General features: G+C 45.7%; 5 protein-coding genes across 10 annotated transcripts; 2 read left to right on the top strand and 3 right to left on the bottom strand.

Moving 5' to 3' along the window:
- The first annotated feature begins 2,660 nt into the window (after positions 1-2,660).
- NPPA (natriuretic peptide A) lies at positions 2,661-5,331 on the top strand. Its single transcript, XM_068171537.1, has 3 exons — positions 2,661-2,871; positions 4,360-4,645; positions 4,881-5,331. The coding sequence occupies exons 1-3, from the start codon at positions 2,752-2,754 to the stop codon at positions 4,895-4,897; spliced, it is 423 nt and encodes a 140-aa protein (XP_068027638.1). The 5' UTR covers positions 2,661-2,751; the 3' UTR covers positions 4,898-5,331.
- A 4,504-nt stretch (positions 5,332-9,835) lies between these two features.
- On the bottom strand, positions 9,836-27,021 carry CLCN6 (chloride voltage-gated channel 6). The gene is made up of 23 exons (XM_068171536.1): positions 26,898-27,021; positions 26,115-26,174; positions 25,007-25,072; positions 24,416-24,481; positions 23,694-23,760; positions 23,190-23,296; positions 22,832-22,958; positions 22,180-22,247; positions 22,025-22,083; positions 21,267-21,399; positions 20,787-20,900; positions 20,359-20,525; positions 19,369-19,495; positions 18,860-18,986; positions 18,386-18,539; positions 18,132-18,291; positions 17,880-17,986; positions 17,086-17,272; positions 16,501-16,658; positions 15,563-15,719; positions 14,756-14,863; positions 14,227-14,352; positions 9,836-12,908 (listed from the first exon to the last, which is right to left on the bottom strand). Exons 1-23 carry the CDS (start codon positions 26,976-26,978, stop codon positions 12,828-12,830), a joined length of 2,607 nt encoding a protein of 868 aa, XP_068027637.1. The 5' UTR covers positions 26,979-27,021; the 3' UTR covers positions 9,836-12,827.
- Positions 27,022-29,656: 2,635 nt separating this feature from the next.
- MTHFR (methylenetetrahydrofolate reductase) lies at positions 29,657-37,543 on the top strand. Of its 2 annotated transcripts, XM_068171608.1 has the most exons (12): positions 29,775-29,908; positions 30,015-30,101; positions 30,948-31,186; positions 31,488-31,598; positions 31,755-31,948; positions 32,416-32,666; positions 33,406-33,540; positions 33,673-33,853; positions 34,243-34,425; positions 35,780-35,881; positions 36,110-36,229; positions 36,716-37,543. In XM_068171608.1, exons 3-12 carry the CDS (start codon positions 30,958-30,960, stop codon positions 36,911-36,913), a joined length of 1,704 nt encoding a protein of 567 aa, XP_068027709.1. In that variant the 5' UTR covers positions 29,775-29,908; positions 30,015-30,101; positions 30,948-30,957; the 3' UTR covers positions 36,914-37,543. The 2 variants fall into 2 exon arrangements, with proteins under 2 accessions (XP_068027708.1, XP_068027709.1); XM_068171607.1 differs by lacking the exon at positions 30,015-30,101 and having other exon boundaries at positions 29,657-29,908.
- A 976-nt stretch (positions 37,544-38,519) lies between these two features.
- C23H1orf167 (chromosome 23 C1orf167 homolog) lies at positions 38,520-53,273 on the bottom strand. Of its 4 annotated transcripts, none has more exons than XM_068171603.1 (20): positions 51,745-53,271; positions 51,173-51,199; positions 50,378-50,594; positions 50,028-50,203; positions 49,452-49,549; positions 48,941-49,127; positions 48,329-48,510; positions 47,834-48,020; positions 47,434-47,656; positions 46,689-46,858; positions 46,426-46,522; positions 45,907-46,049; positions 45,176-45,384; positions 44,287-44,431; positions 41,833-42,097; positions 41,172-41,280; positions 40,725-40,929; positions 40,489-40,624; positions 39,615-39,725; positions 38,520-38,905 (listed from the first exon to the last, which is right to left on the bottom strand). In XM_068171603.1, exons 1-20 carry the CDS (start codon positions 52,800-52,802, stop codon positions 38,846-38,848), a joined length of 4,005 nt encoding a protein of 1,334 aa, XP_068027704.1. In that variant the 5' UTR covers positions 52,803-53,271; the 3' UTR covers positions 38,520-38,845. The 4 variants fall into 4 exon arrangements, with proteins under 4 accessions (XP_068027704.1, XP_068027705.1, XP_068027706.1 ...); XM_068171604.1 differs by having other exon boundaries at positions 48,941-49,124; XM_068171605.1 differs by having other exon boundaries at positions 51,173-51,888.
- A 4,366-nt stretch (positions 53,274-57,639) lies between these two features.
- On the bottom strand, positions 57,640-67,210 carry AGTRAP (angiotensin II receptor associated protein). 2 transcript variants are annotated; one of them, XM_068171761.1, is made up of 5 exons: positions 67,149-67,207; positions 61,902-61,936; positions 61,576-61,687; positions 60,796-60,994; positions 57,640-58,412 (listed from the first exon to the last, which is right to left on the bottom strand). In XM_068171761.1, the coding sequence occupies exons 1-5, from the start codon at positions 67,173-67,175 to the stop codon at positions 58,306-58,308; spliced, it is 480 nt and encodes a 159-aa protein (XP_068027862.1). In that variant the 5' UTR covers positions 67,176-67,207; the 3' UTR covers positions 57,640-58,305. The 2 variants fall into 2 exon arrangements, with proteins under 2 accessions (XP_068027862.1, XP_068027863.1); XM_068171762.1 differs by lacking the exon at positions 61,902-61,936 and having other exon boundaries at positions 67,149-67,210.
- Positions 67,211-68,804: the final 1,594 nt, after the last annotated feature.

Raw genomic sequence — 68,804 nt, 5'->3', positions numbered from 1 at the left:
CCTAAAGCCAGTCACAATAAGCTTTTTAGAAGAACCTGCTGCCCTGTTAAGGCAGATATTTTACTAGGGAAATGCCCAGCTGAGCATAGGCAATGGCTAGATCTTGACTCTCTACTGCTGGGCTATAAAGCCCAAAGTTCGTATTAATTTACCTGGGTGATAAGACTGAGATAAACAAGTGACTTTTATAGTTTAACAATGATGAGCTGAGTTCTGACATTTCACACTCCATTTGCTTTGGCAGAACTGCAAGATGGATAATCGAGGGCAGAATTTGGCTGTGAAAATACAACTGTTACTGTGACAGACAGCCTTTTTATCCCATCTCTACACCTGACTTCAGTGTACATGGAATACAGCACAAAAGCTTCCTGTCTTAGAAAAGTATTGTCAAGGCTGAAGTCATGCTGCTGCCTCTTGTTTATCTGCCATGGAACCCAGAAGATGAAAAGGAACAAACCAGTAAAGAAAGGACTATCTTGAGGTCTGACTTAATGACTAAAATCCTGGATAATTAAGATTGTTTCACAAGGACAGGTCACTCAAAGCAGAAAATTCCACATCTGAGATTAATATTGTGTCCCTCAATTTCTTGCTGCTGGGTTTGTGCCCCGGGGGCTGCTGTACAAAAAAACCCAAAAACAAAACAAAAAAAAAAAAAAAAAAAAAAAAAAAAAAAAACCCAGACACAAAGGAAATCTCAGAGCAAGCTACAAAATGTTTTTGCACAGAGAGCACTGGAGAATACTTAGTGTGTGTGTGGGGGGTGTGAAAGGAAAGAAACAAGAAATACAACAATAACAGATTCTAATTATCTTAAATTGGACACTCAAAATTAAATAATAATTCTGGTTTATCTTCTCCCACTTTTGCAGTTTACAAAACAAAGTAACACCTTGGCACAAACAAACATACACAAACCAAGAGCAGCAAGAAGAGAATACTTGTAGCTAATTAACAAATTATACGGACACTGCAGTATAGAGTGTTAATTATAAAAAATAAGCTATCAGGATCTTAATTATTTTTTAAAAGCACAAAATAAGAAAGTGTTGGAGCACACAGTAATACAAAAAAAATAGTATTGCCTTTATGTTCTGAAAAAAATAAAGCACTGAGGAAAATTAGAGAGAGCTCTTGTAATAAAGGGCTTCATCAGAACACACACAGAGTTGGGCTGACTTCAGGCTATATTAGGAAGAAGTAGCATTTGAGCGTGACTTCACAACCTTGAGAATGTCCTTTCTAGTATAATTTTGGTAGCTGATCATGTGAACAGTATGTGCACATGTTTGTACATAAACACCATGTTAAGACATTTAGGACATGGGAAATACTTTACCATTCTGTTATTATTTTGAAATTGTACTCAGGAGATTCTTTCAAGATCTATGTTCATATGAAAAGTCAACAAATTATTACTAGACTGACATTCAACTTACTGCTACATTTGTTGTCGTTTCAATTTAAAATAACAAGAAACATGAGGAAAATGCAAAAAAAACCCTGTTGCTTCATGATTTAGAACTCTCTTGCATTTCTGTAAAAAGATTAATTTTTAGTTATACTATATGTACAAAGACAAAAATGAAAGAGAAATTTGAAGCATTTCTGTACTTTTGTAATTTCTCATCTAAGAATAGACAGTTTCTAGCTAATTTTAAGACATTCAGCACTTAAACAAATAAATACTTTTAGTTTTTAATATATTATATTTAAGATTTTATTTTAATTCCTCACAAAACGCACATATATTCAAATCCATCCATTCTTTCTTTGGGATAGATTCCGAATAATACCAGCTATCTAAGTTCTCATTGAACAAGTTTCTTTCTTGTATGACGGTAAAATAAGATTATTGCTGAAACTGGCTGCCTGTTCTTTAAATTTTATTTATGTAGGGTCAAGCCTTACCATCAATGCTTAAAGAAATCCCATTATTTGAACGTTTGGCTGTTTATAAACACTAGTGTTTTTCAGCAGTGCCGGAGCCGGTTGTCGCGGAAGGCTGGAGGCACTCGCTCTCCCCGCGGTCAAGTCTGCACTGAGGTGCAGATCGAGGTGCTGCTCTTGTTGGTAACACACAAATACAAAGTCTCAGTGGTGATATCACCTCAGTAGCAATGGGAAAAGTGGCCCAAATGTGGGATTTTCAGCACACTCTCTGGTATGCGGTGGCCGCGCATATTCCATATATAGAAGGAAAGTGTGCACAATACTTTAGGTGTCCTGAAAGACAATTTATCTTCATTCTTGACTCTTCACCAAGTACTCATCTGAAAGCCTGTTGTTTCCCCTGTAAAAGGCAATTTCCTTATGGAAATCTTCTAACTGAGCAAAGTTTAGAGCAGTTTTGGGATTGTTTCCCATCTCTGTAAATCTGACCATAGGGGTCTCTTGAAAGAGAATTGCTAAGAATTTCCAACTGGACTGTGTAATCACAGCGCCTGGTATCAAGAGGAGGGGGAGTGACATGAAATCACTGACTTGTGACATACATTCCTCAGCAACAGCAGCTGCTGCCTAATGACAGCTAATAAAGGGAATCTTCCCTTGACAGAGCTGCATGCCTGCAGTGGGACTGGAATGTGCCCAAGATAAACCCACTGATAACCTAGGAAGCAGGGATCACCCAAAGAGTATAAAAGACAAGCTTCAGAAGAGACACAACAGGACAAGGAAGAAAGAGACTTGAAGGGACATCTCAGAAGAAACAGCTTGAACTTCCCTATTCCCAACGAAGTCAGCGCCATGGACACTAAAGGCTCATTTTTCTATGGCTTCCTTTTGCTGCTGCTCATCCAGCTCCAGTCCAGCAGAGCCAACCCTATCTACAGCCTCAGCCCTGCCAAAGAACTGGCCAGCATGGAGGTGAGGACTCTCATTTTGCAAGGTTAAACTTTTGGGGTGCTTAGCAGAGCGTGAGGTGGTGCTTTGCCTTCCTTTTGCATGACTGGATCGCAATAACCGCATCAGCCATCACATGCTGGGGGACAAAGCCTCAGCTTTTCAAAGGGGTTCACAGAAGCTCTGTAGGGCAATATCCTCCTGTGCTGGGTTTACCTGAGCTCCTGGGCAGTAGTGGGAACCAAAATTGTGATGTTCTAGGATGTCTGCTTTGGTGTTTCGGTTCTTTTTCTTATAAAGATACATCTTCCTGGGCACAAAGTTCCAGGGGAGGAAAAAATCAGCAGAGTAGCTCCATAAGAACAAACAGAAAACTCTGAGGTGGGGTTTTGTCTATATGTTTACCCCTGCTCCGTATGGCTCTAGCTTTGTGAATTTGAGAGATCTGGTTGTGTATGGATGAGAGATGAGGAGGTAAAGTGGAGCACCCAAAGACAAACTTTTATAAATATTACTAGAGGAATAACACAATCATTTAGTGTGGCTCATCCAGAAAAGCTTCCAGAGCTATAAAATTACTGCAAAGCATTTTAACAAATAATAGAGAAAATCCATTGTTACAGCACAAGTACTAGCTTGAGACTCTGATGGGATCTGAAAGCTCAAACCTTTCCTTGGGCTGGTTGGTACCAGTAACCAGCTTCTCAAAGCTGTTCTCAGGCCCTAAGAACAAACTCAGAGTTGATAAGGACAATTGAAGCTAAAGCTGCCTCTGGGCTGTTTCCAGCAGCCTGCAAGAGTGGCTTCCAAATGTACACACTATCAGGCAAGCCATAAGGTTCATTCCTCTATATTCATATTCTAGAGCTGGGCAATTAGATTCCTCTAATTGGTTGAGCTGCCCTTGAGGAGGTTATCTGACCCCAGTTACACAAAGCTTTACAAATTACAAAGAATGGTACCCAGGAAACAATCACACAGCAGGCATGAATTGACCATACAGGTATTTTCAGTTACTTTCAGGAGTAGCAACCCTGTAATCCCTGGGGCAGAGACTAGTGAAAACACCTAGAGCTTCTCCAAGTGATGTCATTCAAATAGCCAGGGGTGACAAAGCAGCAACTTCTGAGAACGTGGGTGTGAGCTATGTGGCTAGAGGTTCTCTCAGACTGTGTACCACTGGTGGGCTGAGTGGACCCTGTGCAACCCACATCTTGCATTTTCTTCTCTGCCAAGATGTCTTCTAAACTTGCCAGTAAGATACACATGATGGCAAGCAGCTTCATTCAGTTCACAAGGTGAAGCTGTGTCTTCCCATAGATGGAATTACTGTGAACAGGGATATAATGCAGAGGACAGAGCCCAACGACCACCAGTAAGGCTGGGATCCAACCTGTCAGTCTCCCTAGGGTAGCCTAAGGGACCATCGATGAATACAGAACAGAACGACTGGAAGAGTTAGCAAATGACCACAAGACAAGGAATTTCATTAATTTAATCCTTCTCTTATAGGCTCTGCTGGAAAGACTGGAGGATAAGTTTGCAATGATCGAAGCCCTGGAATCCAATCCTGACCTGCAAGAACCCAAAACCCAGGAGGAGATTCTGTCGGAACTCGCCGATGACAGTGACAACCAGAAGGCTGAACCCAGGCTTGCACCCAACACCCCTCTGTCCTACAGGGACCCCTTCCTCAAGAGACTGAGGGGGCTGCAGATGCCCAGGATGATGAGAGATTCTGGCTGTTTTGGGAGGAGGATTGATCGGATCGGCTCCCTGAGTGGGATGGGCTGCAACGGTGAGTCCTGCCTGAGCCATTTCACTGAATAGCACGGACCGTGTCCGTGCCCTGGGACAGGGAGGGAGCAGCTTCTCATTTAAGTTTTTAAGAAGACACAGTTTCAGACTGGAATTAATTTGAGCCTAGTATTTAAGCTAGTATTGGTTTTTCAAAAGCATTGCTTTTGACAATGGTGACACGCACCAAGACAAAAACAGATTCTAGTAACATTTATTTCATGTTTGGTTTGCAGGTTCCCGGAGAAATTAGGATCAACCTCCCTAGAACCTGCTCTGAAGAATGCTTTACAGTACCCCTTCCTCCCAAGATGAAAGCCAGATGCTTTCTAAGCTCCTCAACAGAAAGTTATTACTATTTTTATTTATTTATTTATTTATTTATTTGATGTTTTTTAAAGAACATTTCTTACGCTAGCACTGACAGACCATCTTTAAATAAAACTAACACATTAGACATCTGTGCTGGACCTCTCTCCTGTCTGTTGCATTAAGTTTTGTTGCATTAAGTTTTCTTGTATTTGCCTAAAGTCAAAATCTTAAATTTTATTGATATTCTGGTATTCACAAGCCTGCATCTTACTTACATGAGACAAAGAAAACTTAGTAAAAATGAAAATGAGTTTTTGACTAGAGGCTTTTCCTCTGCAGTAAGAAATGCTAACAGGTTATCAGGAAAAAAAACAACTTGCTTAACATTGAAAGATGATCATGAGTCCTCCTATAGACAGGGTTTCAGTGATAAGAGAGTCCTTTTGCTGGTTTAAATTATTTAGTCATGGGAACTGCTACAAATGCCTCATGTAAGCAAAAGCTACATGAAAAGAAATAAATCAAATCATAACACTCCACAAGTTTCAAGATAACCAGAGGGAGGAAAGGGAATTCATTGTATATGCTTTCTAGCAGTGACCAAATAAAGGTTACGAGCATCACCAGAAAGATACATCATTAACTGTGTCTTGTCTCACTCTGCACGTGGCTGAGATGCTGATTCCCAGAATTTCTTGAAGGATCCTCAAAGGTTTGAACATTATCATGATATTCCTCATGAGAGGGTAGGTGGGATCACACTGCAGCTTGTATGGAGCATTTATCACTTTCTGGGAATGGCCCCTCACAAAATTGTTCTAACATGGCTAATGGGAACACTGGAAGTCTGATTAAGGCTTATTTAAACTTAGTTGCTAGATTTCACACCTAGGAGCTGAATTTGACCCAAAACATATTCTAGCACCCCACCAAAGAAACAAAAACACATTCAGTCAGCATCCCAAGGGACAAAGAGCTTGGATCCCCATGTGAGCCCCAGCAATGGCATCAAGCCCAGCTCAACACAACTGTCCTGTGGCTGACTGCATGTACTGCTAGGAACTCTGTTATTTTGAGCACCTCCTGAGTCTCATTCCCAGAATCTCAGTGTATTTCCATGTACCTGAGTACCCTGAGAAACTTGTTCAGGGCTTAAGAAGGCAGCACCAGGACAGACTCAGCTGGAACAGTCCAATTCTGACTTTGCTTATGCAAATGCACATGGCAACAGAAACAGTACCTGGTGAGGACAAGGAATTGGAAGGCAGGTGTTCCAGAGCTGCTGACAACAGCTCTCAGGGACCACAGCTCCAGGGAAAGGGTAAATTCAAGCGCACACCCCTCCGAGCACAAGGCCAGTCACAGCTAAGGCTGCTGCAACACTTTAACAGGGCTGATGTCACACATCACATTTCTGACAAGCCACCCTCCCAGTCACTCCCTGCAGTGCTGACATGGCCTCCAAGAGGGATCTGTGTGCTCCTCTCCACACTGGGCCTTGTGATTCTTTCCTGGGGAAGAAGGGCAGAAGTGTAATCTGAGGGAGTAATTTTGCTACACTCCAACAGCAAACCACAGTGTGATACAAATCCTCTCCTTCCAGCAGCACCAGCAACAGATAAAATATTTTGTGGAATACTGTCCACACAGGTTTCCCTGACAGAAGAATAAATTCCCAGGTTAAGATTCCCAGCAGCATCCACGGGACATCTCTGAAGTGAAAGATACACTGACTTTGCATTTACTCAATTTCACAGATCATGGGGGTGTGAAGTCACCCTTTGGGGAGCCCTTGTGGGGACAATGGGGCTTTGTCTTCTGAAAAGGCTTTCCAAACACACCCACTGCAGCACGATGGGAACATGCAGGTGGATCCCTCCACACCAGCAGTGGGCAACAGCCTTACTTCCCCTGTGCTGCTGAAAGTAAAAACAGCTCATGTACTCTAACAACAGCTCTTGCTGGAGCTGAATTTTACCCAGTCAAGCACAACTTGCATAGACACTGTAAACTGTCCCTCCCTGTCAGCCCCTCAAGGCACAAAACACTGATTAGTTCAGTGGAATGTGCTAAAAATGGCAAGAAGAGGCAATGCTTCCTGACCTAAAGCCAGGTGGGTCCAGTATTAGCAGCAAGCCAGTTCCTGGTGGAACAAGTCTGTATTAGCTTGCAGACAGTAGGTTAATAGACCCTGCAGTCTGGGAGAACCTAATTGAGGGTAAGCAATCGAGGAAAAAAGCATCTCTGACTGGATTTTTACTGCTACTCCCATACACACGCTGAGCTGTAAAGCACCCTCAGGGAAATCTTGCCGCCAGGTCAGAATAGTGCTGCGCTCAGGAGTAAGCACCAGGAAAAGCTGAATGGGAGAAACTCGGCACTGATCAGCTCTACAGGCAAAAAACATCACCCCCAAGGATGGAAAAAAGCTGCCACTGCTGCTGTGAGCACAGGATCAGAGAGAGCAGGGAATAATCTTGCAAACAGCCATCATGTAAATGAAGAGATATCCCAGTGGGACCAGAGAAGGACCAGGCTAACACCCTCCACACAGCCATAATGACATTTGCAACCTCCTGCCCTGCCAGACTTCATTCTAACTTCTGAACAGCGTTTGGCAGTAGCCATTATTGGCCATGCATAATTCAGCAGCTCGCTTTCCTTTGGACTCTGAAACACAGTAATTCCATTAGCGTGCTCCATGCACTCTGTGAGGCATGAGCCTTGATTGGAATAGGGGTCTGCTTGGCATGGGGTATATTTGCAAATTAGATTTGATGGTTTCTCTGCCCCTCAGACACTGCACGACCCCTATCCAGCTTCCCACTAAACAAAATGCTTCCACTGAAATCCAAGTTGGCAGGCAAGAATGCCAAGAGGAGCTGTCAGCATTGCTCGGTTTCTCTAAGAAATCGTATGTGAAGCAGAGGGTACACACCCTCCACTGCTGCAGGGAGACGTGGAGCTGTGCCAGTTCACATCCCAGTCTGGCTACAACCAGTTTGTTTGATTTACTTCTCCTGAATCTTGGCCCCCAAAGGCCTTCGCTGATTGACATCTGCTTGATAAGTGTGTCCCACACTTCTATGTGGGAAGGAAGGAAGATTGGTAAGACTTTCCCCCTCTATTACCATCTCCTGAATGCTCTCTTGGAAAACCAGCACAATCCTGTACATAAAAAGCAGAGTGGGGAGGAGGTAAAGTTTATGACAACAGAAGGTGGTGGGAAGGCAACTAGAGTCAGGCCTGCTAGGCTGGGAATTGGAAGACAAGAAAAGAAGAATAAAACTGGTGTGTTAATTCAGCCATCCCAGAGAGATATTCTCTAGTACAGGCATCAAAGAGCTGCTGTGGGAGTCAACAAAGGTCTCAAGGTTGTCATGTCTTAGCTGTTAGTCATGAGTTTTCAACACAATATTGTTTTCTACTGAAACTGGTATATATGTGTTCCAGTCTCTGCTTTAAAGTGCTTAAAATATCAGTAAGATGTGTGTTAAACCACACATAGCCCATACAGCAATCAAAACAGCCTGGAGAAAGGGACATCCTACTCACTTTTAAACTGTGATCCCAACATCCAAACCTCACTGACTGACTCCCCTCCCTTCCCAGAGAGCAGTGGAGCTCACTGATGTCTCATCCCAGCTCCCAGTAAGCCTTTTCAGACACTGCATTTGAACAGTGGATGCAGAGGAGACTGAGTGTATCCCACTGCTGTTGAAAAGCCCTTCAGCACCCTGGACAAGAAGAGCAGCTTCACTCTCTTCTCACACCCCTGCAACAGCCAAAGCTCCAGGCAGCCATCCTCTGCTCCTTCCAGCACCTGCTGCATGATCCACAACTGGGAATGCACACACCTGTGTGGAAATGCACACGCACTGAAGAGACAGCTTGTATCCTGCTAGCAAAGCAACAATTTAAAGAATATTAATAATCTCACTGACCACCACTCATTTTCTTCTGCTAGAGCCCCGGTGCATCACTACAGGGACAATGACACATGGTTGGATTCAACAAGACTATAAACCTCTCCCATTCCCTCCTATGTTGCTGCATTTATAACCAAAGGCAGCACAGAGCTGAAGCAGCTCGCCCAGTCCTTTCTCCTGATGACTCCTTCCTACCCCAGCTAGAGCATCCTTCCTATTCCTTGCTTAGTCAAGACAGCTGTGGCACTTTAGCTCCTCAAATCAGATTTTCTGCCATTCCCTCCCAAGAGATGGTTTTACCCATCTCAAGCTTTCCCTGGCATTACATACCCACCAAGGGAGAGCCAGAGGGCAGCAGGCAGACAAGCTGCTGGCTAACTCTGTGTTAGAGTGCCTCAGAGAGCTGCTATGTGCATCCTGTACAACACAACCCCCGATGCACAGAAACGTGGAAAGGCAGTGAGCTTTTGGGTCAGATATTTCTACAGTGCTCAAAGACTGTACTTGTATTTTTGGCTTGTAAGCATGAGATGAAAGCTCAAAAACTGTCACTAATTCTTTTCTGTAAGGCAGACAGCAGGACAAAGCAGGAAAGATAGCCACAAACTAAATAAACATTCAAGATGAAATTAAGATCCTTCATACCCTGGAGAAGCCAAGTGCAAAACAAGAGGTGACACACTGTAGTTTAAACCACTTTCATTGACTTACTGGGAGGAAGATGAGTTCCCAGGTAAGAAAAGCAGCACAATGTGCACAATTTAGTTCCTTATCAAACATGGCAATTCCCTCCTTTGAAACAGCTGTTGTGAGAATGTGGAACTACAGTGGTCACAACCTAATGGATCACAGCCATTGCCCTCTGCCTAGTCTAGGAGCACCTTCTGTACAAACTGTTAGATCCAGATAGCACATAAATAGCAACTACTCAACTACCTCAAATCATGCTCTTGGATGTTGCCATGTTCTACTAGTTTTATTATCATAAAGGGCAAAAATAAAACAATACTAGAAACATCAAAAGGCCTTGAAAGTGCTGAAGGAGACACACAAACATTTTACTCTCAGACATGTTACAGCTACATGAATACTTCCCAAGTGCCATAGTTCAAATAAAAATATATTCATACAAATGTAAAAAAAATACAATTTATATACACACACCATGGTATTAGCTTACATCATTTCATAACAGAAAAACAGTGCAAAAAACAAACCAAATGGAAAGGTAAGTTGCTACCATTGGAATGGTTCACAGTAATTAATAATTCAAAACTGCATAATGAACACTGCACAGGAAGCCACAAGGCAAGGAGGAAGGCCCCAGACTAACCCCCTAACCTTGCCATCAGAACTAACCCAGTTCCGGGTTATTTTTCCCTTAGTGTTGCTCTGTTAAAATGTTCCTGGCACCTATGTTAGAATAACTTTCTTAGTAAATCACTTAGCAACTAGAGCCAGGGTAGAAGCAGTAAGTGTGTTGTAAGAAAGGAATTAAGTAACTGAAGTGTGAGAAGACTGATTCAACACAAACCCCTTGGCATCAGTCCTCATCAGAAGGGAAATGCTGCATTTCCAAATGTCAGGTGAACTTGTAATTCCTTTTCTGCAGGCTACAGAACAGTAACTGCACACTGAGATTTCCCTTTAAAGCAGCTGACAGGGTCACCCACCATCCTCACTGAAAACATCTTTACTGAAAGAATGACAGGGTGTTTTTCAGCTGAAACATTTGAGTAAGATGCCCAGGCAGGGCAGACAGTGCCGCCAACAGTTGGAAGGCAAAGTGCCTTCTCATGGGGAAGCATCTGGTGCCCAGAAAAACCTTGACAAGCTTCTCCAGCCTGACTTGTCTGGATCGCCCAACTCTAGTCTCAGCAGCAATGACAAAGACATCCTGCAGCAAAATACCCTGCTGTTAGTGCACAGAAATAAAATGGGACCAGCTCAAGGCAAACAACCTAAGGAGCCTTATTCATGTGCAGGAAGAGAAGGAACCTTCCCTTCCACACACACTCAACATGATCAAGAACATTTGTCATGGGGAGACACAGGACATTCTTGACAGGTGTTCTAACAGTACAGGATTGCCAATTCCACCTAAGTGATCTGAAATCCCACAAAACCAGGATTCCTGTGATTTGTAACTACCCAGGAGCACAGATCCTTTGAATGCAAAGTAGCCTAACATAAGCATATTTCAAACCTACAGTCCAGCTTCAGGGAGTGCAAATGGGTGCTAGAAGCTTCCTGGGACAGCTCAGTGTAAGACTAGAGCTCAAGGAACACAGGCATTTCAGGCAACACCTGCAGAGACTATCCAGACAGAACATCCTTACTCTACTTACAGGGAAAGAACTCGCAGATCAAGAGTGATGCCAACTCCTACGGTCTAAGGAAATACAGAAAATCAACAAAGTCTGCCTTCTGTCCCAATTCCCACCTAGCCAGCTCCTTATGGCAGACAACAGGTTAACTGGAGGGCTCAGAGGCTGTGTAGAAGCCTTTCTGGAATACATTCCCCATGTAACTTGTCCCAGTATCTTGGCTGAGAGAATGCTCTGTGCTTTATCAAGCCAATCAGCTCTGCAGTCCCTGAGGCACAGCACTGGCTTCCCACTGAGGGTTATCTGCACAGAGAACTCAGGAGGGCAGGTGCCTGCTGGAACAATACAGGTGCTGGCCAGGATGGTACCTGCTAAAGCACTGAACTGGCTGCAACTGGCTCCTAAGTGCTGATTTTAGCCTTACAGATTGTTGCAGCTGCAAACATCCCAAGCATTTTTAGAGCACAGACAGCCCCGCTTATAATCTGCAGGAGATCCTGCCTTAGTCACCAGCACCAAGTATCCCTCCTTAGAGCAGCCTGAAACTACAGCAACTCATCTCATGACACAGAGACAATTCAACCAAGCCCAGAGACCACCAGTTCTATTTGCTTCCAGAAAGCAACACTTCTCCATGCTCTCAGGATGTGGAGTTCCCTGGTCTGTGACTCCAGTTGGAAAGGTGCCCCAGGCTCTCACTGTTTGAGCAGTGCAGGGACAAAGTGCCTACAAATGCCAAGAAATGCAGGAATGTCAAGTGGAGTGCCACCAAGCATCTCAGAAGAGTCTCTTACAGGGAGATAATAGCAACAGCTAACAGGGAAGAGATCTCTTTCTGAGATGTTTGCAAATGTATTAATATTTATAAACCCAAACAGTAACTGAAATGTAACCATTTTGAACTCCGAATCTGCTGAGCTGCTCTCAAAAGTCATCTGCTTCAAAAACATCAGCAGAAACATCTCCCCATGAAAGAAGGAGAAATTAAGAACAAATGAAGCCAGAGTGAAAAAATATGGCCAAAGGGGAAAACTTGCAAAGACAGGTATATTTCCAAAACGCTGGATTTTTTAATACTGTTTTTGCAAGAAACCATCCTCGAGAGCAGCTATTTGATATCTGCAAACTTCCGTATCTCCTCTTAGCGGTGACTATAACTCCCTCCTCACACAAATAAGGCAACAGTTGCAGGAACAAGGGAGGAAGAAGAAAAGGGAGTCATACAGGAGGAAGGGAAAGATACTGCTGTTCTTTGCCCAGGACACAGTGCAGGGAAATGGTTCTTTTTTCCAACTCTTCACAAAACCCCAAAATAAAATGGCAGAACACGCAGTGTCAGGACAACATCTGATGGAAGGAGATAACTGGGGGACAGGGGAAGAAAACACCTGGATCAAGAGTTGTCAAACCAAGTGCCTGAGGCCAATCAACAGCTCTGGGCTCAGGCAGCTCCTCTAATTCTCTGGCTAGCAAAATGTTTTCCAGTTCCCCAGGCTTGATATGCACGTGAGAAGCCAAACGGGAGGTCTTGGGCCTTGTGTGGTCCAAGCAGAACGCGAGCATGTGTGCCGGCTTGGAGGAGGGAGGAAGCCACACTGACAGAGGGGCAGGGGCATCAAATGGTCTGATAGTGTTGTCTCAGTCGTGCCTGCAGGAATTCATGGGTCAGGTTGTGCCGAGTGATTATCCCAACAACCTTAAACAGGAAGAGAAGAAGAAGAAAAGATACCAAGTCTGTATCAGAGATGTGCCACAGAAAGACATCCATAATAAAGTGGTCATTCTTTTCAACACCCCAAAAAGAGGAAACCTGAGAGCAGTTCTTGACCAATACTGAGTTACAGTGGATTCAAGTTGAAATTCACAGAAACAACGTTCCTCCCTCTACCAACACTTACTCTTCAGGCAAGAATGCTGATTTAGCTACACCCAAAGAAACAGCTTAACCACTGCTGTGGTGTCTGGCATCAGTAGGACCCTCTACCTAGGAAGGGAAATCCTTTCCATGTCAGACAGCATAAAGATGTAAAATCCTTCGGGAGGTAAAAACTGCAATTGGAAATAACAAAGCTGTCTTCTAGGGCTTCATTCAAGACATTTTTGGTATTCCACATGGCATGAGTTCAGATAGCTCCTATCAGATACATTCAAGGAAGCTCTAAATACCAAAACAGAGAAATGGTCAAGACTAACTAAGAGGTGACTGCACACTGGCAGGTGACAAAAGGGACCCTCTCCCAGCCTGCTGTGCATTAAGTCAAACCACACTTTTCAGCTGGTGAAACACCTCTCTGATAAACATGGAAAGAGTTTAGAACTAGGCTGTTCTCCAGTACCACAAGAGCATCTTGTACTAAAATGGAACAAGCCAACATCTCTTTGGAACTCACAGGCCCTGCAGAGTAACTATGGGGAACTCTGAGGCAGAAAAAGCAGTGCTGCTTCACACAGACCAGGTCAGGCTTAGGGGAAACAGTTTCTCATAGTGGTTATAGGAGGCTGCTGACATCTACTGACTGTTCCTGAGCATTGTAGATGGCAAAGAGAACAGGACAGTGAGTCAAGCACTGACCATTTAAACACTCCTTTGCTTTGCTGCTCCTGTGAGTAGAAATAGAATACAACTCCCTACAGAAAAACCTCTTGCCCCAACATATAGGAAATTTTGCTCTTGGCCTTGAATAAAGCTGTGAAAGGAAAGGCAAATTAGTGGCCTCTAATGAGCTCAAGGCCTTTCAAAAGTCAGAAAAATGGGACAGCTTCTACAGGCTGCACACCTGAGACAGGAGAGATGCATGCCCTGCTCTTTGCAGGTAAAGGGAAAACAGGCTAGGACATAAAAGATGACAACAAAGTCACAATAATCAAGCCTTCAGGGCCCTAAAAAATCCTATTCTGATCTCTTTGAAGCATTTCTGTTTGATGTTAAAAGAGATCTTAATTGTCCCAAAGATGGAAAATGTGACACAAACACTGTGGCTTCCTTGCTCAGCTAAGCCAAGACAAGGACTCACCTCTCCAACTGCATTCACAACCGGTAAATGCCTGAGTCCCATTGTCCTGAACAGGTTGAAGACTTGTGATACATGAGTATTTGGAGAGACAGTAAAGGGTGATGGGTTCATGTATGGGGTGACATCCTAAGAAAGAAAAACAATCATGTTATTTACAAGAGGCATTTTCAATGTCTCTGGGAATCACTAACATGCAACTCCTACAGGTCCTCCATGGTACTGATGCCTGGACAGAGTATTTGACTGTGGTCATCTTCTATTTCTGCACAAATATGACATTATTTTGGTTTGGTTTGTTGAGAAGTTAAACTGGACAGGCAACACCTTATTCTAGAAGTAAAGCACCAAGGGACACTGTTACCTCATAGCAGGGGATTTCCACATGCAGAGAAGGCTGTGCTTGAGGAGCACAGGATGTTGGTCGCTCTGCTGATGAGCATATTAAAACTGCTCTCAATGTTTTTTAAAGGCTTTGGACAGTTGTAAATATATATCAGGAGGCACTGTCACACTACAGTGCATATCTTACCACTATCATACGAGGGTTCAGCAATGTGAGGTCCAGATCATGGATATCTGGATAGCGGGGATAATCCTCTGACATCTCTGCATAGGACAGACGAGGCTGACTTGCACTCTGTAATCAAAATAAACCCCACTGAACCCATGTGTCACCATTCCAGACAACACAGGGGCTGCAAGCAGCACAAACCATGCCTCTTAATTACTCCCCCAGATCTCCTTCTCCTCTCACACTCACACACCCACCTTCTGCAGAGGTGCTGTTACTCAAACCTACGCAGGCCTTTAGCTGGGAGAGAACGGACCTGCTCCCCAACCTCTGACAAATCTACACTTGACACTGGAGGGCAGCAGGAAACCAGCCTTGTGGGATCTGGGCCTCAGATACTCTCACTGATCTCAGTGACACAGCTGACATTTTTCTACCAGGAACCCAACACACAGCAGTAAAACAATAAGTATATACTGCTGGCTGTTCTATTTGCATTTCATAGCTGCCCTCTATTCTCCGCTTCTGCATATCTTTATGTCATATATTCATATCATATATTCTCCGTAGCTTTATGCAACAAGCAGGTCTATTGGATTACTTTTTAAACAGTGGCTGTCCTTTTCCTGGGGATATTTTCAACTTCCTTTACTCTAAGAGCTGCAAGGGAGAATTCACATTACCTGTCTGCAACTTTAAAAACACACATGCATTCCTTAAAGTGTAAAAATAGATATATCCTTTTTGGCAGCCCATGAATATTGTTCCCAACCTCCTGAGGAGGCAGGGATGTCTCTGCTGCAATTCCTGAACAGGAAGACTCACCGACTGGCTCTCAGAGTAGCAAACCCCCCGGTCAAGAAGGGTGACCAGCTGCGAGCGCAAGATCAAGCCATGGAAGGTCAAGGGCCTGAAGCGTTCCTCCATGGTCCACTCCTCACTGGGAGACTGGTCAGGGTACAGGTTGGGGTAAGGAGTGTATCTGTGATGGATTTAACACCATGTGTTACAAGCTTCACATACCCCAGCTCCCAAAAGAGCAGCTATTTCATCTCTTTGCAACCTTCACCTGAACATTTTGGGGACTCTTGCTAGGGACAAGCAAGACTTCACCAAAAAAAAAAATAGGAGAGAGAGGTCAAGAGCCATTATGCAGTCAGAGCAGCAGAACAGGACAGTCTCCTAACTCAATTTCAAATCACTTGCTATTAAACCACTTTTCAGTGCCAAATTACTCAGATTCTAATAAAAGCTGAGGCGTCTGGCAAAATATTAGGGTCAGGATGCCATTCATGAAAGTCACGATCACTGATATAGAAAATTATTAACTAGACTGGGCTTCTACTTGGAAGTAACAGCAACACAAGCCTGGTGATTCAGCCCAGTTACCAGAAAGGTGGGATCAGTATGATGGCAGCAGGTCATTAGCTGGGATAAGTGAGCTTTCCAGAGCTCTCACATTTTTGCAGACAAGAGGACATTGATTTCTACAGAAATCTTCCCAGGTACTTCATCCTCTCAACGAAGTATGTCTGTATAAATGTTTGAAGGAAATGTAAGAAACTGGAAATCTGGGACTTGGTGACAGGTGTGAGACGCAGCATTGGCTTCTCAGACCTGACAAATCACTTCTAAAACATGGATATCAGCACTGTTTCTGCTGGCATATGGAATGACAGAGACTGTATGAAACATTCTTTACAACACATCTCAACCTATGGAAAAACCCTGTTTCCGTACCTTTGTGCCTACCAGGACCTCACCTTCTCTCCAGCATCTGTTGCAACAAATCCTCTTTTTCAGGAGGCTCCTCTGTTGCTATGTGCTCGTCACACATGTTACGCAACTCACTCGAAGGGTAGGACTTCATGGACTGGCTACGCTTGCGCTGCTCTCCAGCTCGAGTGAGGATGCTGGATTTCTGGATTCAACAAACAATTTCCATTTACTCACTAAACAAGTCAACAGTTATCCAAGAGTGTCTGTGAACTACTAATCATAGCTTTGTGCCACCACATAACATGTTCATTAGCCACTGCTGCTGCAGAACTTGCAAGAATAGCCAATAGGACTGTGCAATTCAGTAACAAATCCCAACACTTCCATGTCTATGCTAAACTGATTACTTTTTCCTCTTAACTTTTGCCTCTAGGAATGCAGCCCAGTCTTTCGTCTCTACCATCACCCAGAGAATGGAATGAAATGGAGTTTTAAAAAAATTTCTATTGCAGTAGGTGCTTATCTCTGACCCAAATTCTGTCCAAAAGCTAAAATAACTAAAGCGAGACCATTCTGAATGCAAAACAAAGCTCTCTACTCTTCAACCTATCAAACAAGCAACCCTTTACCTTGAATTTGATGTTGTTACTTATCAGTTGATTTCCCTTCATGAACTCCCTCTCGTTGCCCCGATTCTCCGTCACCACAGGGAAGGCATGATGAACAGTCGTGCGCAGGATGCTAACAAGGGACTGGATCCGGGTGTGTGGGTACACATATGTCAGGTTGGGTTCCATGATGTCACTGGCTTGTAGTCTGAAGAAACAGAAATCCAAGATTGCTGCATGCATCACGTCAGTGACAGAAGGCTAGTGATGAACAAACATGGAAACAAACCAGTCCCTAAACAAGATCCTGAAGGAGTCTGCTGCAGTTCAGTTCTGCTAGCTCCTTTTACCTGTGTGCTCACCTTCACTGTGGTATCAGCAGTGATGGTACACCTGATTTATTCATTATTTTTTTTATAACATAACATCATATCAATGATGCACTTGAGGAAAGGCAGAATGTTCTAAGTTACAATAAAGTTTCTAAACACTACTGGGAAGAGACAACAGGTGGGAAGAAGATGACATTCCACAAGAAGCTAAGTCCAATGGAATGTTTTCACAAAGTTCTTGCTGAACTTCCCAAATCCACCCTGCAGATTTCCATCCATCCACCCCCTCAGCAAGGGCTTCAGCATCTCTTTCCTTCTGCAGGCCTGGTGCACAACTCCTTTCACAGCAGCCCTCACAGTTGCTCCTCAGAGCAACCAGGTTCTTTGAAGATGTAGCATCATCCCCCGGTATTAACACATTTCTGAGCAAGAATCCCCACCACAAACTCTAACCCACAGCCTGGCCAAGAGGAGCAGCCTTACTTATCCATTTCCACCCCGGTTTCCCACTCCAGAAGAGGCACTCCTCGCAAGTTCACATGGATGTCATAGATGCCTTTGTTGAAAAAGTCTCCTGTCCACTTGGCTACCTGCATAGCAAACACGAGGTCTACTGAGTTGTTGTTCCAAGTGCAAGACTCCTTGGCTTATGACAGCCCTGAAAGTAACAAAGATTCATGGCCAGCACATGTTCAAGCAGTCTGCAAAAAGCCAGAGCTAAGGTCCTGCACTCACCATGAGGGTGATCATTATGGGGAGCCCATAGGTGATCTCATTGGTGGACTCGATGAGGATGACAGTCAGGCTGATGGTCATGCGGACCACTCCTCCCAGGAATGCTGCTGCCCCAATCAGTGCAAAGGTTCCTGAGTAGATGTGATCCAGACCAATGTAACTAGAGCAAAGCACAGAGCCCTCAGATTAGGAAAACCTGCCTGAGAGCTCATGGTGCACCTGCAGCATGTCCCTCACACGCACACTTGATGCACCTTTTGAGGAGGTTGGCGACCAGGCGTCCGAAGGCAGCCCCACAAAGCAGTGATGGTACAAACAGACCACTGGGCACAGAGATCCCATATGTCCAGCAGGAGAGTAAGAAATAGAGAAGGAAGAACAGGGATAGGGTGACTGGGCTGAAAGTACCTGCAACACAAGAAGAATCATGACTAAAGGGGCATATGTCTGTCCAAGATAGTGTTGCACCATCCACCCCTCAGCTCACAGCAGGCTCATCTCACAACAGCTACTGAGTCTCCCAGTCCAAACACACATGCAGACAATGAGTAAGTGAAAAGAGAGGAAAAACAGCCCTTTCTTCCCATCAAAGAGACTTTCACCAATTGTACTAGCAGTCCTCCAGAGCCATGAAGGCCTGAAGATGCTGCTAGACTTGTGGTGCTGTTCCAGCTAAGATGAAGCACTGAAGCTTAAGCATGGGATGAGGCAGTCTCCCAACTACTTACCATCCTGGTGGAAGAGCTGCAGGATAGCTGACTCCTGAGGGTTGAAGAAGAGTGTGGCCATGTCATTGTACGTTTCATTAGGGCAAAAAAAAGTTTTGATGCTTGAATTTACATCCTCTGATATATCCTAATGCAGGACACAAAAGACACAAAGGGTTAAAATTCACTGTCTCCTACATTAGCCTTTGGGGAGAACGCCAGTAACACTTCTGTTACTGTTAGCCATTGTCATCACCCCAGGACAGCCATGCTTTGGGAAGTTCAGGCCAAACACCAATAGCAGAGATGGGGCCTACGACATCAATGGGCTCCTTGACTCAGAACCTGAGTTGCTTTATACAAAAGCACAATGTAGGCTTCATCATTACCCTAAGCTCCTGCAACCCTCCATGGGCTCTCACTGCAGTTCTGTTATGTACTGCATGCTGTCAAAAGCTCATTACATGCCTGTGCTTCTCTTCAGGGTGAAAAATGACGGGGAATATAATATTCACATAAGAATCCCTCACCTGCAGGCTCAGGGTGTCATTGCCACTGTGCCTGCTGGAAGATATCGGCCGGCATTCCCCCAGAACCATGGAGGCTACGAAGACCACGACGGTGGTGGTCAATGACACAAGCAAGCTCTCCAAGACTCTGAAAGACACAACAGAAACCATACACTGAAGCCACACTCAGCACTAGTAACCTAGTCCCAGCTCTGCAGATGACTTTGACAAGGCTGCGAGAAGCAGCAGTCACCATAGCTTAGCATCAGAAGAAGGGACACTGCAAATCAAGCTGAATTTTGACTTGGTTCCCAGGGATTGCCTTAGCTCCCCTTTTTAACTGCTTGCCCCAAAAAGAAGCTAATTCTGCACAGAGAATACACAGCAGTCACACATGAAAAGCCCCAGCGTTCAGTAATGAGGCTGCTCACATGGAAATAATGTTCTGTACATCCTTACAGGGTAAAAGGGCAGATAGGACTGGGTAAGACAATGCACAGTCTCTCAATCTCTTTTCTAACTGCTGAAATACACTTATTTTTCTCTTTAAACCTGGGCTTTGTGTTTAGGAATTGTCTAGAGCAAACAAACAGCTGCTTTCAGAATAACACAGAAGTTCCCTCTCTAAACAGCACAGATATCGTGGATTTAATTAACCAACAAGATTTTAAAAAGTGAGATCAGATATTCCTTCCACATCAATTTGGAAAAGGACACACAAAAATCCTGCATGGAGACAAAGCTCTGGTTTGTTTAGCCTTTATGATAAAGAGCTCCCTCCACTGCCCTTATGAGAGGAATTGCAATTCTCTCTCAAAGTCATCAAAAAATTACAGAGACTGTAACATTTGGTTTCTGGCATTCACTTTTAAGTTCTATGGAGGATTCATTTAGTGATTTTTAAAACAACCAGTCTGAGATTTCCTCCAATCCTACTCAAAGGGTCTTCCAGACCAATGCTTCTGCTTTGGGAGCAGAGATCCCTGTACAAATTCAGGAGAGCACAGATACCTGACCAGCTTTGGCTTGGGATGCACATTGCGCATGCGGTACTTGGCAAGCCTCTTGTTCAGGCAGTTAAAAGTGGCTCCAAGAAGGCCTCCTATAATCCCCATCAGAATGAAGAAGCCCAGGTCCACAGCTGTCCAGAGGTGGCATTTCTTATCAGACTCAGAGCACTGTGCAGAAAAGTGTACAAAAAAGTATGACAGTAGTTGCTGCAATTTCCTACCAACACTTCTGTCTGCACACCTAGAGATTTTGAGTAGCTAAGACCAAAAGGGCAACAATTCTATCTGAAGGTATCAATATATTGCAGCTAAATATAAAGTATCTTCCACTGAAATACAAGCATGTGTCAAAAGAAACCTCCAAACTTACAGACAGAAGCACAGGACTAACAAGAGACTGGAGAGTGGGGAAATAACAGTAAATCTTACCTTAAACTCCCCAAAGTTCAGTAGCCCAGGGAGCTGGAAAGACCCCCAGCTTCCAAACTGAATCCCAGAGCGGAAAAAATTCAAGGTGAAAGTGGCAGCCATGGAACAGAAAAGCTGTGGAACAAAAGGAAAAAAAAATTAAGATTGGCATAGTCAGCTCTTCCTTGAGACCTATGCCTGGGCAAAGGAACTGACTGTGGAAGGGATCAGGCTGCAGAGAACCCAGGCACAAAAGCCCTCTTTCCCAGGTACACTAAATCTGCTGCCTAGAGCTGTCCCACAGTTCCAGATAATATCAGGCTCCTCTCTGCCCTTGATCTGTAGTAGTTCTGGAACACTGACAGAGCAGGCAACCTCCCTCCTGCCCAGACAGCTCAGGAAGAGGCAAGATAATTGAAATGACCTCATGGACAAGCCCTACCAAGAGGAGCCCTCTTCTCAAGGAAGAGACTCACAGAAAGAGTCAGAATCATCACTCACCACTTTCCATGTGAGTCCTTGGTTCCAGAAGGAGGAACCTTCTTCCAAACTAAAAAGAGTGCCTCCAATTGGGGCTCCAAAGGCAGCTGCAACCCCTGCAGCTGCTCCAGCAGATACAAAATCCCTTTTATCCCTGAAAATGAAGAGAAAAACAACTTCAGTTTAGCAAATTAGAGCTCTGGAGATGCTTAGGTTCTGCAAAGTAAGGGATCATCCCCATTTATGGAATATCCCAGGGATTCAGGAATGAGAGCTGGGAGCAAAGCTGGCCATGGCAGACACCACCATTTGTTCATTAAGCTGCAGCATTGTGCTCTTTCTGTAGAGCACAAACACAGAGCAGAATTCTGGTACTGCACAACTGTCCAGTATGTGAGGAACCGTCCCAAACCATGGACTCCAGCATCACTTGAAAGAATTATAGAGATGAAAGGGCAAGAATTTGTTCACATTCAGGAGAACTAGCCTTCTCTGTAGTATATCCTAATCATAAGGGGTGAGGTTTCAGATATCCACATTAAAGGTTTGAAAGGGGTAGAGATCTGCTGAGAAACACAAGAGAACATCTATAAACAGGAAGACCAGAGCAGCTTGGAAGAGTGACACCCTGATGTTGTCTTGCTGCAGAATGAAACTGCAGGAGTCTAGAAAGAAACTGATAAAACAACTGACTGGTTCACCCTAGCCTGCCACCCTTCTCCCAAGGAAGTCTGCTCGCTCATCCTCCTCTCACCTCCTCCACATCCTGGGTACAGTACCTGTCACTGCAGAAATAGGGAAAGTTAAATTGGATCTTCCTCAAAGAGACGCTCTGGAACTACAAACAAAGTAAAGATTTAGAAACACAGGAGATGGGAACTTACTGTTACAAAACAGTGGCATGACCAGGACAATGACTCAGGCCAGCACTAACCTGTGGCAAGCCTGCACCCACAACAGCACCACTGTGAATCATTGGACCCTCCTTCCCGACAAAAAGACCTGGAAAAACAGGGCTTATTGAGGGAACGCACTTTCCCCACCACCACCCTCCCTTGCTGACAAAGCCAGAAGAGATCAGCTCTCCACTCCCATGCCATGGCACATCTCTCTGTGCCGAGCCTGCAGCTCCTCACAGGGAGGTGCTGACCTCCTGCTCCTTCAACAACCCCACATGTTTGCAAAGACTTGCACAGATTCTGCACTCCAAGTGGGTGGAATCATTGAAAAACAACTGTTACAAGGACTCTGAACTCTCCAGGTTATTCTGCCCTTCTGCCCTCAGGCTGCTCCTGACAGTGTGTCCTGGAACATTCTCAGGTCCTTCTCTTGGATTCTGCCACAAAGAGTCACATGTGACTAGCCCACTCAGAAAATCACCTGTTTCCCTGATAGTCCTGATCCTTCTGTTTATTCTCTACTCTACAAATGCACTCAGGGCTCATGACTCGGCTCCAAATCACCAAAATGATTTTACTGGAAAGGCAGGGCCCTCTGTGCCCCATGTAAACAGAGAAAACATTTTTTTTTTTCCCCTTCAGTGACTCCTTTACCCAACAAGATCAACACATCAGAGCCCTCCTTACCTCCTGCCACGCTGAAGAGCACTCCTGTAGCTTTGCACACCACGGTCCGCAGACGCACAACCCCTGGAACCTTCACTCCATTGAGGTAGCACTTAATTTCAGGAATTCCTGACCCAGCTGCTACAGGCTGCAGAAAAGAAACACTGACACTATGGTGCACTAATTTCATACCTGACCAACAACTTCGCATCAGAGAGCAAGGGACCAAGAGACCCTGCTTAGCTAAATCAAATAGCACTGTGAAGCTAGTTTGATGCTTTGGGGCAGAAAGTGTTTCTAGTAAGGATATTTCATAACAAGGACCTCTGTGAGAGGAAAGGAAGGTTGTGTAAAGAGCAGCAATGGACCAAAGTCTTACCTGGATCAGGACCAGAAGACTGGCAAGAAAAACAAAGGTCAGGTTGAACCCCAGCAGCTCCAACAAGGACAGTGCCAGGCAGCCTTTCTCAGTGCATTCCTCCACCGCTGCAGGATGGTCAAGGAAAACAACATTTTCCACACCAACACACAATCACTTGGTAATATCTGGGCCTCCCACTGGCATCAAGAACCAAGCCTGTGCTTCCTAATCCAGCCAGAGCAGCTAACACAACCTGTCAGGAAGCCAGGCTTCCTTTTCAAAGCTCAACACTGAATTAGGAAGATGGGGAAACCACTCATTCTGTCAGTCTCTGCTTATGTACACGATACTGAAAACACTTCTTGGTTTCAAGGGCTGAATTACATAAGCAAGTTGAAAACTTGCTTAATTATGAACAACATGCCCACTGGCAAAATTGGGAAAGTCAGCTGTTCTGAGCAGAAGATGGGAACAGAAAGGAAAAGGTCACTTGAGTCTAGCAAGGCCCAAGGTAAAAGATACAGCTTTGTACCACCTGAAACTTGAGCTGGGTAAAGAGCCGCACGAAGAAATCTACAAAGAGGCCCACCTGGGAAAAAGAAGACAGAATTGCCATCAGGAATTTCTACATACAAATAATGAAGACCACCCTCTAGTTAGTCATACCAGAAATATGTACACAGGGGAGAAGGGAAAATGAAGAAGACAAAAGCACCATTCAGAGTAAAGCAGCTGTGAAAACTCAGATTTCTTCCCCCTCTCTCACTGGAACAGATCCATCCTAGCATTATTTCTGAAGAGATACACTTCTGCATCTGATTAGTACCCATTACAGTACTAATCTGGCAGCATTTTTAACACCCTCAACAAACTTAAGGGTACAGAAGAAAACTGGTATTTGAGTCATACAGTCGGCTGAGCTAATTTTCACAGTTCAGCCATAAACTGTCATCCTTTTTTACTAAGTTGTTTGCTTTGGACAAGTTTTCCTGTATGCAAAATTAAAGGATTTGCCAGACTACTTTACAAAGAAAACCCAGCAAGTTCTGAAAGAAAAAAAAGGCTTCCTGAAAAACAGTCTGTAACAACATGCTATAATTCCCAAAAGATAGCTCCAACTACTAAGCTTTCATCACCATAAAAGAGAATGCTTTCTCTTAACTTTACTCCTTAGCCATTGACTTCTAAATTACTCCTGCTAGTCTCCTGAATTTTCCTCATTCTCTAAACAGCATGATCCTTACCAGTCCTGTACAGACTCCAATAGCAAAAACCAGCACCCACTTCACTGCTTCGTATCTCTGGGCTTTCTGTTTGGAAAGAGGATGAAGAAAAAAAAAAGTAAAATAAAAGCAACACAGAAACAGGGATTTTCTGGAAGGGGGGTGTTGAACTGTGGGCTCCACAGTTCAAGAGCCAGAGGGATAAATCAACAGAAGATTGTGACAACAGCAAATTGAAAATAGGAAACTGAAAGACTCAACATCTTGCTCACTTTAAACCTGAGGCTCACAAGAGATGCTGGGATCTATAATCTCCACTTTTTTTTTTTTTTTTTTTTTTTTGTAATAGAGAAACCAGGACAACACATAGAATTTCAGTCATAAAGAAGAAAAAACCCCATAAAATTTCCTGCAGGGTATATTTAGAATCACAGAATGATCTGGGTTGGAAGGGACCTTAAAGCTCATCTCATTCCACCCCCCTGCCATGGGCAGGCACACCTTCTCCTTCCAGGCTGGTCAAAGCCACATACAAAGGTTTAGAACACTTCCAATCCACAGTTTCTCTGGACAATTTCCATAGTTTTAGCTTATGAAAGAACAAGGTCCTACCTTGTTGTCCATGCTTTCCAAAATTTCCAAGTATGGGTCATTGATACAGCGATCATAATCCAAGCTCTGAAATGTGAAAAGGTCAATGTAGGAGAATCAGCTGCAACAGGTTGTGAAAAAAATTATGTCTAGAAGACCTTGTTAAAGACTACAGAAGTCATTGCTACCCCCACAGTTGATTCTGCAAACAACAGTAGGAGAAAATACTCCTGGAAACAATTTAAATATTTAGATCAGTCAGACCCTGAAATCACAAAGTGAAAGAACAGAACAATTTCACTGCTCAAGCTGAGAGAGACAGTGAAACGAACAGAAGCACGACTGATTTATACACCTTTATATTAGAGAAGTCACATTGTACAGTTTTAGACTTCTTTATGAGTCTCCACTTTGACAGTGCAGGGGATAACACTGGATCTTTATACTCACCCTTTCACTACAACAGGAACACTAGCTAGGAACTCCTGTGCAGATGAACCATATCAATTCTTCAGTTTATCACAGCAGGGAGTTAACAGCAATAGTTTCCCACTCACACTCACAGAAATCCACTAGTTCTATCCACATCTTCACCTTTTCAAGCCAAGCTGTAACAGGCTGGGCTGGTGACACCCATACTGACAGCAACTGTTCTAAATACTTCAGGGCCACCAGACAGTGATGCAAAAAACAAAAACCTCCTGTAAGCAGCAGAATCTGATATATAGGAAGATCTGCTGTGAGCCAGCATGACAACACAAATAGCAGAAAGGCAACTGTGACCACATATCTACAGATACTTTCTACAGTCACCAGAAAACAAGGCCACCAGAGCCTATAAATCTCAGATTGAACAAGTGGGAAAATGCACCAGGCTCTGAAAATGAATTTTCTCAACACGAGTGCGACTTGAGACCAAACATTCAACCTAGTCAAAGAGCTTTATCCCAGGAACATACAAAGATGAGGAACAGTTCTTTGCAAGCACAGCAAGTCTCAGTATTTCTGCTGATGCCAATGCAACCTAATGATCCGCATGGAGTGGATCATTACAAACTCAAACAGATCAAAACCTGTCCGCAGTTCTTGTCACATTAATAACAGAAGTTGCTACTAGTTAATTCCCCACCTCATAGTCTTTGCGTGGAAGGATCTCATCCTCCTCTTCATGAGTTTCTCCTAGGATCGTCTGCAAAACAAATGCAGGAAAGGAAAACCATGAAGGGAACGAATGCCTCTACAGCTGCTCATGAACACTGGTAGCAAAGCCGAAATTACAGAACTCCTATATCATTGCTGCTTACAAATTGAAAGTGTGGATTACCAGACCACCACTTAGTTTGTGGTAACACTAAAGGGTCTTACCTTACAGCTTCTCCCTCAGCCAGAACACACATCACTTCTATATAGGAGCTCCCAAGAGCTAAGTCCTAACCCACATCCTGTTTCCTTCACAGCAAGGGCTTACAGGGGAGCACAGGACAGTTTTGAAGAGAGCACTCTGCAGTGCTAGAGTCAGAGAGAGCCCCTGCCAGGACCGCTCCCCCTGCCAGCTGCGGGGGGCAGCGGCTTCGGGCGCTGGGATACGAGGCGCAGACAAAGAATGCGGGCCGGGGCAGGAACAGCGCGGGGCTCCGGCACTGCCGGTGAAGAACCAGGCCCGGCAGCAACATGGGCGGGAACGGGCTGTGGCGCCGGGACGAGCATCGGATACGACACTGGGCCAGAGCAGCACCCCGGCCCTGAGGCGCGGGGCCCAACACTACAGCACCGCTGCCCGCCCGCCCTCAGGCGCTCCCCAGAGCCGGGTGGGGCCGGGCCGAGACCCGGGGTGAAGGGGCTCCGCCAGCAAGCACGAGTCCGGAGGAGGGGGTCAGGGGGCGGCTGGGGGAGGGCGGGGCGGTGGCCGTACCAGCTCCTCGGGGGTGCGGCTCTCCCGCTCGCCGCAGCAGCAGCAGCAGCACAGCCCGGCCCCGCACCCGCACCGCGCCATCTTCCGCCGCCGACCGCGCCCCCCCGGCGCCGCCCCGCCCCGCCCCGCCCCGCCGCGCGTCACCCCGCGCGCCGGCCCCACAGCGCGGCCGCGCCCCCGGAGCCCCGCGGCCCCCATTGGCCTCGCCTGCGCGTGGCCACGCTCCGTAACCGGCCCGGCCGCGCCCCCGCCGGCCCACCGGGCCGCGCCCCCGTCCCGTCCCCTCCCGACAGCGGTCCCGCCTCGTCGGCCCGCTCTGGCCGCACGCCGAGGCCTCAGCCGGCCCCGCAGCCGCAGCCCCGCCCCGCGGCGCCATGTCGGGTGAGGGCAGCCGCAGGGTCACACGTGACCCGCCCGGCCGCGGCCGCCTTTAAAGTGCGGCGGGCGGCGCGGGGAGCGCCCGACACCAGCCGCAGGTGAGCGGGGCCGGGAACGGGGATCCTATCGCTGCCCCAGCGCCGGGGATTCCTCCCGCCGCGTCTGCCTGCCGGCTGCTCCGGGCCGGGCCGGACCGTGCTGTGCTCCTGGCGGGGCTGGCTGAGGTGAAGGGGCGATCGAGCTGCAGTGACCTGCCTGGCTCCGACCCTCTCCCCGGCGCTAGGGACCGCAGGTGCTGCTCCTCGCCTTCTTCCCCGGCCGCCCGCGGGGCTGCCAGGCTCCCTCCGGCCCTTCCCATGGCCGAGCCGCTGCTCCATCAGCTGTTCGGGTGGTGGGTGCAGCCACGGGCCCCTGGGCTGCCCGCCTGGCCGTCAGCGTGGTGGCGCGGCCCTGGAGCAGCCCCGTGCAGCGTGTGCACCCTGCGAGAAGCGTGCATCTGCTGCAGCCCAGTTTAGTCTTGAGGGTAAAACCGAGCTTAGGGGAATGCAGGCTTCACGCTCTGTGTGTCGGTGTCAGCTCAGGGCTGGGAGGAGTTTGAATACCACCAGCATCATAAACAGCAGGTACATCCATGGTGAGCGTCAGAAATGTGCCGAGCCATGGATCTTTGAGCTCTGCAATGTGACAATGACAGGAGTGTTGACAGGTGTTAAATTTTGTCTTGCTTTGCTGCTGTTCTTGTTTAGGCTTATCTTTGTTCTCTTTGCAATAATTAGAAGCATCTGCCAACAAATCTGTGATGCATATCATGGTAAGGAAATTGTTCCAAATGCTGCCTGTAGACAAAAATCTAAGTGTGCTTTTTTCATGTCTTCATGATTTTATATTGCTAGTAAGGTAAGGACCTTTCCTCAACAGCCCGTCTCATTTTATAGAGACATAAAAACATGAACCCTTTTTCCGTGTGATGGGTGTTAAAATCTCAAATCAGCAAACAAAGCTCCTTTGATTTGCCTACAGTGCTGTGCCATGCTCACTAGGAATGCGGTACTGGGAGTTGATAGCATGTGCCGCTAGCTTGATCACCAACGGGTGCTTGGGGATAATTCTCCCAGATTAGTGCATGTGGATGCCAGGCAGAGTCCTCAGAGCTTAGTCAGGGCTGTGACTGTGCACCCACTTGGATTTGCTTGTCAGTAGGTCTGTGTTGCTGATTTTTACTGCAGCTGCTGTGTTGGTACACAAGAGGTCAAAGGCTCCCAGTTCCTCTTGGAACAGAATGCCTGCGCTTCTTTCTCACATCTCCTGCCAGCTGGAGAGGTTCCTCAGGTGACAAAAGTAGACTTTCTCTCAAAGGGTTTTGCTTGATTGGCAACTCTAGTGTAAACAGTAGAAGACGAGTTCAAAGTCTTCTTGTCTGAACTAAACTCACAGACCTTATGATAAGGACTGAGAGTGTGGTGGTTCACGCAACTGCTTCCTCCAAAACAGGCTCCAAAGTTATGTAATGCTTGGACAGCATGCTGCTTCCCAGTGACAATTTTAAGTTTTGGCAGGTACTAAAGCAAATAACACAGATCTAAATTTTGTGGTAGCTCTTCCGTAACTGTCTGTAATCCCTACCTCATTTTAAAGGCACAGGATGGGACATTTTGCAGAGCTAAGTGGAGCTGGCTCTTCTAAACCTACTTTTACCACTGACTTGCAGTGCTGTTTTGCTCTCTGTAATGCCAAGCAAGCACAGCTGGTCTTGTTGCAAGACAGTGAGATGAGGATGGTCTCTGGTGGCCTTGTTTCCGAGCAGCTACAATCGTTGACAAAGGGTGTATCTGGTAAAGAGCTGAGTGTCTGCAATGGGACTGGCATAGGGGATGGTGTGTCTTGTGGAGAAGGCTAATGGTTGGAAATGCAGGTGTGAAGCCAGCAAGGAAAACGAAGGATAGTTTGTGGGGATGGCCTGGTCAGAGGGGATTCTGTACTTTGTTTCTGACATAGCAATAGCTTGTGCATTCTTGAGTACCTGTCCCGTTAGCACTGACTTTCCTGCCTACACTGTAAAGTAGTGCTGTGTTTTGGGAACAAACAGGATGGAAACTCTGAAGATGGATACAGTCCAAGAAGCAGCTGCAGTACACAAAAAAAAAATACCTGCTGGCATGCCCAGCCCAAGGCCACAATCACTATCAGCACTATCTAAACATATGCTTTTTATTGTATTTTTGCCAGATTTCCCATTACAGCTTACAGTGAAAGCTGGCAAAAGGGACTGATGGTGATGGTCTTGGCATAGGCTTCTTTAATCATCTGCTGCTCACCCCAGCAGTACCTGCACCGTGCAGAGACCCATGTACCGATCATACTCTTTCTGCTCCCCTCTCCAGAGCTCTCACCATGGTTAATGAGACCCAGCATACCTGCAGTGCCAGCTCTAGCTCCAGGTCTGATGGCGGCAGCAGCAGCGGAAGCGAGAGCTCCAAGGACAACTCGCGCTGCTCCACCCCCGTCCTTGACGCTGACCGCCATGAGCGGCTGCGGGAGAAGATGCGCCGCCGGCAGGATGCTGGAGACAAGTGGTTCTCCCTGGAGTTCTTCCCTCCACGCACAGCCAATGCTGCTGTCAATCTCATCTCCAGGTGAGCGCTGCAGGGTAGGAGAGGGGAGAGGGGAAGTATCTGTGGTGGAGGGCAGGGAAATAGCTAACGAGGCAGGCTCTGCCCCATGCTCTGTCTCCCCTTCCAGGTGACGAAGCAGGTAATGGGGCTGTGCTTTCCTGCTGAGGAGGGTAATGGACACCAAGTAACTGGTCTTCCTTGGAGGCCCTGAAGAGTTAAGTGTCACGGTGGGATTACTGAGTGGCCAGGTTGTTTCCCCACTCCCATGCCCTGGGAAGATGGAGTAACCCCAATGTCATGTTCTGGGTCTGAAGCACAATGCTGGGGCAGAAAAGTACTAAGTAAAAGCAGAAAATATTCCTTGATGGACAGTGTGCCAAAATCTTGAAACAGATTCCCATTTCCTTTCAATATTCATCCAGCCACTATGGTTTGTGCCTCATTACTACAGTTTTAGCCTCTGGCATAGGTATCCACATCTAGGTGCTAAATGAAAGCTGATAGGTCACAGCAGGGCTAGGAGTTATTCTGGAGTCCCAGGAGCCACCGTGGACTTACCTGGTGGAGAAAATGGTATTTCATAATTCTTTTTATAATTGCTATAAGCCAATGCCATATGTTGAACAGAAGGGCCTGTTCCACCTTGGAGCAGGAGAGAGACAAGTTAGGGAAGCCCTGTGGCCTCTACAGTTCAAGCTGGCAACAGAGGGCTGCAGCACAGTCTCCTATCTCAAAAAGAATGGGACTTGCATTGCTGTCTGTCAGAAGCTGTATCAGTCTATTGAGCATGCAGGGAGAAAGTCTGTTGTACAGAGAACACACCTCCATTGCCTCTTCTATGAAATTGTAAGCTCTTCCCCATACAGCCTTCAAGGATGGCTTTCCTTATTTACATCAGCCACTTGCTAAACCCTTAGTGCAACACTTTTGTGGTCTATCCTGTTACTGTCATCCAAGCTCTCTGCCTGCTGCTGGCATTCTAGCAGTGAGCAAGCTACTCGAGGCACAGGGAGGGGATTTGGCTATCTGGTGTAGGCTAACGCAGCTTTAAACCCCACAGGTTTGACCGCATGGGAGCAGGTGGTCCCCTCTTCATTGATGTGACGTGGCACCCTGCAGGGGACCCAGGGTCTGACAAGGAAACCTCTTCCATGATTATTGCTAACACTGCAGTGAACTACTGTGGCCTGGAGACCATCCTGCACATGACATGCTGCAACCAGACCAAGGATGACATCACAGGGCATCTGCAGAAGGCTAAGCGGCTTGGGTTGAAGAACATCATGGCACTGCGTGGAGGTGAATCCTTCTGTCCTGTGATGTGTAATGCAGAGGCTGTGTTGCTGTTGTGTTCAACTCCAGAGTAAAACCAGAGAAGATTTAGGGGCTCCTTCTGCAGGAATTAAATGCTGAGACTGTGTTTCACCTGAGCCCTATGTTAGCAGTCCCTTCAGCTCCAGGGCAGACAAAACCAGCCCATAGGTAAAACTGCAGATTTGGGAGTTCATCTGTCTTCCTTTTGATACCAGGGTTTTACAGAACTAGCAGATCTGAGTTCAGCAAACAGTTGGAGAGAGCTGTGGATTTGTTCTCTTTTCAGATCCTGCTGGTGAGGAATGGGAGGAAGAAGTAGATGGTTTCAACTATGCTGTTGATCTGGTTAAGCATATTCGCAATGAATTTGATGATTACTTCGACATCTGTGTGGCAGGTAAATGCCTTCTATTGCAGAGTGTCTGAGACAGGGAAATTAGCTCAGCAGTCCCTCCCTGGACCTGGGCTGTGACTGTACAATCAGACTGGATACTTCCTGATTTCTTCATATTGTCCTGACCACATTTTTCATTTTTTCCCCTTCTCCCCAAAGGCTACCCCAAGGGTCATCCTGAAGCAGAGAGCTATGAGGCAGACCTGAGGCACCTGAAGGAGAAAGTCTTTGCTGGAGCAGACTTCATCATTACACAGCTTTTCTTCCGACCAGAAACCTTTCTCAAGTTCATGAAGGATTGTCAAGCCATTGGCATTACCTGCCCCATTATTCCTGGCATCTTCCCTATACAGGTGAAATCCAGTAATTTGGATTTAGGGAGGGAATAAGGATCTAGGATGTTAGGTATTTTTGGGTCAGGGCCTGAGACAGGTCTGTAAATATCCTCCACAAAATGTCAGGGAAGAGAGACTGCTGAATGTAATAAACCTGTTGGTGGTTTGTGAAATTAAACTCTTAGGCAGCTAATAACAAGCTGAAAAGGTTTCTTGTGCCCATATGGCAAAAAGAGGTATAAAGGACAACGGCCTGCAAGTCCTGAGATCACTGTCAGTATGCTGGGCTCAGGCAAGGACGTGGGGAGAAATCACCTAAAGTGACATGACCTGGACTGTGTTACCATCCTAGAGATGAGGCCTGGGAGTTGATTCCAGGAGCCCCAGTTCTAAATCTCCTGCCACAAAAATTGAGATAAAGTACCTGTGTTAATGGGATGACAAAAAAGGGTCTTGGAAAAATTATAATCTGCATCCTCATGCAGGGTTACCACTCCCTGCGCCAGCTGGTGAAGCTCTCTAAGCTGGAAGTGCCTCAGGAAATCAAAGATGTGATTGAACCCATCAAGGACAACGATGCAGCTATCCGGAACTATGGGGTGGAGCTGGCAGTGTCCATGTGCAGGGAGCTTCTGGACAGTGGAATGGTGCACGGGCTCCACTTTTACACCCTCAATCGGGAGGTGGCTACGACCGAAGTCCTGAAGCGCCTGGGCATATGGAAAGAGGACCCAAGGTGAGCAGAATGTGTTGGCTTCTGTTAGTTCCACTTTTCTGTCCATCTGTCCATCCATCCCATCCACTGAAGGTACAAATAATGGATGGGTCAATACCTCTACTCTTTTTTTCCTTTTTTTTTTTTTTTCCTTTTATCACCTTTTGCATTTAGTAGTTCACGTTTCCCACAGATCTCCAACAGAAGCTGGGAGGAATAGAAGAAACAGGCAAAGGAGGAATTTGTTTCAGTCAAGTAGCTTTAATGTAGGCATTGTGGGACTTTAAAAACCCAGAGCTTAGAGCTGCCACTTGGAAGAAGCATGTTTTTGACCACAACCCCTTACAGGCTAGGGGTATGCTCCCACTGTGGATTTCTAGGGTTCTCTGCAGCTGAGAAAGGGACTTCTCTCTGAGTCCACAGGCTTTAATGCAGACAGGAAGAAGCAAAGGAAAATTAACCGCTGTTTTTTTATTCTTCCTTGAAGTAGCTGCCCATTGTGCTTTGCCCTTACCTTTTCCAATTTCAGGTGTCAGTCCTGTACCTTAACATTAAATAGACCCTACTGAGGGTGAGGGAACTGAGTAGGAAATATTTTCCATAAAGAAAGAGGAGTTCCCTGTCTTCCTTCTTGACAACCAGAACTCTTCTCAGCCCCTGTTATTTCTCCCCAGGGGCAAATTGCACCATGGGAAAGGCTTCCAGCCTTTAATGGAAAGTCAGCAGAGGAACTGTGTTAACATCTGCTCATCCCATGCAGGCGGCCTCTGCCCTGGGCAGTCAGTGCTCACCCCAAGAGAAGAGTGGAAGATGTCCGGCCAATCTTCTGGGCCTCCAGGCCGAAGAGTTACATCTATCGAACGCAAGAGTGGGATGACTTCCCCAATGGCCGATGGTAAGCTGTCAGTGCAGTAAGGCAGAGCTGGGTTTTGTTGTGTACTTCTCTTGCTGGTTGGCTGTCATCCTGCATCACCGAATCAGCTCACTTTCATCAGTGACTTCAGGTCTGTCTCTTCTCCCCTTACAGGGGTAACTCCTCCTCTCCAGCTTTTGGGGAACTGAAGGACTATTACCTCTTCTATCTGAAGAGCAAGTCTCCCCGCGAGGAGCTTCTGAAGATGTGGGGAGAAGAACTGACTGGTGAGGAAAGTGTCTTTGAGGTGTTCACATGTTACATCACTGGAGAGCCCAACAGGAATGGGTACAAGGTGAGAGGCCAGGAAGGGGTGGTCAGTATGGCACAAACAACAGTGCACACTTTCTCTTGTTCCTGGTACCACATTGTTTTTCTAAAGAAGAATTGGCACTTCTCTATCCAAAAGGATTTCCTGGCACGCTGGTTGAAGGGGGTCCAGCAGCCAGAGTTAAGGCTCAGCACAAAAGAAAAGATGCTACAGTATGACAGGACTAGTAGTGATTGACTTCAGCAGTCATTCTTACAGTTGAGCATATCCTAACCCTTGAACCAAACCTGGGAATTCTCTCCTGAAGCAGGTGTGTTTGAGCCTATTAAGGCACTGCTGAGTTGCTTCAACACCCAGATGGTAATCAAAGGGTTGTTACATCCATTGTGAGCCATCCTTTCTCCTCATGGTAGGTCACGTGTATGCCTTGGAATGACGACCCTCTTGCTACTGAAACCAACCTTCTGAAGGACCAACTGGAGAAGGTCAACAGACGAGGAATCCTGACCATCAACTCCCAGCCAAACATCAATGGCAAGCCATCCACAGACCCCATTGTAGGCTGGGGGCCCAGCGGAGGTTATGTTTTCCAAAAGGTACTTACTGTATTACTCTGGGCTAGGCAGCAAAGAATTTGACCTAGTTTGGTCTCTCTTAGGCTGGGAGGTCCCAGGCTTACAGCCACATAATCTTTCTGCCTGTGCCTTATCTTACTGCGTTCTTGGTGAGATAAGGCAAAGCTCCTTTGGTGTCTTAAGAGCCATAATGCCACCTCTATGGCTGACCTCACAGCTATTTTCCCCCACCTCAAAACATCTATTGAACATCTGCAGTTTCATGGTTTTATTCTCAGCAAGTAATTACTGATAATTTATTTCTAGAGCAGAGCTGTGACATTTTATATATACACACGTGCCTGCCCCCTGCATCTGATTCAGTGATGCACAAAGCACCCAGATTTTCCACGGAATAGAAATCAATGAGGTGATTCCATTTATCTGTATCTGGTGGTATCTCTACCACCCAGCATCTCATGGTGATAAAGAGATAGTTAAAGATTTCCTCTGTCCTTCTCTGTGTCAGAGTTCTCCACAGTTGCCCCCAGCCCATGCACTGTGCTGTTTAGACAACTGTCACGTTCCTGCCCTGGCCTGCAAGCAGTCATGCCTGCCATGCCTGTCTCCCCCTGTCAGGCATTTCAGGCCCTAGAGCCTTGTCTAATGGCTGTGATAGGACTATCCCATCAAGGTAAATGCCAGGCAAGTAGCTCATACTGGAAGACAAAGCATCCTTGTTCAAAAGGGATCCAAACCAGTAAAGCCAGAGACCAGCAGATGGCAAATGCATTTATGTTTTCAAAGGAAGAAATTCCCCTGAGGTGAGGGAAATCCATCATCTCATGCAATTGCCAGGAAATGGGGGGAGGGGAAGCAGTTGTTGGGAGCAGCCAAGCACAGAATGTAGTTGTATAAGCACAGGGGGAGAATTGTGAACAAAAGATGAGGACAGGGACTGGTGCTTGGGACAGACCAGCTGAGACCCCAGAGTTCTGCTCTCACCAGGTTGGGCTGCCTTGGCAAGACACTGCTATAAAATAAAGATTAAACTCAGGCTTCTTCCAGGCATTCTGGCAGACTGCTTCCTTGTGCAGCACTTGTGGTAACTCTGGAGTTTGTTCCTGCCTGTCTACTTAGGTGGGTGCAAAACAGGAAGCGTGTAGCTTTCTTGAGTGCACTCTTCCTGGGCTGTTCCCTCTACTCTCCCCAATTATTTTATTCCCTAGCTCACTTAATAATTTACTCTTGCTCAAGCCTCTGTAGTATGTGTTTCTGGGAATGAACCTACAAGGCAGCCCAGACTCTACAAATGTTGTCGTTTACCTGTATTTGTCCAGTTCTGTTGTGATTTAAGGCTCTGATTCTCTTCTCCCTTCTCCATCCCTCCCTGCAGGCATACCTAGAGTTCTTCACCTCCAGCGAAATAGTCACAGCACTGCTCAAAGTGCTGAAGAAGTACGAGTTGAGAGTGAACTACCACATTGTTAATGTCAAGGTAAGGCCGTTATTCACAGGACACTTTCCTTTCACCACCTTGGGAGAGAGACAAATACCAAATATTCAGACATGAGGGCTGATGAAGGGAAGGGAACGTAAAGCACATCACCTGTGGTGTGCAGCAGCTGTCTGGTCCCTAAACAAGGAGAGAGTAAAAACACTTTTTCCAACTAACTCAGTCCCTCCTCCAGCAGTTGTTTCAGAAAGGTTTTCCTTCCTTTGGCAGGGCCAGAATATCACCAATGCTCCAGATCTGCAACCCAATGCTGTCACCTGGGGTATCTTCCCAGGAAGGGAGATCATCCAGCCCACTGTGGTGGATCCTGTAAGCTTCCTCTCCTGGAAGGTGAGTCCTGCCTTCTCTTGGATACATTGCTGTGATGCCCTGGAAGTTCGGAGGGTCTGGTTTAGTTTTAGTCTCTGACACTCCTCACACTTGGGGGCTGTTGCTATACTGGCTTGCAGAGGTACAGGTCTTGCTCCTCCTGCTTCCTCAGCTCCAGCAGGAGCTGTTGCCAGACACAAAGCACCCAGTAATGGGGATTGAGAGCTGCTACTGTCACTGTACCAGGCCTCAGAGTGCTGGACAGTGGCTCTTCCTCCCCTCTTACACATAGAGGGGCAGCATTGAGCCATCCATTGTACTGCAAATGTGTCTCCTTTCAGCTCTGAGCACTTTCCACTGACTGGAAAGCATAAGGCTCCTTGCTCAACTCTTGCCACTTTTACTGTGAAGAAACAAGCCACGGTCTGGCCAGTCATGTGTAACGCTGGGTATCCTAAATTAAGTAACACGAGGATGTTTCACAACTGTTTTTTGTTCCCGTGGCAGGATGAGGCCTTTGCGCTGTGGATCGAGCAATGGGCCAAGCTCTATGAAGAGGAGTCACCCTCTCGCATGATCATCCAGTACATCCATGACAACTATTACTTGGTCAACCTGGTGGACAATGACTTCCCACTAGAAAACTGCCTCTGGCAGGTTGTGGAGGATACTTTTGAGCTGTTGAACTCTCCAACTCAGCAGTGAAAATTCTTCTCATCTCTTACTTCCTCCTCCCACCCACTGACTTCGGGGAAAGCAGCAGCTCCTGTGTTGACAATGAACACACTCCGAAACCACGGGGCAGTGCTCTGATCTACCCACACTTTGTGCTCTTCTGTCCCCAGCACAAAGGCTCCCTGAGCCATTCTCACTGAACATTAGCCAGAACTACCTGAACCTCTCAGCTGAGGCTCCAGACTAAGCCCAAAGGCCAGGGTCTGCAGGATGAAGAGCTGCTAATCATGGTTATGCTAATTACAGTAACAGAAAACGAGATTCTGGTAATTTTCCTGTGCCAGAAATGCGGGCAAGGGAACACAAACACTCTTGTCAGCTGTAGCTATGCAAGGGGATTATATCAACAGTTACCAAACTGGAAAAGAAGGTCAAATTGCTTTTATATTGCACTCTTAAAATGTGTTTCTTCACAATTGCTCATCAGGCACTTTTGCACTCACTCCAGAAGAAGGTTCAAATTTTCTTCCTAACTTGTCTCCTTGTATTGTATTTCCTGTTTTCTTTTTGATAGGACTATGGGAATTTCCATTCTTGATAAGACTAAGTAGGAATCCCACTATTTCCTAGATTACATACAATAAAATACATGCATACAAATGTCTCTTTTACTAGGCCATGCTCTAGCAGAGATTCATGTTTTTTGCTTAATTAATCACCTGGCACAAGGGAAAACTTTAAGAAAATCAATTGTTTCTGGGGCAGCTCTGCCTTCACTTTCAATGCAAGTCCTGAATATGGCCCATGGTGGAGCGGAGAAAGTGTAAATCCTAGAATTTACCAAAAGTAACCAGCTACACCATTTAGCTCAATTCTGCAAGGTCACATATTCTTTTCCAGTGCCTGTAGGGAAAGATAAGCTTAGGTCAGTAAAGATAGGTTATCTTAATGACTCTTAACAGCCTTAGGCCTCAAGACATTGGAATAAGGGGTTGGGGAAGCTGCTGAGGCTGCTTTGTGTACTTAACAATCCTGCAAAGCTGCCACAGGCAAGGAAAACTACCTTGGAGTAGTTCCCAGTGGGATTTCAAGATCCCCACCATGCTGTGAGCATCTCTTTCAAACAAGCAAGGAAGAAAAGCCTTTTCCAGATTGTTCAGACCCTCTTGTTACAGCTGTCTAAGACCGGGCTCATATATCCAGGGTAATTATAAGGCATCAATCATAGAGGCAAGTAATGGGAAGGCTGGGGATCGGACACGCCTGTCTTGCCTGAGCAGAGCTTTTGGTGCTCAGCTGTTCCCAGCAGGTTTCTTCATACCTTGCCCATTCAGCACAGAAATGAACCAGCAGGAAGCAGTCAGGAGGTTGGCCACCCACTGAAAGGCTTAATGAAGAGCTGATGGACCTAGACAGGGGGAGGAGGTGGGAGCCATGTGGAAATCTCCCCCCCCTCCAGGGTAAAAGCCAAATCTAAAAATAAAAACCTGTGTTTGCACCTACCCAATCCAGACTTTGAAATCAACAGGATCCAGCACCCGCAAACTCCTGCTCATCTCTAAGACTGTATTTGCATACCCACCCCTTGATACCAAGCTCCTGTCCAGGGAAAAACACAAAGTAAAAGGAAAGCCTGTAAGGCTTTTTTGACCTTTAATCAGAACTCCAGCAAAAGCATGGTCCAGAGAAGAAGAAAATGCAACCTCACAACTCTTAAGTAACTTCTCTATTTGTGTGGCTAAGGAGGTAAGATACAAATCTTTTAAAGAGGACCTTTCACTAGGTACCATCTCTTCCTGGTTGTTCTTTGGCTGTCATCCCTCTGACTGGCAGCACTGCTTTTATTGTAAGAGCAGAGTGTTCTTTCTTGACAGCACAGGACCACCTCTTTGTTGTGACAGGAGCTGTATCCTCCACGTGTCCTGAATTGAGCATCAGCAGCTGCAGGCAGCCCCCCTCCATTCAGCAGGATCCTTTGTCCTTACACTGGAATGCTGTGAGCTGCCACCACCTTCCAAAGGCCTGAAAGAGGAAAGTGTACAAATCAAATACTTAGGTTACCCTTGAGGGGCTGCAGCCATTCTTACAGAACCCATAAACATAGCTTTCCTTCTAGCAATGGCTCTGCCAACTGCCTTACCCTTCACTCAAAACCCTTCCCTGTCTCTCCTGGAACCAATATGGGGCATGCAGAGTACAAATCAATGTGAGAGAAGAAAGATCAGTGCCCTCTAATTTCAGTACCTGCTCCTGTCTCCTTAAAGGAGGCCCTAAAACTGCATGAATCTTCAGGAGGCAGGCAGAGGAGGAAACTGGATATGAGTTCTAAGGCTTTGCCTGCTCGCTCAAATTGACAGTGTATTTGCTTGCCCCTGGATGCAAGTCAGCACAGTCCTCCTGCACAAATGTGGAGCCTGTTTCTTCCCTGAGTGGGGTCTCAAGAGGCAGGGGATTAGGGGATTAACATCACTAATAACAGCAGGGAAGGGGGCACATGTCGGGGAAATTGACTCCTGACACAAAGCTTTGAAAAAAACCCATAGATGAACCCATGTAAAGCTGGAAGCTTTTTTTCCTTTTTTACTGGCAAGTCCCATTCCTTGCTGTATTCAACTTCTCCCTAAGCAAGTGCATTGTGCAGAGAGAGAGATATAGGGAACACCAGTTGTCCCTTTGGGGTGCTTTTTGTACCACTGAGGTCCACTGAATTGAAGAAGGCATAAATGCTTACCTGAGACAGGAGGCTCCTGGCTTCCTCCTCCAAAAGCTTCTGCACCACACAGCTTTGCAAGTAGCTTCGTCTCCACACCCTCCAGGCATTTTCTATCAGCCGCTGCTGGTCCTGTCAGGAAAAGAGGCAGCACACAGGTTAATTGGGCTCTGGCAGGCACATTACCACACTTCCCTCCACTCCCACCGTGTTCCAGTTGCTTTCCCAAGTCCCTCTTAAAAGACTTTGCATTGGTAACAAACAGAGCGGACTAATAACAGAGCTCTAGCTGAACTACTCTCTCCAGCACAGTGTGGCTAAGTAAGTCCCAGTACCCTGGGGAGAGGACAATGCCCCATTGTGCTCCAGCACAGCTCCTCAGTGACTATGGATATGCTCACACTATACAGGCATCATCTTGTTACCTGGGCAGGCCAGAGCACATCTCATGCAGCTAATGCCCAGGAACCAGGCAGAACATGGGTATGAACAGAAGGGGAAGCCAAATGACAGCTCTTGGTAAACTGTGGACACCAGTATCAGGACGTATCAGGGATGATCAGGGATGTATCAGGAACACAGATGATGACAAAGATCATAATAACTGCTGTGAAATTTTTGCACAGTCTACAGACAAATCTAGACAAATTCTGTTTCAGCTTCCCATCTGTAAGGGCAAAGCACAACTAAATCTGTGGATATGCCAGTCTGTCAAGCTGATGTTTCAAGAAGAACAATGGAAAACTAGCCACAGCAGTAAACCAGGATTTCTGGTGCATACTGGCATTTGTTAAACCCCCATGTCTCATCTCCCAGGATGCATGGGAGGCTATAGGCAGAGAAGACTTGCCCAGTAACACCCATCACTGCCACCCCAGTGGTACCGGACACTCACCAGCACCTGAGCCAGTATCACCACCCTGCTGGCTTCCCTCCACTGATGCCATCCCCTTGCCAGACAGAGCAGTTTCCTATCATGCAGGCACTGGCGCAGTACCACTGTGTGATGCCACCACTTCAGATATTTCCTCCTGCAGGCAAAAGAAGCAAATAAGCTTTACCAGCCATACAAGGGAGCCCTTCCCTGATGGTATCAGCAAGAGGAAGCCCAGAGCCCTGCACTCCACTTACCCAAGCCACTTCTTAGCCCACTCCTCCAAGTCCAACTCTGCTGTGTTCTCCTGGATCCCTGCATGTGCACGAGAGGGTGCTACCACATCAGGTCTCTCCAGCAACCTTTCATCCCTTTTTTGGCTCCTGTAGATCACCAGCCAGTGCTGAATGGCACTGGGAAAAAGTCCACTTGGTGCTGAATCTTCTCTGCCTCTTCTGCTTTCTAAGAAACAAAAGAGGAATCACACAGGAGTTAACTTTGGAGCTAGAGAGGGAGTCATCAGAGCTGCCATGAGCCCTTAGTCCTTCAACTCCTGAACACAGAAGAAATCCTCTAAGTTTGATTGCCATGAGCTCCTACTCCACAGAGGAATCCCAGTCATTAAGCTGGCAAACACCAATCCTCTTCCCTCACACTCCCCACATGGGTCTGTGAAAGGAAAAGAGGAGGGAGAATCTTCTTACTTGTGGGCCAAGAGAGAGACATCTTCCTGCTTTTCCTAACACCTATGGGGGTACTGCGCTGCCGTAAGCACTGGGAAAAGGCAGCTGCTCTGGTCCAGAAGTTGCAGGCCTGCAAACAGAAATAACACAGCTGCAGCCAAGAGTAAACATAATGCACACAGCACTCACACAAACCAGAGAGACAGGCTCACAGCTCTGCAGGTAGCTTAATGTGCTAGACCCCAGGCTGGAAACTGCACAGATGAGATCCCAGCAGGACTGACTCAGCCCTTCCAAATCAATGGACCTCTTTGTAGTTTGCTAGCTGTGAGTCTTTTGAAAAAAAGCTGAAACTCTGGCAGCTCACTCTGCTCTGCAGGGACAGTGATTATCCCATCTTATCTTTGAGCAGAGAGGAAGGAGTGCTCTCATCTCTCTGGTCAAAATGTCCCCTTTCCTTATTGCTGTGCTCCATATGGTTGTTGCACTCAGTGCCAGATTATGGTGATGAAGTTGTGTGAAGAATTTCACAGCAGGGACTAAGCAGTCACCACAAATCAAACCAGGTTTTTATACAAGCCTTGTCACACTATCTCAGTGCCTCATGACTCACTGAGTTAATATTAACTGTCTCATAGGGACCTTTATCTTCTCATACTTAGGGAGCTTTATCTTCTCTTACTTGTTTGACAGTAGCCACAGATCCCAGGTGCAGGGCTTGCTGTCCTCTTGTAGCCACTCGCCAGCGGTGACAGGCTTTACCTGGAGAGGGCTCCTGCCACTTGTGGTTTCTCCCTCCTGGCACTTGTTCAGCTCTCCAGAGTTTGTCCCTCCATTTAATAAAGCTCACAACCAGGAGACGGTGCTCTCTGACTCTTTTAAAATAAGAGAGGGCTTCATGCTGCCTCAGTTTACATGCAGTGACTTGGGCCCAAGTGACAAGGCACCTGAAAAACAGTTCCAAGCACAGAAAATAAGCAGATGCCTAAAGTAACAATTCCATGTCAGACCAAGTTTCACCTTCTCACCCTGCCCTGCAGTATCCCACATAAATGGCCAAAGCAAGCCAAAGAGCATTCAACAAGAAAAAAGCCTGTTCCTATTACTCCTGCAATCAATATTTATGCATTGACCTCTATACTACTTATTTTTCCAGTGCCTCATCTTTGGGAGGTGCAAGTTCAGATTCTTCGACTATCTTTCTGCTGAAAACCTGCCCTCATTTTGCTTCAAGTTTCCAGCATTGTTACCTCTCACCTACTCAAAGCCCAAAAGACTCTGCTTACCTCTGGCCATTTTAGCATTTCCTCCTCTTCAAAGGCCCCTGCAAACTGAATCCAACCTTACACTACACTTTTCCTTTGCCTACAAAACAAATGCTTTTCCTAGGCTGCCTTGCCAATACACATAGTCAGTCCCTCTCACAAAAAAAAAAAAAAAAAAAAAATTAATTAGCCAGTCTTCAGTCTATCTCTGTGCTACCAGCTGACAAGAAAGATGGTGCTTGATGAAGGCTTTTTCATTTTTTCATTATGGAATGAGAGTAAAACTGTTAAAATTTCCTTCAGCATGGAACCCAGCAGATTCCTGAAGTCTGCTTGCAGCATTTATGACAGCCTCTTGTTGTCAAGATTCAGATTTTGTTTCTTGGCTGTCACAAACTAAGGCCCTGCATATGTGGGATGTGCAACTAGAATCTTCACAAAGACAATTTTATTCCAAAAAATCAACAACTTCAGGAGTTACTATTATCAGTCCTGTAAATCTACACCCACGATAATCTCTCTGTATCTTGCAGGCTGATGCACAGGAGGCCAGTCTTCCTCTGCAACCAGAGAATGCAATCTGCTTTTAACTCTGGCTTATCCTTTTGGTTCCTTGTTCCATTTGGACCTTCATTATGCAAATCACCCCACTGCACCACAGGTGTGAATATCCTGTGCCTGGCAGGCTTTTTGGAAGATCAAGAGAAGCTATTCCAGGTTATCCTAGCATGAAAAATGCCCCCCTCAAAAGATACAGAGCTCATCCAAGTGAGAAATTAGAAGCACTCTCGTCAAAGGAGACTCAGAAGGAAGACATACTCAACAGGAAGGAACAACATTAAGGGCTTCTCCTAAATACAATTCCCACGAGGGAGCCACACAGATAGATTTGCAGAGGAAAATGCAATTGGGTGGGGTAAGTGCAGAGTCTAAACATCATAGCCACCAAAGTTTTACCGGGCTTTTAGCTGCTCTTTCCTCTGCAGATCTTTGTGTCCTCTCAGTCTGAACCTGCAATTCAAAAGAAAACCTGATAGGGCCAAACCTGCACTTCTCATGCCTTAAATGAACCCTTGGCATAAATAATGTTATTCATTCTTATAGTCCTGAATTATTTTAGAGAAACACTTCAACAATCTTGGTTCACTACAGCTGGACACTTCTCTGCACTTCAGGCAGGCACTGGCCTCATACAACATAAACTACCAACAAAACTGTTTCCAATGAGAAGGCCACTGAACACAGTTAAGAGAGAAAAGAAATTAAATTCTTGTGTTTTGGGGATCTGCCAATATAACATAAGACTCAAAGACAGACTACAGCTTCACCTATATTATAATAACACCAAGATGAGTTGAATATCACAGTTCTCCCTTCATAAGCTTTATACTGCTTTGCTGCAGGAACAAATCAATCTCAACTTTTCACATTAAATTAAAATCAACACACTGTGTCCAGAATCCTAAAAGACTAACTTTGTAAACATCGTATCTCTGTAAGCTCTCTGCCCACCATTCCTTTCAGCAAATACTGAAGTGCAAATAAGGCTTTCATTTTTGAACTACACAAATTTGTTTGCATCTCTCCCTTGCTTAGTACACAAATACCACCCTGCATAACTAAGACTGAATACGAGTTCTGGAAGGAAAAGAATTTTTGAATGGGAAAAATGAGGTGGGGTGTGATGCTTTAGGTAAGAGACACCTTAATATAGACATCCTCAGGGAAGTGCTCCTACAGAAGCTCCATTTATACATAAGCTATCCACACTTTCAAACACAAGCTCTGCTCTTAATACAGTGGATACTACTACATAAATTGCTCTTCATGCAGAGCTTCCCTTGGAAATGCTTTGAGAGCAAGACACAAACCTGTGCAGGAGAAGACACTCCCAGAATAAAACAGCATATTTCTGCTTCTTTGTTTGGTCATACCATGTCTGCAGGACCAGCCTCTTCTTCTCTTGGCAGTTGTGCCAAGCCCATTGCTGCTGCAGTTCTTCCAGAGCATGCTTCCCTGCAAGAGAGCACACCTTCCTGAGCTCAGCCCAATGACTGTTTTCCCATTGCAGAGTCCAGACAAGAGCAAAGAATACATCTCCTGCAAACACCAAATGGGACCTAACTTGCTAAGATTTCCTGTCCTCTCTTTAGAAGCTAAAAAGACTTTTCAATTCACCTTGTAGTTTTTTGTCTGCAAGGCAGTAAGACCTTCTTTCAAATTTTCCCTGCAAGAGATCATAGATTACTTCCATTCTTATCTGCAAGGAAGTTTTCCATTAAAAATTGGGAGTTTTTCTTCCCTGGCACAGTGCAAGTACTTAGAGCACATGGAATTCCTTGAGGGATCAGGATTGTTAAGCCACCCCTAAAGATACACCCTGTTCCCACTGAAGCAAAACCTGACTGCTTGGTCTGAGGAGATGTGTTCAAACTTAGAATGCTGCACGGAAGTCTTTTTAGCTCCCCAGCTGCTAAAATACACTGCTTGAACACTCTTTTGTGCAGGTAGTGCAGGTAGAAGTGTCAAGGGAGCATCTTCCCTAACATACAGCATGACAAAACAGTAGATCACATGTCCTACTGATAGCCAGAAGAATGCAGTGACACATGCACCTACTAACTCCTGGAGTAGTATGTGCCTTTCCAGAGGAGCAGTGCACACAATTATAGCCAAAAGTGTGACCTTCTCCATCCCAACTATTCCAAGAACTTCTCTCTTCTACAGACACAAGTGATGCAGTGGGATGGGGTAACTCACTTTGCCAGCAGGAATGCCAACGCCACAGAGCATCAGCAGTCATCTGGTGAACATGACACCTGAATCTCCGGTCAACTTCCACTTTCTGGGCCAGTCTCCTTTTCCACAGGTTGAAAGCCATCTGGCAGCAATGAACTCCATGTTTTAGGGCTGCTGCTGCTTTTTGGTTCTTATTCTCCATGACCCAATGGTGCCAGCTGAGAAAGGCTCTGAGAAGGACAAAGGCCGCTGCACTGACTGCAGGAACAACTCACAGAGATACACATCTTTGTAATGGAAAATTTAACAACAAACATATACACGAGGGAGTTTTGGAAACACATCTGATCTGTTAACATACTTTCCCCATTAAAGGTCAGGGGAAATGATGGACAGGACAAACTGTTCAGAGTAAGGTTTTCTGTCCTGGCTGTGCCAAGCCTGTTGTGCTCTTAAGCTTTGGATTCAACAGAAAGCAAGGCCAGTTCAGTGGATAGGAAGTTATCAGGACTTGTTATCAGCAGAGCTGGGCTTGCTCTAATTTGTGAGACATTCCATCAAACCAGAAATTATTGTGCTCCTACATAGTAATTTTGAAGCTGAAAAACTCCAAAATAATGGGCTGCAAAACTCCCACTGAAGACAAAATAAAATAGCTAGAGGAAGAATTTTTTCCTTTTTTTAAATTAAAGCAAGTATAAAGCTTTCAAAACAGAGAGGTTTAGGAAACTTCTGGAAAGCATGATCCCTACCGAGCCAGCCGAATGCGCCTGCAGTACTGCTGGGCCTTAACATGATGCCGAGTTCGAGCTGACCAGACAATGAAGCACCTCTGCAGGCAGTATTTCTCTGCTTGCTGCCAGCAGCTCTTCACCTCCTTGTCAGAACTGCAGCCCTGTAATCCAGAAAGGCAAAAAAGGGCCTTGAACTGCCGTTATATCAGTTACTCCACACAGCTCAGCCATCTCTCCTTGCCACTGTCACTTCTGTGATTGCCCAGCTCTGTCACTAACCCATACACCCCACACGAACACCCAGACACATCACTTTTAAATCCTTGACACCTGCCCTACTTCCACTCAGCTGACAGATGGTAGGGAAGAGTTACCCTGAGAAAAGCCTCAATCTCCCAAATCTTCTGTTTGAGACAGAACAAAATAGCAGTGAGACCTTCCATATGCTGATACTGAAACCCAAAGGCTCTTTGCTAAATTTGAATATGCAGAAAACACTTGTATATTTACATGTTACACAGCAGTTTCTAGCCTCACCTCTTCCCACACAGAGTAACTGGTGAGAGGCTGAGAATTATTATCTGGACTCTGGAGCACTGAAGACTGGAATTGATTTCCCACAAACCAATTTCTTCTGCAAGACAAAGGTGTTGGGTGAGGAAGGAAAGAAAGAAGAAGATAAAGTCCCCTGGAAGGATGGTGTGACATGGCAAGAGGGATTATTCAGAAGGAAGGAATTCAGCCAGTCCAAACAAGGGGTCACTCCTACCAATATCCCAAAAAACCAGTTTCCAACTCACCCAGATCCAGGGAAGGAGGTCTGCAAGCACGGCTCCCCACCCAGCTCAGCTGGCAGCTCAGTGCACTGGTGGAGTTGAAGGAAAGAACTGTGACATGACACGTGTGTGACATCCTCGGCAGTCAGAAGCGAGGAGAAGTCGTGCTGGCTGCTGTCACTAAGACTGCATTCCTGCAGGTATGAAGGGAGGAGCATGCTGTGAGGTGAATGTCCTCACAGTGCAAGAACCCAGCTAACAGCTCTGACCATGCCTTTTTTTTTTTTTAAATCAAGGATTCAGGCAAATCCAAAATGCATCCAAAGGAATTGCAGGCTAGCCATGACACCTCTGGAGAGAGAACATGTAAGTGATGGGAAAGTTATTTCTATACTAATAATTTCCATACCAAATCCAGAAATACATGTTTTTCTATATTGAGAAAAGGGGAAATGAGCAAATGCACTGTCTCAGTGAGGAAGCTCTTTATATCTCATCCCTTGCAGCCACAAACAGAAGCAACTGTACAAGGGAAGCTCACTAGCTTAGCACCTTCCCACATCTCTAAATGATGAACCAGAAAAGGAACAGAGAGCATTGACTTTACACTTTCAGATTTCATTTCAGCTTCAAGACCCCACAGATTCAGCACTAAATTTTAAGCACAGTTTGCTGATGACAATACTATGTTGAAGCAGAAATTTTTCCCCTGAAAAATCCCAGCAATTTAATACCTCAGAGCAGTCTAGGTGTGCCAAGACCTTCTCACCTTTTCCAATGAGCTTTGAGAGGTCAGAGTAGCTGGTGCACTGCTGTCAAAGCCAGAAGATGTTGAGAGGTCCTCAGGAAACAGCATGGCAAGAGGTTCCTCATAGACAGCACTATGCAAGTGCTTAGAACTTTGTTCAATTGTCTTCAGCATGAGATACTTTTGGTGCCATAATTTCAGAGTTTTTCTGAGTTTACACTGTTCCAAAGTCTGAGAGAAAGAACTGAGACAGAAGATACTGAGACAGCAAAGTGACAGAGGAAGAACACCAGAGGGGGTGACTATCACAGACACGATGGATAATAGATAGGGTAAAAGGGGCTCTAGCAAAAGGTTCAGAAAATCAAGCAGACACTACTAATGGGGGCAGGGCTCCAGCGACTGGCTCTTCTGCACTCACTCAGCCTTGTGATGCTCACACAGCCTTGTTTTCCACAGCAGATATACTCTCTGCAGCTTCAGTTTTTGGCAGAAGTCATCAAAAGAATAGAGTGTTTTTTCCAGAAACTGTCTCTCTCCAGTCCATGATGTCTGACCTTCATGCCTCTTTGTCACAGTCTTGTCAGCTACTGAGCTCACAACTGCTCCTTAACCAGTTACATAAAGGAACAAGAGATTGTTTGTCTCAAGGCATTCCAACCCAGCCCAGCCCAACCCTCAAATTGCTTCTTTTCAGCAAGGTTTAAGAGTTTACATTTGGTTTATGATGCAGAGCGACAAATCTCCCTGTAGCTTCATTGACACACCCAGAACCAGTCCTCTGCCCACTCTGGTTTGTTCATACCCTGTATCATCTGAGCCCCTCTGTTTTCAGGTTGCTTTCAAGTGCACAAGAAGAGGAAGGAGCCTAAGCACCTCTAAAGCTTAGATTCTGCACAGACCCCAAAATGCTCACCATAATGCTGCCTCCATCGTAGGAGGAAGAGGTTCACCACTGCCTGCTTATCACCTCCTCTGACCTGCAGCATCTCAACCCACTGCTGGAAGTGCTTCCTCAGTGATACTGCTCTGAGATGGGCCAGGTTGCACCTGTCAAGTGCCTTCTGCTCAACAGTCTCCTTCCATGTACTGAAGCACCTGAGAATACCAAAGGAAAATGCTGAAAAACACTTATACAAGCTTATGTGTTCTTCCTGAGACTGGGTTTAGTTTAGGAAAGACAGACACAAGCTGTCCCCTGAGCTTCTATTTGTTTATTTCAGTAAAAAGCCACTGTCATGCTTAGAGCACAGCCCCACAGTGGCTGCTCTTGGGTTTGGTCTCTCAGGACATCAAAAGTCGGGACAAAAAAGTTTTGGCAGTGCACAGAAGGCAAGTCATAACATCTCTGGCCACAGCAGTTCCTTTTTATGTTTCTACCCCTATCTTCATATTTATTAACTCCTAAAACAAAAGGATAGATGGCTTTAAGACGGAATAATTATTACTGTCTGGGTTGGCTCTGTTATTCCATGGACTTTCACAGCAAACAGATTTTTCACATAAAAAACAGATCTCATCAACTCACCGGGAGACCAGGTTTCTTTGGATTTGAGTTGTCATTGTGAGAATGTCTTTCATTTCCAAGCTTTGGGAATGCCACATCCAGAAAATGTTTCGTAGCTTCTTCTTTTCCAGCAGAGCACGTGCTTCCAAAAGCCTGGCTTCCTCTTTGCTCAGCAGCTCCTTCTGCAGGCGCCACAGTCTGAAAGCTGCTGCGTCGAAGGGCAGGAAGAGATTGACAGGAAGAGAAATAACAGAAAAACTTCAAACAACTTTGTGTCACACAGCAAACATTCTCTGGCTTAAATCCAAGCTGCCAGAGGAAGGACACTTAAGGGAGGCAGCTCACATTGCTGGAGCAACAAAACTTGTAAGACATGGTGAGTGGCCATCCTCCACCATCACACATATTGGTCCACCTACTTACAGGATGGCATTCTGAAAGAGCTCAAAGCAACAACTAGACACAAACCACAAAACCTGGTGAAACAGTGAATACCTCCAAGCTGTTCCAAGGCTATGGAATGTGTGCTTACCAGCCAGCCGTCTCATGTCTCTGATTGCTTCAGCTCTCCAGCAGAACTCATCTCCTCTCTGCCCATGACGAAGCTGCATCCACAGTTCTCCCTCCATCCTGAAAGAGCCACAAACATGCTTTGACATCCAGCTGTCCAAAGAGGCACTCACAGAACAGAATCCAGGGCTTTCCTCTCCCTTTTTGTCTCAACTTGTTCTTCTGCCTTCAGAATTAGGAGTCTCAACAAAAGGCTTTTCTTTTGACACCTCTACTGCCAAACTACTGCTAGAGACTGTAGTACTGCCTGACTCCAACCTCATTTACCCCTGTATCACATATGCAGGTGATAGCTGAAGCAAAGAATTAGTACAGGAGTATTTCTGTCAGACACTCAGACTGCAAACACTGGTGCACAGAAGCTCTGAAATAGGACTGTTTAGTTCTTAACACTAAACTGCTAATTCTTGCAGTGTTTATCCACAGCAATACACCCAAGGACATGGAAACAAGTCTGCCATCATTTGAGAAAAAAATTTCCCTGTGTTTGTAGCCCCCCTTTGTCCAAGATAACAGAAAGAGAATGCTCTCTGCTTACCTATGAGCCTGCTCCACTTCCTTTGAGTATCCTGTTGCAAGCTGATGCTGAGCTGAGGTTGTCATAGTGCCTAATCTTCCTGCTCCTAAAATCCCCGCTGATGAACTTTGGGTATAGGAGTAAGGCTCAGGCTGCAGAGCTTCCTTCTTGCTCTGTTTTGCCATAGCTTCCTTCCACTGAAGAAGAAACCACATGATTAGAACAAACTGCACACAGAATATTGGAACCAGGGTCTACATCACAGAATTTCACAGAGTACACCTTCCTCCTCCCTATCTGAACAGGATTTGTGCCTTCTCTGACTGCACACCAGAAAGTTCATGGCACCACTGTCCCTAGCCAGTGCTCACCCTCTGGAAGCTGGCAGCTAGCAGAGTTGAAGCACGTCTCTGCTGGGCCACCTCCAATTGTGTCCTCCTTTGGTGCACAGTCCACTGCAGAGCACCAAAGCCCTTCTGAAGCAGCTGGTGTCTGTAAAGCTGAGTGGCTGCCCTCTTCCAAAGGATATGTCTCCTCCAGGCTTGGAAACACCTTGTTAGGATTTGTTTGTCACAAAAGTGCCAGAAACTTAAAAATGAAAAACAGAGGTGAGTTCCTGTTAACAGAAAGTAAAGTTAAACCAGCCAGGAGGTGGCAATCAGAGTTCAGCCATCACATTGTAAAGTGGTTATTTCAAATCATTCCCTTTAAAGAATGGAAAACATGCAATCTCTCACTGTAAGGAATCCTAAACTGTTGCTAAACTGGTAGCAACCTCATTCACATCTTATCCACAAATTTGAATTCCATCTCATGGTAAGTCTAGCTCTTGATCTTCTCTAACTGTGCAGTGAGCACACTGGAATTTGCTGCATTGAAGAGTAGCACTGATGATACCAACACTTCTTCATTTCTAGCAACAAGCAAGGCTGAATTTAGAAGATAGCATTGAAAAGATACAGAAATTATTTTTAGGTCCTGTTCCATTCTAAATGACAACCCTTTGAAAAGAAGAGGATGCAGCCTCTCAGCCAACCACAGCAGATTAAGGTAGGCTAAGTCCTAAGCCCAAATGTTCCTAGGGACATGACTCCTTATTCATTTTCCAGAAGTGCTCCTTGGTTAACTACCAGCACATTCATACTTAAAACACAGAGTCTTTTTACCTTTGCTCATTCACCTTCAATGACCAGCTGTTCTTTGTGATCTGCAAACACACAAGAGACAGTAATTCACAATTATTCACGCTGCTCCACTCTGTTGAAGAATTTGAGCTTGTGGCACACATCATTTTGGATGGAGACCAGAGCAGGACTGCCTCAAGATCATGTATTATGTGGGATGCCTTGGACACTGCTCCCACACAATTGCTCTGTGAATATTCTTATATACTTCAGACATAAAAAGGCACAAAAAGCCTGAAATCTCAGGGCCTGCAACAATGTGCAGAGTAAAATCCAGTTTAATGCTTTCCCTTAGCATGCAAATCAGAGAATATTAACAGGTGTTTACATTCCCAAAACAACCAAGTTGACAAGCTGGTCTTTAGGAAGAAACATGTGAGATGCAAAGATGCTTATATTGGGATGAAGAAGGACTGTAAGAGATGAGATTCTGGCCATTCAGTGACAAGAAAAAACTATAGGACAAGCATCCCCATCACTTGTACCTCAACTCTGCACCTCTAGCAAGTGGCAGAAACAAGCACAAGTAATAGCTGTGAACAGAGATGCTTCACAGTGACCACACCCTCACCTCTCTGGGCACAGTTTTCTGTGTCTGGCTCCCTTCTTCACAGCACCGTGGTTCTTTGACATTCCTTTCTACAGAACATTCTTCAGACTGCTTGAGATTGCCATCAGGTTCCAAATTCCACCAGCTGCTTTGGTAGGAGTATTTGTTTCTCCTTCTTTCTCTGCTCTTGTTCATAAAATCTACATCAGAATGTTCATTAAAGCCTTCTTCAACTGGTGTACCCAAAGGATTGGACTGGCTGCTGCCCACTGCAGCCGTTCTTCTGGCTGCTCGTGATCTGGAGTCACATACCTCTTCTGACTCTTTGCTGCACTTAACATGAGAGTTGTTGACTTTTACAGATTTAACACTAAGCTGCTGGCCTGGTCTAAACTCTTTATCTCCAGGATGAGAAGCAATGCTCACATACACCTCTGTAGGAGTCCCACACATGGCCACACCAACATTCCTCTGAGCCCCTCCCAAATCTGTCTCCAGTAACACCTGCAGACCCTCTGGATCCAGACTGGCTGAAAGCACTTTCCCCCAAGACTCAACACATAGAGACCCTCCATTAGATGTCTGTTCTCCTTTAACAACCTTTCCAGGAGAATGACTTTTTCTGTAAAGACTACCATAAAGACTACCAGTTTCCACAGATGGCTTTACCAGGGACTGGCATCTGAAGAAAGGGGAGCAATTGAAGGAGGAATCTGCTTCTGTATCCACTAGCCTGCCAGAACCCACTCCAGAAGCAAGGCTTTGTGGTTGGATGCCACCTGAAATTTTGGTTCTCCATATGTTTGAGCCAATGTATCCATATCTGTAAGAGACAGAGAGAGGCTCAGCAGGACTGAAGTCTCTTGTCACTGCACTAAGGCTCCAGTCTTTAGCAAATGGGAAACCCCACTTCAATCTTGCCTGAGCAGCACTGGTTTTTACTGCAGCTAGCTGCTCTCCCGTGGTCATGATACTGGGACCTAAATCATCAGGAGCAAAGCATGAATGGCCAATGACTGGAGAGGACTCAGACTCCAGAGGGAGGGAACCCCGTATCCCCATCAAAGCACTCTCTTGCTTAAGCCTCTGGACTGAACAGTACAAACTAGCAGAAATCTGTGAGGATTGCAAAAGAGACTGAAAAGATCAGAAATTAGATGGAATCAAGATTCCCCAGGGTCAGGGTTGAACTGTGACAAGTGTCCACACTTTCACTTGAGCTCCTTAAAGAAGGACCCACCATTAATTCATGTCTAAGAAGAGAATCTGCAGCATGAGATGAAAAACGTGCATTGACCAGTAAAGGGTTCACAGGATTCATACAAGAAGCAGCAGAAGGCTGATGCTGTTGGCTTTCCACTGGATAGTCACAATTCTTGTTCCTTCTTTCTGAACAGAAATGGTGAACGTGGGTATGGAGCAGCTACCAGCTGCCTTTGCTTCCTGATGGTGTTGTTGAGGAAAGTCAATACTCTCACTCCTTCTCCCTTCCAAAACACAAGCCTCAAGGTGGAAGTGCCTCTGGGAGAGATACAGCAGGGAACACTGATGAAGCAAGATGGGGGCTACATGAACTACACACTTAGAGCTGTGCTGCTGCAGCCTAGAGCGCAGATTATTCTGCTGCAGATTATTCTGCTGCAGCAAGCAGGAACTGGAGAACTGACTGGCAGTGTCTGGGAATGGCTGAGAAGGGCAGGAGAGATTAGTCTGTCTTCAGACTGGGATCTCTTCCCATCTGACAGAGGTGTGGTACACCCTGTGCTGCTGTCTCTGGGTTTATACCAAATGCTGCAGCCTCAGGCCAGGGATGAGAAATGTCTACTCGACTTCTAGTGCCCAAATACAGATTGAAATTCACATTCTTCTGAATGTTTCTTTGCTCTGAAGAAAAACACAAAAAAATATAAGCAAAGGACCATGAGTGTTTCCTATCTCATCTTGCCTAGTTTGCCAAGGCCTTTGGGTACTTTCCTTGTGAATTTCTTGTCTCTGATCCACCAGCCTCAGTCCTGAAAGTGTTATGGACACTACTCTCTTCCTGTTTTTCAGCAGACAATTGTATCTGGCAGAGCAGGAATGAATGAAAAGGACAGATTCAGTTCTCAACAAAAAACCTGGAAAACAAAGACTTCCAGCATTATACACTTGCAGCCTCAGAAGAAGTCTGTTGCTAGCAAGGCTGAATTATCCCAAGTTCAAGGCTAAACAGACTTATTTCTTTTTGTCTGCACTAAAGGATGAAACCATGTTAACATATCCATAAAAGCCACACTGTCCCCTAATCTGGAAGACTTACAGCATAGCTAGGAGACCTACTTTGCAGTCTAGCCACTAAGTTTGATGGTTATACATATAACACTCATGCTGAAAATGGATTCTTAAATTACTGCTAACAGGCAAGTTCAAATTGAGAGGACTGTGGTTCCATTCCCTCAGATTTTAAAAGCAAGTTGTCAATCACTGTCATTCTAACCACTATTCTTTTCCATCTCTCTTTTAAAAAATGAAAATGGTATTGTATAAAGACAGACACATCTCTATCATCTTAAAACCCCCTAGTCAATCTGAGAAGAGACAGCGATGAAATCAATGCCCATTGTCTTTTTCAAACACACTCTAATTCCAGAAAGCCTCCTGTCAAATTGCACTGTTTCTAAGCTGTGTTTATCTTATTCTCTTCTGCGAGAACATTTGAGTCTCAGTTGTCCCTGTTTGTAACAGCTCATTTTTCCCTCTCACATGCAAACTCCTTCAGTAATCACCACAATCTGGGGAGCAAACACAGTTTCTAAAGCAGCAGGAGACAGTCAGGCGGTGCTGCAATTAACCCTGGGAACTGCTGTTACTGCCTTTCATATATCACCGAGGGTGCCATGAACAGAAAGATCCCATTATTTTTTCCAGACCAGTTGAAGTTGGCAACTACAGAGTGAACAGACAAAGCACAGCTGCCTTCCTTAGGGTGCCTATCACTGCATGAAGTATAACCACAAAATGTAGCGGACTGGTGTTCCATGGAAGCACTCCTTGCATCCCAGAAATATCCAATCAACAAGCAATGTATCACAAAAGGGTGTTACAAAGGATTTAAATCGCAAAAGGACATAAACCCACCACGTTTTTCAGTGTTGTTTTGCTCTGTGAATACCCAAAACCTGGCTCTGGACTACCTTATGCTCAAGAATCTGGACATAATCTATTTTCTTGATAACTTGTGATTTTTTAGCTCTCCTTTTCAATTCTTTGTGCTAGGTACCAGGTTCTCTACACATGACCATGGTTATTTCAGGTGGTGTCCTTCACCTCACTCATTCCTAATTTCAGTCTCATTGAGATCTGGAAGAAATAGCACCCTTTCAAAATCACGTTTGTCTGCCTTCTGAAATTGCAACTCAGATCTTTAACATAACTTTTAAGCAGTGGAGTTAGTCAGTCACAACAAGATCTTATGAAGATCTTTTTTAAAACTTCTTCTGAGGGCAAAAGATACTCAAGGCAAACTGCACATTTTATGAACTGGGAGATCTACTTTTATGCAAAATCCATGACCAATGGATTTTATATTAGTTTTTATGATTCCAATTAAAACATTTAATGCATGCTTACTATATACACACATTGCAGCAACACACTAATGTATTAAAACCTGAAACAAATTCAATTAAGCAAATAAAAATTAAGATGATCAAGTTATTTCTGTTGTTATAAGCAAAAGGAAATAAATAGCACAGTTAATGAAGAGTAAATGAAGCTCTTTCAAGCAAATGCCACTTCAGCAATAGGGTAACAACGCCAGACCCATAATACACACATTTGTGCTGCACACACAGCGCTTGATCCCTGTAGATCAAGGCTCAACCATTTCATATTCCAAGCTGGGGCCAGTGATTACTCCGAGATCCCACTTCAGCTGCCTTAGAAAGCAAGTTTTTCCCCAACACTGCCCAGCGTTACAAACCGAACAAACCACCACTTGCCGTCGCACGATGCCTGTGAGATCAACAGGCACGCACAGGCGGCCTTCCCTCCCCAGTGCCGCCATCCAAGCACGCCGGTGTCCCAGGACGCAGCAGGGGGAGAGAGAAGCTCCTCACCCACGGCCGAGCCTCCACTTACCCACTGCGAGAGGCCCCGGCCGCACCGCCGGGCCCCGGGGACCGACCACACGCGTCTGAGCCGGCGCTTCCTTCGCGGCGACAACCACCCTCGGCCCCCTCAGCGCCCGCTCCAGCTGGGGCTCCGTAAGCAGCTTATCCCCCCGATTAGGTCGGTGACCGGGCTACAGATGGCCGGGGAAAGCCGCTCTGGGCCATGGCTAATTAAAGCCGGGGCCCGGCCGGGGAGAGGGGGGCTCATGCCGGGCGGGAGCCGTGCCTGTCCCGGGCAGTGCCTCAGGACAGCGCCTCAGGACCGCCGCCACGTCTGCCTCTCCGCCCGCCTCCCCGGCCGGAACCCGAACGCGCCAGCGCTGAGGGAGGCACCTGCTCTGGGCGGGCTAGGCTTAATCCTAGGGAGCTGCGTGCTCACCCCCAAAAACCCCGGGCACAGCAGCACCCGAGGATTTAAAACAACACAGCAAAACCAGCCGAATGGAGCATCGCACCTGTCTGGCTGAGGAGATCTCACTGAGACCCCACGAGAGCCCACCGTGAAGCCAGCAAGGCCATGCTCTGGCACAGCAGCTCCGTGAGTCCCCTCACGCCCTCCTGAACCAGGTACAAACACTCTCTTCCTCCTCAGCCAGGAGAGGGGTCTGTTTTTATCATCACCTCTGATTCACTGCCCAAAATAGGTATCCAGGTAAGATCAGCGTTACTCGTGCCTTGCTCTGCTTCTCGGAGCTCCCAAATGTACCAAATTTCCCACAGAAAAATGTATGGCAGGTCAGCTAGATGGGTATTTCCAATGTATAACATCTGGGAAGGCCTCGCTAGATATAACTGACTGTGCCAACACCCAAACCCCACAGCATTAAAAGCAGTGATTTTCAGTCTGTGGTCCATGAATCTAGGTAAAAAAAACCCTGAGCATTTAAATGTCTTATTCAGGGCTCTGTGCTGTCACTGTACAGTTCTAAAGAGCTGAAAAAACCCATTGTCAAACCATGACAGCCATCTAATCACAAGAACAGACCAATTCCTATTCTTGTGCCCTATTATACGTAAAGCCTGTAAAAAGAATGTACAAGACTTCTATGGCATTTACCATGTGCTTGGTTCAGGTACACCAATGTAGTGCTTGTGCAGCAGAGTAGAGGAAGCAACTGCTTATGTTTGAAGTGATCAAAGTTGGGAGAAAACTGCTTGGTTTTAAAAATACAAATGGCATGCTTCTGGAGGTTAAAGCAAAAGCAACAGGGGTCTGGGTTACTGAAGAATCAACATAGCAGAAGGTCTTGTCAAGAGAAATGCAGTTGTAAAATAACAGATATAAACTTTGACAATGAACTTGCTTCAGAAAAACACCTATCTTGTTAGCACTAGAATTCTGCCAAAGCTAACATACTCATTTTCTTCTGTAAATGAATCCTGTTGAAATTTGTTTGCTTGCTTCTGGGGTTTTGTTTGTTTGGTTTTCTTTTTTTAGAATCTTACCTGAAAGCCACAGCAGGACAGATTTTTCCTGCATAACAATAGAGTCTATAGTCTGTCACACCCAATGGAACTCACATCTGCAGTATAAATAAGTCCATCCTTCCTCAATCCCCATTTTACTAACCCATCTTCCCACCCACACAATTATATGCAGAATCTTCTACTCCTCAGAGTAAAGCTTAGGCTAAAAGCCATCAGAGCCCTGTAGACCTTCCCCCATAATGACCCTCCCACACTGCCTGGCTACAGTCCCAAGCCCTCAGGAAAAGCTACGTTTTCAAATGAGACATAAGTGACCAGTGTAACTTTTTCTAACACAGAAAAACTGTGTTCATTTTATAGTTTTCTTAGAAAAATGTAACATTTCAAGTTCTGTTACGACAAGCAGCTGAAGGCAAAAGGATATTTCAAGGCACAAAGGCACTACATTCAACAGTCACTTTAAGTATCCTGAAGAACATTCAAATTGCATGAAAACATCAGTTAATAAAACCCAATACCAGATACTAGGAGCACAAGAAGTTAAATAATGCCATCAAAAGCAGCTCTTGGGAACTCCTAGATGTGTCTTGGAAATATATCTGCATAAAATTAGGCTACACTGTATTGTTTTAGGGCAGTCCATAAGCCTTTTAAAGATTGCTTGTCCAGGAGTACTTTAGGTGGTTCTCTTATAAAGAAGAGGAAGCACAATGGAAGACTGGAAGATTGCAACGGTGCATCCAGTCACATGTACAGAGGAGGGATTTAGGGGGAGGGAAGGAAGGAGAGTACTGGGATTACACAGTGCTTAACATGACACCTCCAAGATCTCCTGGACTTACTGCAGAACCCATCTGCCTAACCTTTAGGTAGGCAAAAGAAATATCAGATCTTCTCCTGTTTTCCCAGTAGCAGGTGCTGCTCAATGGGAAGAGTGGAAGGCTTGGCTGGGCAAGGGCAGTGTCTGTCCTGGGCCACAGGGTGCCTCAGTACGGCGGCTGGGCTGCCTTGCTCGAGGAAGGCCACTGTGGAGGCGTGTCTGGCTGATCAATGGGCTCGTAGGTGCTCTGGTCCCGGCCTGCACTGGTGACACCTGAATGGAGATGGAAGAGAACAAGCTTGGGACGAAGGCACAAGAACTGAATGCTCTAGAAGAAACTGTACAGCAGCTCAGGAGCACACATTTTACCAGCTCCCAGCACCTGTGGTCTGTGATCCTCACTAAACAGGCAGGAGGTAAGAAAAGTCATGCATCCAACATGCCTGTTCTTTCCTTGAGAACTGCTCTCTTAGTAGCCACACAGCTGTCTGGAAAGCAAGACCCACAATACTCCACAATAGCAGCACAACAGGTTCCTGTAACAGTGTATTTCAGCAAGATCAAGTGTATAAGAACTCAGGGGAAAATGAACAGACAGAGCCAGAAGCTGCAGGAACTGTGGCGAGCTGACAGCATAGATTTAAAGGAACGATACATCCATGAACCACTCTTCCCAAAAACACAGTTATGCCTCAAGTGTGGCACAAATTTGAGTCCAGCAGTGCTCCTAACTGCACTATGAACAATTTGTCTGTGCAACATCATGTTACTGTCCAGGGGATGAGCAGGGAAAGAGGAGGCAGAGAATGTCCATGGACAGCTCTTTATCTATGGGCCAGGCATTTGCCATGGGGAGAAAGCAACCTGAATCACAGATAGCCACCAGACTATGAGGGATTTGTTCTAATCAGCAAGGATGCTCCCAGGCAACAAAGAAGGACTTAGTGTAGCAGGAAAACAAGACAGAAAAGGCCAGGAAAATTTCAACACTGCTGGGTTCAAAAGAAAATGCCAGATAGCAGGAAAATAAGAGGAAATTTGTCAAGCACATTCATCACAAGGCAACACACAGTACTGAAAATCTTGTAAGAAAGACAGTTCAGGAGAGGATATGAAACTACAAAGTGTCTTAATTCCCACCTGTGCCTTAGAGGAGACTCTCAGTTTGGGACAGTGTGGTTGAAAAGAAGTGCTGCCAAATTCCAAGCAAAGAGATGAACTCCTCAATGATACCAATACTTTCTATACACACGTTGAATCCTAATGACAAGCACAGTGAGCAGCTAATAAAAACTGACACAAAAAAGGCACTGCAGGTGACTCACATGCCTCCTGTAAGAGGTAGGTAAGGTAAGACATATCCATCTGGATTTTCACAAGTAGCTGGCAGAGATGACACCCACACTCCAGTAGCAGAGAGGTGCAAATACCACACAGTGCCCTAAGCCATGGTTTCTTTCCATGGCTTCTCCTCCTCTGCAGGTTTCCACCTCTTTTCACAGGAGTGTGATCTTTGCTACCACCAAAGCAGAATAAGAGACAGCTTCCAAACACTGTAATGCAGGTACACCATCTTTTGTCCTGCACAGCCTTCTTAGGATGTCAAACAGAACTGTGACAGGCTGCAGGTTTTGCCAGCATGAATTCAAACAACAATCCCTGGCAAACAATCAATCCCTGGCAGCTGCCCAGGCATGAACTAGTACCAGTAATGCTTGGCAAAGCTGACCAAGACCCAGAACATCTAGCCACGGCCCATCCTCTCTGGCAAATCTTCCACATTATCATTTTCAAATACAACCGGGGAAAAATTAAATGTCTCAACGCTAACTCCCATCAGGTAAACATTAGTCCCATTTTCCATGAGAAGGAACAAAGTCCAAAGCAAGCAAGGTAAATAGGACATGTGAGGCCCACATGGAGTTAGAAATCCAGCTTTATTTCCCCCTTGTTCATAATACAGCCAGAGGAAATACTGCCTCTACTTTCCCCCAGAAGGAATAAAAAAGGGTTGGCAAAGAAAGGACACCCAAAAGTTTCCAACAAACACAGGAATGAATGAATGAATGAATGAATGAATGAATGAATGAATGAATGAATGAAAGGAAGGGAAGGGAGGGAAGGAAGGATGGAGGGAAGGGAAGGGAAGGGAAGGGAAGGGAAGGGAAGGGAAGGGAAGGGAAGGGAAGGGAAGGGAAGGGAAGGGAAGGGAAGGGAAGGGAAGGGAAGGGAAGGGAAGGGAAGGGAAGGGAAGGGAAGGGAAGGGAAGAAGGAGGGAGGGAAGGAGGAAGGAAGGAAAGAGGGAGGGAAGGAGGAAGGAAGGAAGGAAGGAAGGAAGGAAGGAAGGAAGGAAGGAAGGAAGGAAGGAAGGAGGGAGGGAAGGAGGAAGGCAAAGCCTCTCAACACCACTGTGGGCAAAATGGCTGGCAAAAACTTCAGTTCTGCAAGGGGAGAGAGGAGGAATATAAATTTAAGGCCAAAGACACACCAGAACGACAAAATGGGATAACAAACATGAGCAAGACACAATAAGCACCCTGTCTGCCTGGAATGGAAGGCAGAATCCAGTTGCAGAGCTCAGGCTGAAGGGTCCAAAGTGCAAGGCAGTCCTGAGGAGGTGGCCCACACTGACATGGAAGCAGAAAAAGCATCCTACCTATGTTAAAGGTGTACTCTCCTCCACGCTCCCGGTACATTCGATACACCAAATAGCAGGACACAGGTTTGAGGAGGAGACTGAAGATGGCCATGCCTATACTGAAACGCTTTGCATCACTGAGGAAGTCGTGTGAAGGGTAGAAGATAGAGATGTGAATGATGTCTGTGAGGACTGTGAGCAGCAGGCCAGTCAAGAACTGGAAACAAGGACAGAGAATGGGACATGAACAGAACAAGGGTTTAACCACTGACAGTAACAGTCACTATCTGTTTCCTGTGAGATCTGTGTTGCACAATCATCCTTCACCCCAGTATCACACAGCACTCTTGGTACAGCCCCAGGCAGACAGATACTGAAGATGAATGATCTTGTACTTCATGCCTTTTCCTGTCAGATATCTTCTCATAATATATTTTAGAATTGTTTATTTCTGTTTGCCAATCTATTCAATGTTCAGAAAAGGGTTTTACAGAGCCCCTCCAACTGAAGCATATTAAACACTTTGAGTCCTCATCTGGCATTACAAGTTACAATAGCAGGTAAAAAAAGGGAGAATTAAGTATGTCTCATCTCTGAGAAGAAAAATAATTGACAGTGAATGCTTCTCACCATGGTTTACAGAGTTCATAGATTTATATGCGCTCTTAAAAAAAACTAAACCCACCCAAACAGGGAACTTCTGTATTGGGAACAGCTGAAAATTATCACTAGCTCAAAGACTCTGCCCTCCACCCTCTTCCTGAGCAGCCTGGGGGAGACCAATACTGTTACACTCACCATCGTTATGGCATCAAGGGAATCTCGCTGCACAATGGCCCAGATCCCCACTGCAAGGACACTGAAATTTCCCCAGGCATAGGAGAGTGGCAACATGTAATTCATGCTTCCCCTGCCAAATAAGACAAAAAAAAAAACCCAGCTCACATTCACAATAAGCCTGCAACAGTTTGGTTTCATCCCTGTTCCCATATTAACACCTCACTCTTAGATTTAGGATCATCTTGCACACAGGCACAAACAGGGAGTGCTGATTCCCAGGGAACATCCCATTCTTAGTTTGAAGGAACACCCTCTTCTCCCCAGCCCAGACACTAATCACTCACCACACTGTGAGCAGCCAATGTACCAGAATGATAGCCTATGAAAAAAAAACAACAAAGAAACAGGAAGACAGGTTAGCATGTTGGGAGAACTCTGGGAGGATCAATGTGAAATGGCACCATCTTGTTCCCAAGGGATGGGTGGAGGAGTGGCTTGGACCCCTGAACCAGTGCAGAAAGATGGTGAAGCAATTGGGACAGTGAAGACAAAGCTATTTTTCTCCACATCTGTTGCTGAGTATGTCCTGTGGTGCTACACTGTAGTCATTCACTCTTCTTGTCATCTCTGTCACAGCTGATTCAGGGACCACTTAGCCTTTTCTAAATGGGTTATTAATTTTGGAACTCCAGAAGAGTTTGCACAGAAAGCCAGGCAATCTGATTAACGCTGTGCTAGCACAGTTTACACATGAACAATCTGGCATCCCATCACCAAAAAGCCCATGGATAGCCATGCCTACAGCTCCCAGAATTTCCCTCCAGTCCTCAGCAAATCCTTCTTTTTCCTCCTTCCAGTCTGTTCACAGCAGTGGTCCAAACTCACTGCAGACCTGAAGGCTTCTTCCAGGACTCTGTGAACCTGATCCTGCCAGAGCACACAGCTCTTTTCACTCCCAGTGAAGCCACTAGGTCCAATTGCCAGCAGTGCCTTGAGTAGCAGTAAGATAATGCTGTCACAAATTCTGTACTTTGCAAGTGTCCTTAATGATCCTGGTCCTTGTGCTTAATGGGATAAATCCAAGAAGAAAGGCTCATACTGTAATAAATGATACAAGGATTCTCTTCACCACCACTTACCATTTTTGTAACCAGGGAAACATACCCTAATGTTTATTCTGAGAGCAAATGGGAACAACAATATATCATTTCAGGCTTTTTCTACATCTATAGCCTGCTGGTCACTCCAGCAAAGGGAGATCACTCATATTTGTTCTCTAAACTTTTCTGAAAGCACGAATATGGAAGACAGGCTCTATTAACAGCATCACTAAAGAAAGGCTGAAGCCTGGACATATCAGAGGATCCATGGGATACAGGCGCACTTTCATTTTTTCCTAGCTGTGAGAAAGGCTTCAGATTGGCATTTCTGTTGACCTTGGTATTAAAAAAACCAAACCCACATTACCAAAACCCCTCTGAAGCGCACTCCCCCCTGCCAAAGGAAAAGAAAGAAAATTGGGAAATGAGTGCACAGCAAAAGAATAAGTTACTCGGTGGACACAGGAGGACACAGGAAAGCTGTATGCAGATGGGAGCATTAAGACACAAAAAAGAAATTAAGATCTACCCTGCTAGATTCCTTGATTTAAAACATCTCTCTATGCTCTAACTTAAAACAAAACTAGTTGCTGGAGAAGAGAGTGAAGCTGTGACATAAGTGAAGCACAATCAGGAAAGCACAGGGGTGGCCCAGCTGCTGTGGCTCACACTGCTCTGCCAGGACACCACAATGCAAATGACTTCCTGCTCTGCTTTCAGTGCCCCATCACAGCTGCTGAGCACTCACTAGACTTTGCTGTAACTTCCAACACCGCTCAGATAGATTTTTACTAATTCATTTTTTAATTGCTTATGAAAGCTTACAAAATGCTTCACTACCCCTCATGCTTCCCCCTTTCCCAAATTGTACCACAGACACACTGGAGAATCTGCTAATCAGTAAAATACAAGATGTTCCTGGATAAGAATGGAGACATGCAAATAACGTTTACTCAAGAGACTATCACAACATCAGGGAAATTTTTAATTAGGTAGTATTTAATTGCATGTTACATACCCACAAGACCCCTCAAGGCTCACCAGTTAACATAATTAAGCAGGGTGGGCTTTTTTTAAAGCTGTCTAGATCAATACTGCAGTTACTAAATGATGAAGTATGTTTAGTCATCAGCATAAAGTCAGGTAAACCAGGGCTTATACTATGAATGACTGCTGAAATAAAACCAAGATATTCCCTTTTTAGTTATTAGTCCAATTTACCTGACAGCTCTTCAGTGCTCTATGGAATTGGCTGGTGGTGTTGGTATGTTTTAACACAGAAAATATGGTGTTAATGAAAAACTACAAGTTACTATGTGAGATTAGTTAATTTGCAGGCAGTCTTCTGATAAAACAGCAGAAGAATTTAAAATTTTTCCATCTATCCAAGGACTTAAGTCTGTAGCTAAGACAGACATACATTTCTTCTTTTGAGAAAATAACTCCAAAGTTATTGATGAACTAGTGGTGAGAGCAGAAAATAAGAAAGGTGGGTCCTTTGTCTCCATCTCTTCTGGGAAAAAGGATGGCTATGTGATTAAAAGCATCCCATTGTAAACTGGGGAGAGCTAAGGAGAATTCCTACCTCCTTTGCAAATCCCAGCATGTGATGGAACTAATTGCCAAGCATAAAAAGAGCCTAGGTCTGCCAGGGTCTCATTAGATGGGAAACTCTTTGGAATAGGAACTCCTTTAAACAGGCTTCAGCACAGAGCTTAGCACAAGATTGAATTTTGTCCAGGTTAAAAATGAAACAGTTCCAAATTAAAATATTTTTCTTGTTATATCTAAATTTCTATTTTAGAGTGAGCTCACCTACTCTATGACATTCACCTGAGAACACACAATACCAAAATATGAATCTGAGCGGCCACCTGTGAGGATGCTCCTCATTATTATAACAGAGTGATAATAATGAGAGTGCTTAAGCAGTGGGACAGGCTATCCAATGGGGCTGACATGGCTCTGTTCTTATTTTAAAACTCAGCTGATTTTTGAGTTGAGCTATTTGATCTAACTTTGCAGTTTGCCTTGCTTTGAGTAGGAGGTTTAATCACATGGCATACAGACATCTCTATTATTCCTTGATTCTGTGACTTAGCATTTAAAAATGCCTAAGCACAAAATATGTGTTTCCAGGCACATGGATTGTAGGGCATTGTCCAGGCTTGATCAAAGTCAAACGTTGTATTTCAAGGCTCTGCATGATTATTTCAATAATCATAGCTATCAAGCTGTCTTGGCAAAAGTACGGCTGTGCTGCTTCCCCCATGTTTTGTTGAGCATGGCTGTAAAAACCGAGCCAGTAGATCCTGTTCAATGAGCATGTTCCCCACCCACTCCAGGGCAAAGCCTGCTACCTTAATTTTATAGCTCTGCAAGGAGCTTAAAGAGAGACCCCAAGGCTAAGATACTGCTACATTCTGGCACAAGCACAGCTCAGTCATGCAGCTTTCTTTGAACTACTTCTATCACAAGGCTCATCTTTATAATCTCACAGAACCAGTAAGCAGATCATGCCAATGAATAGCAGCAGTGTGTGTTATTTCCAGGCCCCTTCTGAGTAAGAATCTTCTCCACCTTTGTGGTATTTTACAGGGAATCAGGCCCTAACTCAGGAACAGAATGAAGTGTAGGTACAGCTATTAACTCCTGATTCCTGTCTTTGCAGCTCAGAGCAGAAGTGGCAGACCAGGAATTTCTTAACACTGAAAACGGTTTGCCCAGGACAAACTCACACTTATCTATCAAGAGATTGGGAAATGGTTGTCTGAAACAAGAGAAGAAAGGCAACATTTTAGTCTTCTTGTCTTTGTGACTCATTCATTGAAAAAGTCAGTGTTTTTCAGCTCTCCTATCTCCATTTCCCATGGTAGAACATGTATTTTGTGTTAGCAAACTTTTTAATTAAAATGTCCTTAGTCTTCACTGTTGTTTTATCATGGGGAAAAAATAATTAAACCAGGTTAAAAAACAAAGCAGAAGGCAAGATCTTTTAATCTTCCTAGTGCCCTGGGAATCACACAGTAGTCCAAACTTGTCAGAGCGAAGTATCAGCTCGTTTCCAGAATGTAATATAATCCACAAGCTGGGCCTTGAAAAATCCATTTGCTTACTTGCCTCTAACAAGGGGAGTTGTTTTACTTGGTGAACTAGTAAGAGTGGTATTATTCATCATTATATGAACACCAATCATTTCTTTAATACAGCCACATGAAAGCTGTCCTGTACAAAGCTGAATTAATGATGGTAGCTGAGATAATACTGTTCTCCCATCCAACCCATAGGCAGCATGGTCCAAGGCCACTGCTCACAGCTTAACGAATCACCAGCAAAAAAAGCCCTGATATGATCTTGATACTTTCAGTCTCTGGGCAAAGCTTTGACCAAAGAAAGCATTTGAACCATTCTGTATTAAATGAAATCACAAAGTAGTGAAGCTGGGAAAGGACACAAACACCTAGAAATCTCAGGGCTCTGAAAATGTGAAAGAAAAAAAAAATAGAGGAAAATGTCACGTGTCTGGTAGCACAGAAGCCATTAGAATCAAACATCAACATCAAAAGCAAACAAAGTGTGATTTTCACATCCACTGGCTTGTCAGCAAGGAAGTGCTTCTTCCAAAAGTGAAAAACGTTACATTACTGGTGAAGTCTCTTGTGTCTCCTTTCTCTGGTTATCAGATATTCACTGAAATTTCCAAAGTGCCCCCAAGTGGAGCCTGCCCTCCCCAGCAGAGAAGAAATTGCAGTTATGTATCAGATGATAAGCTCCAAGTAAGTGGACTTATTTTTCTAAGATACTTTGCCTGACAAGCCAATCTTTGTCTCCTCGGGATCTTGTGCAGTGTTTATCTTGGCTTAGTTCTGGTCAGCTGAGCTAGAAACCTCCATGGACACTAGTTAATAGCCAGCTGTTGTCTCTGCACAATCCTTGGCCACTTTAGCAATATCCCTCAAGTAGGGGCAAACTTTGAAGTCATCACCTGGTGGGTTTAACCAAGAATCATAGAATACACTGAGCTGGACGGGACCCATCAGGATCACCAACTCTTGGCGCTGCACAAGACACCCCAAGAATTCCAGCCTGTGCTTGAGAGCATTTTTCAAATGCTCCTTGAACTCAGGCAGGCTTGATGCTGTGACCATTGCCCTGGAGAGCCTGTTTTAATGCCTGATCACCCTCTGGGGAAAACGTTTTCCTGATAGCCAACCTAAACCTCCCCCCGACTCGGATTCCTGGCGTTCAGAACTTCCGCCTTTGCGGAAGGTGATAAAAAAAGTAGAAACTTCAGTTTTTCCTCCTCAGAGGGCTCCGCAGCTCCGAGCAGGCCCTCAGCCAGGATCTGGACCAGGCATACGGCGGGACAACATGCGAGAGGAGAAGGACACAGGGAGGGCCGATCCGAGTGCCCGCGGCTCAAGCCGCCCCAGCAGCCCCCCCGCTCCCCTGGCCCCGCTCCCCAGCCCCGGGGGCAGGGGAAGCCCCTACCTTGAGGCTGACGGCCGGCAGCTCCATAGCAGCAGCCCCGGGACCGCCGGCGGGGCCGCTCAGTGGGGCAGGGCCGGGCTCGGGGCCGGCGAGGGGCGGGGGGACCCGGGACACCGCCCCCGGCCCCGCCCGGCCCCGGCCCCGGACACGTCGGGCGGTGCCCCGCGGTTCGGGGCCCTTGTCGGAGTTCGCTGAGCGGCAGCTGGTTACGCTTGCTCCAGCGGAGGAGGCAGTCCGGGTGCTCTGCCTGCCTGATGTGAACCGCACGGCTTCTGATCTCGTTAATGCCTCGAAGGCGGGTGCCACGAGGATGCTGCCAGAGTCTTCTCAGTGGTACCCAGTCACAGGACGGTGGGCATAAACTGAAACACCAGAAGTTCCAGCTCAACATAAGAATGAACTTCTTTACGCCGAGGGTGGCAGAGCACTGGGACAGGCTGCCCGAGAAGGGCATGGAGTCCCTCTGGAGACATTCCAAACCCAACTGGACACGTTCCTGTGTCACCCTGCCCCAGGTGGACCTGCCTTGGCAGGGGGAGGGGGTGGCAGGGAGCTGGACTAGCTGATCTCCAGAGGCCCCTTCCAACCCCAACAATTCTGTGATTTTGGTTCAAAGCCACCATTAAGTTAAAAATATGCACATATCAGTTTCTTGGCTGCAAACACCCAGCCAAAGTGTTCACAGATCAGTCTGTTGGCTCCAAAAAGCCAGCCAAACTCTTCCTTCTGCTTGCACATGCCATGCAGTGAGACAAGGTTGGACATTATACTTTGATTGTAATCAGTGTCTGGAAAGCTAATGTGTGCAAAGGACTTGGCAGCTTTCTTCAGGAAGAGAGTTTTTGTGCATATATCAGTGGTGTGGCCAAAAAGTAAGGAGTGACAAACAAACTGTTGATAGACACCAATAAAAAGGTTATTTTAAGATGCTAACTGTGCTCTGCTATGTCACCCAACAGCTAAGTCAAGTTAAGGTCAGTCTTAGGGGTTGAGCCAGGTAGCTAGGATGGCTGGCAGGTACTTAGTTGCTTCCTTTGGCCCTGGATTTTTCCCTAGAACTAGATGACTGAACCCTTTGCCTAACATCCTGGTGCAAATAACAGGTTCTTCATTTCTTATTCCAAAAGAAATCTGGTTTCATTTTAGAGCTAGAGAAGTTGGTAAGTGATCAATTCAACCCCACACAGTTCAGCTATTACTTACCATTTCCTGTCCAGTTCATACCAGCAGCCTTCTCCCCAAGTCTAGCAAGTGAAAGAACAGAACCCAGAGGTCAAGATGACACTTCTCAAACCCTCCTATCCTTGCCTAATGTGTGCTGTCTGCAGTGTAAGGCTGCAATGTCTTACTAGGTTAGTTCCTTTCTTGTTGTTATTCCTTCTTGAAGAAAAGATGGGGCTTCTGAGAAATTAGCTGGGTCAGAGCTTCATTGCAGAAGTTGGATGTGGAAATGCATGAGTCATCCTTCAGTCTAATTTCCAGTTCAAGCAGTGAGAACTGTGCAGTGCTGAACCTACCATCAGACATTCTCAAACAAGCCACAAATGTAGTGCTATCCAGCCTGTCCTTGACTGTGTCCTGAGTGCTATTGACTGCTTACAGCAGCACACTTCCAGATTTCCCAAGGCAAAGCATTACATGCCAAAATGAAATTAC

This window comes from Anomalospiza imberbis, chromosome 23, assembly GCF_031753505.1.
Source record: "Anomalospiza imberbis isolate Cuckoo-Finch-1a 21T00152 chromosome 23, ASM3175350v1, whole genome shotgun sequence".
Lineage (NCBI taxonomy): Eukaryota > Metazoa > Chordata > Aves > Passeriformes > Viduidae > Anomalospiza > Anomalospiza imberbis.
This window is presented reverse-complemented; position numbering and strand designations above follow the sequence as displayed.

Excerpts from the sequence above, each read along its gene's own strand:
- NPPA (XM_068171537.1), top strand. The coding sequence starts at position 2,752 with ATGGACACTAAAGGCTCATTTTTCTATGGCTTCCTTTTGCTGCTGCTC. Across the intron at positions 2,872-4,359 it reads AAGAACTGGCCAGCATGGAG|GCTCTGCTGGAAAGACTGGA; the intron begins GTGAGGACTCTC and ends CTTCTCTTATAG.
- CLCN6 (XM_068171536.1), bottom strand. The coding sequence starts at position 26,978 with ATGGCGCGGTGCGGGTGCGGGGCCGGGCTGTGCTGCTGCTGCTGCTGC. Across the intron at positions 17,273-17,879 it reads ACCGGGGTGGAAATGGATAA|ACTACAAGCCAGTGACATCA; the intron begins GTAAGGCTGCTC and ends CTGTTTCTTCAG. Across the intron at positions 15,720-16,500 it reads CAACAGATGCTGGAGAGAAG|ATACACTCCTTACCCCAACC; the intron begins GTGAGGTCCTGG and ends AATCCATCACAG.
- MTHFR (XM_068171607.1), top strand. The coding sequence starts at position 29,667 with ATGGTTAATGAGACCCAGCATACCTGCAGTGCCAGCTCTAGCTCCAGG. Across the intron at positions 33,541-33,672 it reads GACTTCCCCAATGGCCGATG|GGGTAACTCCTCCTCTCCAG; the intron begins GTAAGCTGTCAG and ends CTCCCCTTACAG. Across the intron at positions 36,230-36,715 it reads TAAGCTTCCTCTCCTGGAAG|GATGAGGCCTTTGCGCTGTG; the intron begins GTGAGTCCTGCC and ends TTCCCGTGGCAG.
- C23H1orf167 (XM_068171603.1), bottom strand. The coding sequence starts at position 52,802 with ATGGGGATACGGGGTTCCCTCCCTCTGGAGTCTGAGTCCTCTCCAGTC. Across the intron at positions 51,200-51,744 it reads GAGGTGAGGGTGTGGTCACT|CTGGTCATTGAAGGTGAATG; the intron begins GTGAAGCATCTC and ends CACAAAGAACAG. Across the intron at positions 48,511-48,940 it reads CAAAGAAACCTGGTCTCCCG|GTGCTTCAGTACATGGAAGG; the intron begins GTGAGTTGATGA and ends TGGTATTCTCAG.
- AGTRAP (XM_068171761.1), bottom strand. The coding sequence starts at position 67,175 with ATGGAGCTGCCGGCCGTCAGCCTCAAG. Across the intron at positions 61,937-67,148 it reads TGCCGGCCGTCAGCCTCAAG|GCTATCATTCTGGTACATTG; the intron begins GTAGGGGCTTCC and ends TTTTTTTCATAG. Across the intron at positions 60,995-61,575 it reads CCCTTGATGCCATAACGATG|TTCTTGACTGGCCTGCTGCT; the intron begins GTGAGTGTAACA and ends CCTTGTTTCCAG.